Here is a 72,089-nt window from a genome sequence, read left to right as displayed (position 1 = left end):
TGCAGATAGCTGGAACTTATAAATAAACGACCGACTGGCTTGATCCCAAACTAAGGAGCATATAGGTGATCCCTATAAAACCCTAAGAGCTCTCCCTGACTGCTATGCATATGCAAGGGTCTCAATGGTAGACGATTGCATGCCCACGTACCTAAGACTGTGTGACACCACCTGAAAACCCTATAATAGTGAGGGGACACGACCACCGGCTCCCTGCACTTAATACGGACGGAGTCAGGGTCACCTAGAATCAAGCCAGCAAGGAAACACAATAAAGGAAAAGAGTTATCTTGAGCAAACAGCAGCAGCCTCCAGCAGTGAACACTTCATCCAGGAAGTAGTATAAACCACAAAGTGAGGCAGTATGGGAGGGAATATAAAGGAAGATATAAATATAAAGAGCGGTGGCCTCTTTTTACAGCTCATCGGCAGGGGTCTCAGGTGTCAGCCCCCCACAATCTAATATTGATGACCTATCCTGAGGATCGGTCATCACTTTAAAATCCTGGATAACCCCTTTAATCATTGCTCAGAATCAAATGAAGCTATCTGTGCATTTCTTCATAGCCGCTCATTTCACTTGTGGCTTCATGAAGGGGTCCTAATCTAGGGACGTGGGGGGAAGGAGACATCTGCTGATATTGTGATCTTATTGCTGCATACATACTACATGTTTGCCTAATCATTGTCATGTGTCAACATGCTCCTGATCGCATATTTTAAGGCTGCCTGCACACATTTCCATGCGTATTTGTGCGTTTCTGCAACAGTTTCTAACAGCAGTTTTTGGTGCGGATTTGATGCGGCTTTGCTGCAGATCTTACCCTTCATTGGAAAAGGGTGAAATCGGTAGCTAGGACTTCAAACATAACAGACGTGCTGCAGATTTGGAAATCCGCACAGCAGGCCAATTTCTGGACAGAAAAATATCCGCAAAGTGTACATGAGATTTGTGTAATCTCATACACTTTGCTGGCACTGTAATACACTGAATATTTATGCGGTTTTCATGCAGAAAGTGCATACAAAAAAGAATTGCACAAACAATTGACATACTGTGAATTTCAAAATCCGCACAACAGGTCGATTTCCACATGGGAGAAAAACACGGCGTACATGAGATTCGTGTAATCTCATTCACTTTGCTGGTACTATATTACACTGTGTTTTTCTGTGTGCAATGTGTTCCGTGTGTGTAATCTGCAACGAGTGCAGGTAGCCTAAGGGTCCATTCACACGTCCGCAATTCTGTTCTGCATTTTGCGGAATGGAATTGCGGACCCATTTATTTCTATGGGGCCGCACGATGTGCGGCCCGGATCCGGAATTGCGGATCCGCACTTCCGGGTCCGCAATTCCATTCACGAAAAAAATAGAATATGTCCTATTCTTGTCCGCAATTGCGGACAAGATTAGGCATTTTCTATTAAGTGCCGGCGATGTGCGGTCCGCAAAACACAGAACCGCAAAACGCACACGGACGTGTGAATGGACCCTAAGGGTGACCACACACATAAGAATGAGCTATCACTTCCGATCCCCTCATACACACCCCTGATCGACTAGGTTGAGCAAGCATGTGCTCTCAGTAGGAAGAGGGAATAAAGTCGCTGCCATATCCTCTGGGCCCGGCTTATCTCTCCGAGAACAAAAGGATTGGACAACCGATTCCAGCTGCCCGATCCTGATCTCCCGTCAGAGGAGAGATGGTCAGCCGTGAACAAAACAGTGGGTACGACAGACATACATCTAATGAACGTCTCGGGATACAGACACGCGTTGCAGCAAGTGTAGATGTCTGAAAGCCCCCCACCGGTGGTGCTGAATGGCCGCACTATTTTGAATATATGGTCCAAGCTTTACTAGTAGAATAGAGTAACTATTGTCCACCAAAGGCTACACATTTTGATCTGATTGATATTTGGAAGCTAGAACGAGCAGGAATTTAAATGAATGAAATACAAGTTAGGGCTCATGCATACAAACATATTTTTGGTCCGCATCCAATCTGCATTTTTTGCAGGTCGGATACGGACCCTTTCACTGCAGCACTCCAGCTGTTGTGAATACAATTCCCAGCATGCTCCATTTATTTCTATCATAGTGCTGAGAAGAGCAGGGCAAGTATGCATGCTGGGAGTTGTAGTTTCACAACAGCTGGAGTGCCGCAGGTTGCCCACCCCCTCTTGCTCTATAACATTCTGTCTGTGGATTACTTCTCTTTTTTTTTTTTTTTAAGTATACTTTGCTTTTTATGATGACAGGTTCCCCCTTTAAAGACGAACCTATGTTCCTAATGTCCCTATTGATACATTGGCAATTCATCGGATTGAAACCGTTCATTCCGATCACAGTCTTATTGTGGAGCTGTCGTAGAACTGCAATACATACATTCTCAATACAGATTCAGTTTTCTTTTTTAGGAGGAAGCACGTCACCTGTGTACACAGGGCTGATTGTGCTGACCACAAGCAATGATTTTTGGTGTTGCATGAAAGATGTGATCCCCCGATGAACAAGGGTATGCTCATTCATCAGGTGATAGGCGGCACCATTACCAGGGGCAATTATCAGGAACAAGCCTTCATACAAACATTTGTCCCCGATTCTCAGCCCGTGTAAAAGGAGTGCAGCTTTTAAGAGAAATGGTAAAGAGCTTGCCCGTAGGCCCTGTTAGAGCACATGGACATCATAACGGCAGTGCCCAGCAGCTATGAGCCAGGAGAGCTGCATGAAAGGGTCTTCTTTTCTGGCAGATTTAACCCCTACTTGCATCACATGATCGGCCATTAAACTGAAAGGCCGCCACATAATACATCTCCCCGCAGCGAAATAGCGGCTCTGTCACGGCTTTCCCGCAGCTTAAATCAGCTGATTCTCCAACAGGCCTCATTTTGAAAGGGTCCATTGTCATATGACAACCCTTTTAAAACAAGCAGGGCACCAGTCACTAAATCATGCTGCTGACAGTTAGGACAGAATATGTTGGACAGCACCTAGACTAGTAGAGCAAAAGGCCTAAATAAAATATATCGCCCAAGTAAGCGATGGCGACGCAGATGGCAGGACTGATTTAGTCATCAGAACTGTGCACCTACGTGACCAGCACATGATCAGGACAGATCCATAGGGTTTATAACAGCTCACTTTTGCCGTCATTTTTCTGAATAACTGCAACGTTTTACTAAGCCCTTATCCCTGTGATGGCTAACCTCCGGCACTCCACCTGTCGTGAAACTACAGGATCTACTGAGGCGCAAGGACACTGGTGGAGGAGGTCGTGATCAAATAAAAATTCCTTCTTTATTTGAGAAAAGCACATGTGTACATTACAACAACGCTATTTGGGGATAGGTAGTTCCCCTTCATCGGGTAAATAGGGAGCATTACAAACATGTAGAAAAGGTGGGTATTTAAAGCATAAAAACCGCCCCAAAAAAATGCCAAAAACACACCTGTGGGCAGTCCCTGATGGGGGTTGCCAACATCAGGTTTCATTTCCAAGGCAGGGTTCATAACAAGTATTCAGAGTAGGGGTTATTCAAAATGGACATTTGTCAATAATATTAGAAGTTTAAAAGAAAGTTAGGTCCAGGTCACATGTTGCTTAGTCATGTAATCGCATCTCCTGTGATCACATGGTGTGTACTCATGAATATTCATGTGAAGGTGGGAGAGCACTCGTCTCTCCAGTGCTATTGTGGATGGTGCGTGGTTTCTCAACCTTCTTGCAACTTACTCGGACGTACTACCCTATCATGTGTTTTTCCTCCTCTTATCCCCAATGTGCTCTGAGGGGATTTGCAGATTTGTCCAAACCCTCACACCTAAATTAAAGGAACAACGTATAAAATCAACTACAAAATATGGATTACACCTTGAACAGAATTGAACATTGGGAACATCTGATAATCCAATACACTAGAAATACAAAAGAACATACGGTGAACATAGAGAAAGAAAAAGAAGCAAACGCAAGAATTGATGAAAAATCACTATTGAATCTGTTTCACAAACTGGAAAAACTCACAATAGAAGAAATCCAACACCACCTTGACGCTACATTCCTTGAGATCTATCTACAGGAGAACATAGTCCCTCGTGGACTCAGACTGCGTTTTGAAAATTCATTCAAAACGGATTTGGATTTCTGTAACGAATGGGACAATTTTTTGCTTGAGTGTGCAAAAGGACTCATAACTAGACTAAAAGAAAAAAGATGTTCCCTATATCTGGATCTAGGATGTAGAATAACAGAATGTCATGCTAATCTGTCTAAGTATAGATCGCACACTATGTTCATGAAATTTGACCGTATGATCACCTCCCGAATCCTCTTATTTGAAAAGGAAATACTGCACAAAAAAAGTGGCAAGCTGTCCAGAAATAGACTGGACTTTGCCAATGATAATATAAAATTTTGGCTGAAAACGGATCAAGAAATAAGGGTAACCAACCACTATGGACCACGCACACACCATAAACCCCAATATAACAAGAGACTGCATCTCAAAACCATCAATACCGTCACCACCACACCAACTACACTCGTCATACTAAGAACAATACTAACCCACAGCTCCATAACACTGGAAATGCCAATACTACCATCATAACTAGTCCGCACAGAAACCCGACCCCACGACTTGGGGTGCTCCCGTAGGCCAACTTAATTCCTCTAAATCAGAATTCCATACCCCTTTACGGAGCTCCCGTAGGCCAACTTAATTACTCGAAATCAGAATTCCATACCCCTTTACTTACTCCGAGCAGACTGAAAAAAATCCATTGCGACCATAGGAACACCACCTTTAACCCCCTCATCTTTTTTTTCCTAAGGAGCTTCTAGCAGAATGTGCCCCCCCCAGCTTACCTCCCACTTAATTTTTCCACTTACCCTCCATCCATCTTATCTAAGTCAGGTTCTCCTAAACAATCAACACTGTTGAAGCAGACTCATTATTGACCATCCATGTCTGTATGTATCTACCACACACTCCAGATTCGGATCATCCAACACCACCGGAGATGACACCCACTGGTTCACCCCCTTTCTCACCTGATTGCAATAACCCTACATCTTATACCAATAATTGCGATGTTTTTCCGGAGGAAGACCCCTCCTTAGCGGGGCCATCCACATAAGTTTCTTTTCTAGTTCTACCCCCTCTAATTAATCCCACAGCGAGCTACCCAATCCTAAAAAAAAAAAAAAAACACTGATATAACTCATTTTTTTCCTCCACTGGGCCTCAGACCAACAAAAAGAAAAAACCAAGAAGAGGCTGCAGAGCAGCAGGTAAAGGCGAAAAGAAAAACACAGAACCCACGCAGCTGAAGAACCCTACAGGTATTTTCAACTTATCCACACACACTCTAACAAAAACAGAGATCTTAGTCCTGTCAAAAGGATTATCTTTCTGCCTCACAAGCAAAATCAATGATTTCGACATCTTTTCGGACCTCAACCCATATATAAAAAACTTACCTTGAAAAGACACTTTAAAATACTGGAGAACTCCACCAAAAGATCAAATCCGGAGCAACTTAAAGGGGTTGTCCGGGTTCAGAGCTGAACCCGGACATACCTCCATTTTTACCCAGGCAGCCCCCCTGACTTGAGCATCGGAGCAGTTCATGCTCTGATGTGCTCCCTTGCCCTGCGCTAAATCGGTTGCAGGTCAAGGGCATTTTCAAGAGTTCCGGTGACGTACCGGGCTCTCCCTGGGGCTGCCAGGAAGACCGGTGACGTCACTAGCACTGATGGGCGGTCTTTAGCGCTGCCCTAGCCAGTAAAACGGCTAGGGCAGTGCTAAAGCACGCCTGTCACGGGGTTCCGAAGGTGCACTCGGTCCCCCATCGCCCGCAGACCTGTTGCTTAGCTTTGGGAATGAGGATCTGTGTTTGACCTCATTCCCAGGGCGGCTTTACTAGCTGGGTGGCTCCTTGCTCCTAAGTCTGCCTTGAGCGCCGAGCTGATCACTCGGTGCTCGACTGGTTGGTCTGTCGGTCATGTGACGCTGGCCACGTCACATGACCCTCACTCCCCACTATAAATACAGGCAGCCTGCTGGCTACAGGTTGCCTGTTAATTTCTAGGTTCCAGGCTATTTGTTGGACTGCTGAATACTTACCTGATCCTGTTCCTTGACCATCCTTTTGCCTGATCCTCCTGTACTGCGCATCCGTCCTGGTATTGTGACCTCGGCTCCCACCTGACTACTCTCTTAGGACTCCTCTTGTACTTCTCTGCTCTCCTGGTATTTATGACCCCGGCTTCTCCTGACAATTCTCTGCTTGCTCCATTTGTACTTTGCAGCTTTCCTGGTATTGACTCGGTCCGTTCACGTCCTGTTGTTTGTCTGTCTGTCATCCCTGCACTTACTCCAAGTTAGGGATTGCCGTCCAGTTGTCCCCTGTCATTAGGACTCGCGAGGCAAGTAGGCAGGGCCAGGGGTAAGGGTGGAGCGCAGTGGTCACTTCCCTTCCCCCTGTGGGTGTGTGTACGCGACCGTTACAGATTAACAGGCCCAATAACCACTGTATTATGAATCCTCTGGTGACCCTGCGGCCTCCAGTCCGCATTTTGAGCCCCAGATTAAGCTCCCAGAAACCTTTTCTGGAGACCGGAAGAAGTTTCTCTCTTTTAAGGAAGGTTGCAAACTTTACTTCCGTTTGCGCCCCGTGTCCTCTGGCCCCGAGAGTCAACGCGTGGGCATTATCATTTCCCGATTACAGGGTGATCCCCAGGACTGGGCGTTCTCTTTACCTGCTGGCGCCAGTTGTTTATATTCTGTGGAGGGGTTCTTTCAGGCCCTAGGTACCCTCTATGATGAACCAGACAGGGCTCTAGTAGCCGAGACGGCTCTAAAGGCACTGGTTCAGGGCAATTTACCAGCGGAGGATTATTGCACCCAATTCAGAAGGTGGTGTGTCCCCTCAGGATGGAACGAACCAGCCCTAAAGAGTCAGTTCAGGTCAGGTCTGTCTGATAAATTAAAGGATCTTCTGGTCAGTTATCAACTTCCAGAGACCTTAGAGGAGATGATGACCCTTGTTGTCCGACTTGACCGACGGGTTAGAGAGAGACGACAGGAACAACAGTTCTCTTCCCAGATAGTGGTCCAGCCAGAGGCCTATCCCAGAGACAATGCTGAGGTCTCCACCGAGGAACCCATTCAGGTTGGCATGACCCGAGGGAATCTTCGCCGCAGACGTGGAGAATGCTTTTACTGTGGAGATTCTGACCATTGGATCAACCAGTGTCCTAAGAAGGTCCTCTCTGTCAAGTCTCCTAAGGCAAGGCAACCTAAAGACCAGGTACACCCTGAATTTTCTAAATGTAAGCTTTCGGTACCCATTACGATTTCTCTGGGAGTAGTTAAATGGCCGGGTAAGGTCTTTATTGATTCTGGCTCAGCGGCTAGCTTTATTGACTCTGAGTATGCTGTTAGATTGGGTATTCCTATGTTTGCCTTACCAACTCCTATCCATGTCATGGCTATTGATGCTACTCCTCTTATTGGTGGTACGGTGAGCTTATGTACCTCGGAGATTTCTCTAACCGTGGGTGTGTGCCACTCAGAGAGATGTTCGCTTCTAGTCCTGGAGAACCTACCTGCTGAGGTGGTACTAGGGTTGCCTTGGCTCCGACTACATAACCCCACTATAGATTGGTCCAATGGGGAGTTGGTGAGATGGGGGCCTAAGTGTGACTCGTGCCTGTCCGTGGTACAGGCTGGGGTCTCAGTAAAGTCTGATACTTTACCCTCTGTTGTTAGAGAATATTCTGATGTATTCTCATCACCAACCCCAGAGGTTCTACCCCTCCATAGACCTTATGATTGTACCATAGAGCTAGTAGAGGGGGCCAAGTTTCCTAAAGGACGAATTTATAATCTTTCTATGCCCGAACGCAAGGCCATGGAAGATTATATTAAGGAGAGCCTTGGTAAAGGGCATATTAGACCTTCTGTCTCTCCTATGAGGGCGGGGTTTTTCTTCGTTAAGAAAAAAGATGGTGGTCTTAGGCCATGTATCGATTACCGGAGATTAAATAAAATCACTGTCCAGAATAGATACTCCCTCCCATTGATTCCGGATTTATTTAACCAGGTCCTGGGGGCAACCTGGTTTTCAAAAATTGACCTGAAAGGGGCATACAATCTAATCCGAATCAAGGAGGGAGACGAATGGAAGACGGCGTTCAATACTCCGGTAGGACACTTTGAATATCAGGTGATGCCTTTTGGACTCAGCAATGCCCCAGCTGTGTTCCAAAACTTCATGAATGACATTCTTAGGGAGTTCTTAGGTAAATTTGTTATTGTCTATCTTGACGACATTTTGATATTCTCTCCTGACTTCGAATCCCATGTGTCTCATGTTAGACAAGTATTAGAGGTGTTGAGGGAGAATCAGCTATCCGCTAAACAAGAGAAATGTGTCTTTGGTGTGCAGGAGATTCTGTTTCTAGGGCATGTTCTGACTCCTCACGCCTTCAAGATGGATCTTGGTAAGGTACTAGCAATTGAGCAATGGGTAAGACCTTCATCCTTAAAGGCCTTACAACGGTTCTTAGGTTTCGCCAATTACTATCGTAAATTTATTATGAATTTTTCCGTAATTGCTAAACCGTTGACCGACCTTACTAAGAAAGGGGCGGATTTGGAGAATTGGTCTACTGAGGCCATTTCTTCATTTGAAAAATTAAAAAAGGCATTCAGTAGCGCTCCCATTCTGATCCAGCCTGATCAGGAGAAACCTTTTATTGTGGAGGTGGATGCGTCCGAGGACGGCGCAGGAGCAGTCCTTTCACAAGGTCCTGCTAGCCTCACTAATCTGAGACCATGTGCCTTCTTCTCCAGGAAATTCTCTCCCACGGAGAGAAACTACGACATAGGGAATAGGGAGCTGCTGGCCATTAAATGGGCATTTGAGGAGTGGAGGCATTTTCTGGAGGGGGCAAGGCATTGTGGAACTGTTGTCACTGACGATAAAAACCTTATGTTTCTCGAGTCTGCTAAGAGGTTGAATCCCCGTCAAGCCAGATGGGCTCTGTTTTTTACTTGTTTTGATTTTTCCATCACGTTCAGGCCGGGAAGTAAAAATGTGAAGGCGGACGCATTATCTCGGAGCTTCCAGGCTTTTCAACCTACTGAGGTACCACCTGAATCCATCCTACCAGCAAAAATCTTCTTAGCAGCTCTTACCCAGGATATCTCGGCTCGCATTAGGTCGGAACAACATCTGGCACCGGTATCCACCCCAACAGATAAGTTGTTTGTTCCCGTACAATTTCGTCTCCAGCTGTTGGGTGAGTGTCACGATTCTGCCTTTTGTGGACATCCGGGTGTTGAGGGCACTAAGGATCTGGTTTCTAGATCTTATTGGTGGCCCACTCTAACTAGGGATGTCAAGTCCTATGTGTCAGCCTGTGAGGTTTGTGCCAGGTCCAAGACACCTAGGACTCGCCCTGCTGGTAACCTACGACCCCTACCCATTCCCAGTAGACCCTGGTCCCATATCTCGATGGACTTTATAACTGACCTACCGCTGGCGGAGGGTAAGACTGTAGTGTGGGTAGTGGTGGATAGGTTTAGCAAGATGGTCCATTTCATTCCCCTGTCTAAACTCCCGAATGCCAAAACCCTGGCGTCTATTTTTGTGAAAGAAATTGTTCGATTGCATGGTATCCCGGAAAATATTGTTTCTGACAGGGGTGTGCAGTTTGTGTCAAAATTCTGGAGGGCCTTCTGTCAAAAATGTAAAATTTCATTGTCTTTTTCCTCTGCCTACCACCCTGAGAGTAATGGGCAGACTGAACGCCTTAATCAGTCTGTCGAACAATTCTTGAGGTCGTATGTTGCTGATGACCAGCAATTATGGGTGAAATTTCTTCCATTGGCTCAATTTGCTTTGAATAACCGTGTCAATTCTTCCGCTGGGGTCTCCCCTTTCTTTTGTAACCATGGTTTTCATCCCCGTTTTCATTCTGGGTCGTCCGTCTCCTCCTCTAACCCTGAAGCGGATAAACTCTCCTCCGAACTGTGCACAGTTTGGGCCCGGGTTCAATCGAACCTAGAAAAGGCTCAATGTTCTCAGAAACTCAAGGCTGATAGGAGACGTTCAAGGGGGGTAAACTTTCAGGTTGGGGATAAAGTATGGTTGTCCTCCAAGAATCTATCTCTCAAGGTAACTTCTAAAAAATTTGCTCCTCGTTTTATTGGACCATATAAGATCACGGAAGTGATTAACCCGGTATCTTTTAGGTTGGAGCTGCCCGAGTCATTCCACATTCATAATGTGTTCCATAAATCTCTGCTTAAAAAATATTTTGAACCGGTAGTACCATCAAAAGCCTCGCCTCCGCCTATTCTTGTTAATGATGCTGTCGAGTATGTGGTGTCTAAAATAGTCGATGTCCGGAAGGTGCGTAATTCCTTGCAGTACCTGATTCACTGGAAGGGGTATGGACCTGAAGAGAGATCTTGGGTACTTGCCAGGGAGGTTCATGCTCCTAGACTTGTTCGTAAATTTCATTTAGAACACCCTGAAAAGCCATCGCCTGAAGTCTTGGGTCCGGTGGCCCCTCGTAAAAGGGGGGGTACTGTCACGGGGTTCCGAAGGTGCACTCGGTCCCCCATCGCCCGCAGACCTGTTGCTTAGCTTTGGGAATGAGGATCTGTGTTTGACCTCATTCCCAGGGCGGCTTTACTAGCTGGGTGGCTCCTTGCTCCTAAGTCTGCCTTGAGCGCCGAGCTGATCACTCGGTGCTCGACTGGTTGGTCTGTCGGTCATGTGACGCTGGCCACGTCACATGACCCTCACTCCCCACTATAAATACAGGCAGCCTGCTGGCTACAGGTTGCCTGTTAATTTCTAGGTTCCTGGCTATTTGTTGGACTGCTGAATACTTACCTTGACCATCCTTTTGCCTGATCCTCCTGTACTGCGCATCCGTCCTGGTATTGTGACCTCGGCTCCCACCTGACTACTCTCTTAGGACTCCTCTTGTACTTCTCTGCTCTCCTGGTATTTATGACCCCGGCTTCTCCTGACAATTCTCTGCTTGCTCCATTTGTACTTTGCAGCTTTCCTGGTATTGACTCGGTCCGTTCACGTCCTGTTGTTTGTCTGTCTGTCATCCCTGCACTTACTCCAAGTTAGGGATTGCCGTCCAGTTGTCCCCTGTCATTAGGACTCGCGAGGCAAGTAGGCAGGGCCAGGGGTAAGGGTGGAGCGCAGTGGTCACGTCCCTTCCCCTTGTGGGTGTGTGTACGCGACCGTTACAACGCCCATCAGAGCCGGTGACTTCACCGAACACACTGCCAGGTGGAAGCTTCTGCCTGGCAGTGTGTTATTGTAAACAAAAGAGCCCTTTGTCACGGGTAAGGAAGGTAGAGAGGAAGTGCACCCCCTAAACTGCCACCCTCAACCCTGTCCCTGCCTACTTGTACCACCCGCCCTAGGTGACAGGGCGCAACTGGGCGACGGTCCCTGACCTACGTAAGTGTAGAGCAGAGCGAACAGAGAAAGAGAAGAACAGACGGCCAAGGCAGAAGGCGGTACACAAGACTAAGGCAAACGGATAGACAGGGAGGTAGATAAGACAACAGTACCCAGTCATGGGAAAGGCAATGGCGGGTCAACTAGCCGAGGTCGGTCCGGGAGGTCACGTCAATACAAGGGATGAGGCAGGAGACGAAATCCGAGAACAAGCCGAGGTCAAATCCGAGAGATAGCGTAGGTACCAAGGGAGCGGGCAAGGCGAGGTCAGGAAACAAACAAGGTCAATACCAGAGGTCAAGTAGGAAGCAATTATAATAGTACACACAGCCCTAGAGACAAAAACCACAGGCAACCTGCAGCCAGCAGGCCGCCTGTATTTATAGTGGGGAGTGAGGGTCATGTAACGTGGCCAGCATCACATGACCGACAGACAGACAAGTCGAGCACCGAGTGATCAGCTCGGTGCTCAAGGCAGACCTAGGAGCAGGGAGCCTCCCAGCTAGCAAAGTCGCCCTGGGAACGAGGCCAAACACAGATCCTCGCTCCCGAAGCTAAGCAGCAGGTCTGCAACGAGGGACCACCGGACCCAAGCATTGTGGACGAGGTTTCTCAGGGTGTTCCCGGTGAAACTTAGCAATTAAAGGGTTTCTATCACTTGGTATCACATATTTAGGTGTCAGACACTAGCGATCCGCTAGTGTCTGCTCTAACAAACCATCCTAATATGATAGGTTTTGGGGCAGCCGTTTTGCTAAAATAACAACTTATATCTATATGCTAATGAGCCTCTAGGTGCTATAGGGGCGTCATTAGCACCTAGAGGCTCCGTCTACCTTCCTAAACTGCCGCCGCCCAGCGCGTCCCTCCAGCCCGCCCATCTCCTGCTGAATGCGATCCTCTCCGTGCGCGTCTCTGTTCTGCGCATGCGCAGTGAATGTCTGACCGCTTCCCTGCTCAGACATCTCCACTGCGCCTGCGCCGATGACATCATAGTGCTCCGAGGAACAGGCGCAGTGGAGATGTCTGAGCAGGGAAGCGGTCAGACATTCACTGCGCATGCGCAGAACAGAGACGCGCACGGAGAGGATCGCATTCAGCAGGAGATGGGCGGGCTGGAGGGACGCGCTGGGCGGCGGCAGTTTAGGAATGTAGACGGAGCCTCTAGGTGCTAATGACGCCCACATAGCACCTAGAGGCTCATTAGCATATAGATATAAGTTGTTATTTTAGCAAAACGGCTGCCCCAAAACCTATCATATTAGGATGGTTTGTTAGAGCAGACACTAGCGGATCGCTAGTGTCCGACACCTAAATATGTGATACCAAGTGATAGAAACCCTTTAACCTGGAAGCATGCATCCTGGACACAGGTACCCAGGACCTCTCCTAAGGTCCAAAACCTTTCCAGTGGACCAGGTATTTAAAGGAGTTTCTAACCTTTCTAATATCCATGATTCTAGAGATGACGAATTCTTCCTGACCTTCAACCTCCACAGGTGCGGGAGTTTTTTTTAGAAGGAACCACTGGCGACACATATTTCTTGAGTAAAGACTTATGAAACACATCATGTATACGAAGGGAGTCGGGTAGTTTTACTCTAAAAGACACCGGGTTGATAACCTCAATACTATTATATGGTCCTATGAAACGCGGAGAGAATTTTTGAGAACAATGTTTCAAAGAAAGATTCTTAGTCGACAACCATACTTTATCGCCGAGTACGAACTTTACTCCCTTGGAACGTTTCTTATTGGCATGTCTACGCTGAAACTCCTGGGCCTTTTTCAGGTTCGCTTGAACCTGCACCCAGACTGTGCACAGTCTAGAGGTGAAAGCATCTGCCTGTGGGTTGAGTGAGAACGAGGAGGAATTAGAGCTAAAACGAGAATGAAAACCACTATTACAAAAAAAGGGAGATACTCCCGTGGACGAATTAACCTGATTGTTGATGGCAAACTCTGCCAACGGGAAATATCTCACCCATAAAAGCTGATTGTGCGATACATAACACCTCAGGAAAAGTTCCACTGCCTGATTTAACCGTTCCGTCTGCCCATTAGTCTCTGGATGGAAAGCAGACGAAAAGGATAAAGAGATGTCGCATCTTTGACAAAAAGCTCTCCAGAATCCGGAAACAAACTGAATGCCCCTATCAGAGACGATATTTTTAGGGACACCATGCAGGCGTACCCCATGTTTAATAAACAAGGATGCTAAGATTTTCGCATCAGGGAGCTTACTTAAAGGAACAAAATGCACCATCTTGCTAAAACGGTCAACCACTACCCAAACCACTGACTTCCCCTCGGAGGGGGGCAGGTCAGAAATAAAATCCATGGAAATGTGTGACCATGGTTTGCAGGGAATGGGTAGTGGTTGTAGTTCACCAGCGGGATGTGTTCTCGGGGTCTTAGATCTGGCACATACCTCACAAGCCAAAACATAAGATCGTACATCCTTAGACAAAGTAGGCCACCAGAAGGACCTCAGCAGCAATTTTTTAGTGGCAGCGATGCCTGGATGACCACACAGAACAGAGTCATGACCACTCATGACGAAAACGAAAATGCTCGGGAACGAACAACTTATCTGAAGGAGTTTGTAGAGGAGCAAGTTGCTGAGCTCGTTGAATTTCAGAGGAAAGATCCGAGGATATAGCTGCCACAAAGATGCTTGCCGGTAAGATGGGTTCAGGAGGAGTGTCGGTCTCAGAAGTGGAAAAAACATCATCATGAAAATCAGCAATAAAGTGGGGAATGGCATCAAAAGAAACTCCAGCTTGAACTACACAGTTAAGCAAGAACTACAGTTGGAACCCCATCTCTCTAACTCGCCCGAACTCCAGTTTATGACCGGATTATGTTGCTGAAGCCAGGGCATGACAAAAACTACTTGTACCAGAAGATTCTCTAAAATGAAAAAAGAACATTTCTCAGAGTGGCAGCCCCCTACAGACAGGGTAATCTCGGGAGTACAGAGTCTTATTGTGCCCCCCAGGAGGGAACTAGAGTCGATAGCAACGACCTGGACCGGGGTGGACAATTTTAGTATTGGGATCCCTACCCGTTCAACAAATTGGAGATCAACAAAACTAAATGCTGACCCAGAATCCACAAAAGCACTTCCTGACCCCTTTAAGACCCCCAAGGAAATTGAGACAGGCAGCAATAGTTTGCTTCTTACCACCTCTGGGAATACCTTGTCCTTGGATCCCTCTGACTTGGACAATCTTCCGGAAGGGGGAGCTTTGGGACATTGACGAACCCAGTGGTCGGAATCGCCACAATAAAAACAAGAGCCGCGACGACGGCGTAGTTCTCTTTGCGTCATCCCGAGCTGCATGGACTCGTCTAACTGAGCATCCATCTTGGGTTTGGTAGGAGAAGTCTCAGGTTTGAGAAAGGGATGAGGAGGAAACAAATGCTCCCGCTCTCTCTCTCTAATCCGTCTGTCTAATCTGATGGCTAAGGTCATGGTCACCTCTAAAGAGTCAGGACTGGGGTAGCAGACCAGCATATCCTTCAACCTCTCTGTCAACCCTGCTCTAAATTGGCATTCTAGAGAAGGTTTGTTCCAGCCCGAGGGAACGCACCACTTGGGGAACCGGGTGCAATAATCTTCCACGGGCCGCTCTCCCTGGGTAAGGGCCTTTAGATTAGATTCAGCCACAGATGCCTGGTCAGGCTCATCGTAAAGGACCCCTAGTGCCTGGAAAAAGAGGTTGACAGAATTGAAACAAGGGGAGTCAGACGGAAAAGAAAAGGCCCACTCCTGGGGGTCCCCTTGAAGCAAAGAGATGAATATCCCAACCCTTTGTGGGTCAGGGCCCGAGGAGTGAGGTCGTAGTCGGAAATAAAGTCTGCAGCTCTCCCTGAAAGCTAAAAAATTCCGGCGGTCACCCGAGAACCAGGTAATTTAATATGCGGTTCTACCTGAATGGCAGCGGAAGCGAGAATGGGGGGTGTCTGGGCGGTCTCCTGTACCTGTAACCTCTCCCTTAATTCTTGCATAATTTGGGCAAGACCCTGAACATGGTCGGTGAGACTCTGTAAGTATAGTTGTCGACTAAGAATCTTTCTTTGAAACATTGTTCTCGAAAATTCTCTCCGCGTTTCATAGGACCATATAATATTATTGAGGTTATTAACCCGGTGTCTTTTAGAGTAAAACTACCCGACTCCCTTTGTATACATGATGTGTTTCATAAGTCTTTACTCAAGAAATATGTGTCGCCAGTGAGCCTCCCAGCTAGCAAAGCCACCCTGGGAACGAGGCCAAACACAGATCCTCGCTCCCGAAGCTTCGGCGCCCCGTTACACCCTTGCCCTGCGCGATCTAGCGCAGGGCAAAGGAGAGCATCGGAGCATGAACTGCTCCGATGCTCAAGTCAGGGGGGCTGCCTGGGTGAAAATGGAGGTATGTCCGGATTCAGCTCTGAACCCGGACAACCCCTTTAACACAGCACCCCCCAACGATCACATTGAGGCAATTCCGTCCGGCCTCAAACCACCATCTAACTTTTATCGCAATCAACACAAGGGTAACTTTCTGGATACTTTATTTTCTGTGGTTTCTAACAATTTTAGACAAATCAATAGAGAACCCAGTCATAAACATAACCTCAAATCCTCAGAGAAGAGCGCCCTGAGAAACCTACTATCCAATACTGACATCATAATCAGAATTGCTGATAAAGGAGGTGGCATTGTCATTCAAAAGAAGATTATATCAAGGAGGCTCTTAATATACTGTCTGAACAAAAATACTTCATGCCGCTTACTGATTATCCATCAGTACAAGACAGGGAAGCTTTTGAAGCCCTTATTAAGTCAGCAGGGTCGATGCTAAGTAAAAAAGAGAAAGAATATATCCTAGTAAAAGATACGGTATTAGCCACCTTCTACCACCTCCCCAAAATTCACAAGGATGTAAGGAATCCCCCTGGTAGATCAATTATTTCAGGGGTCTCCTCTCTCACTCGCAACTTATCCCACTATATCGATATCCATTTGCAAAAAGAAGGTTCTTAACCTGAAATCTAAAGGACTCCACCTCCCTAATCACTTCTCTTAAAAACATCCAATGGAAGAACGAATACTTCTGGGTCACCTTGGATGTCTCTTCCCTTTACTCAACTATATCCCATGATATATTTGGCGCAAGGGAAAAAGCTGTCGGGCTTACCCAAACAGAATGCCTCATCCCCGTACAAAAACAGGAAGAAAACACCAGTAACAATCTTTATTCCTGCAATTTTATTACAACATACAATCAAAATCATGAGGCCATCAAAACAATCTTGAAAAAACATTGGCACATTCTAAAAAGAGATCCTATACTCACCCAAATAATTCCAGAGACCCCCTGTCTAACATACAGAAGAGCGCAAACTCTGAAAAATAATCTAGCACCCAGCAAACTTAAACCAGTTGGGAGCACCATCAAGGATCTGGATGTTTACTCTTTAACCCCTTATGGACCGGGCTCATTTTCACCTTAAGGACCAGGCAATTTTTTTCAAATCTGACCAGTGTCACTTTATGTGTGAATAACTTTAAAACGCTTTTACTTATGGAGGCCATTCTGAGATAGTTTTTTCGGCACATATTGTACTTCATGACACTGGTAAAATGGAGTCAAAAAATGTCATTTTAATTTATAACAAAAATACCAAATATTTTCAAATTTTCACGTTTTCAATTTCTCTACTTCTATAATACATAGTAATACCTCCAAAAATAGTTATTACTTTACATTTCCCATATGTTTACTTCATGTTTGGATCTTTTTGGGAATGCCATTTTATTTTTTGGGGACGTTACAAGGCTTAGAAGTTTAGAAGCAAATCTTAAAATTTTTCAAAACCCACTTTTTAAGAACCAGTTCAGGTCTGAAGTCACTTTGTGAGGCTTACATAATAGAAACCACCCAAAAATGGAAACTACCCCACCTGAAAAGGTATTCAAAACTGATTTTACAAACTTTGTTAACCCTTTAGGTGTTCCACAAGAGTTATTGGCAAATGGAGATGAAATTTCAGAATTTAGATTTTTTGGCAAATTTTCCATTTGAATCCATTTTTTCCAGTAACAAAGCAAGGGTTAACAGCCAAACAAAACTCAATATTTATTGCCCTGATTCTGTAGTTTACAGAAACACCCCATATGTGGTCGTAAACTACTGTACGGGCACACGGCAGGGCGCAGAAGGAAAGAAACACCATATGGTTTCTGGAAGGCAGATTTTTCTGGATTGTTTTTTAGACACCATGTCCCATTTAAAGCCCCCTGATGCACCCCTAGAGTAGAAACTCCAAAAAAGTGACCCCATTTTGGATACTACGGGATAAGGTGGCAGTTTTGTTGGTACTATTTCAGGGTACATATGATTTTAGGTTGCTCTATACAGGGAGTGCAGAATTATTAGGCAAGTTGTATTTTTGAGGATTAATTTTATTATTGAACAACAACCATGTTCTCAATGAACCCAAAAAACTCATTAATATCAAAGCTGAATATTTTTGGAAGTAGTTTTTAGTTTGTTTTTAGTTTTAGCTATTTTAGGGGGATATCTGTGTGTGCAGGTGACTATTACTGTGCATAATTATTAGGCAAGTTAACAAAAAACAAATATATACCCATTTCAATTATTTATTTTTACCAGTGAAACCAATATAACATCTCAACATTCACAAATATACATTTCTGACATTCAAAAACAAAACAAAAACAAATCAGTGACCAATATAGCCACCTTTCTTTGCAAGGACACTCAAAAGCCTGCCATCCATGGATTCTGTCAGTGTTTTGATCTGTTCACCATCAACATTGCGTGCAGCAGCAACCACAGCCTCCCAGACACTGTTCAGAGAGGTGTACTGTTTTCCCTCCTTGTAAATCTCACATTTGATGATGGACCACAGGTTCTCAATGGGGTTCAGATCAGGTGAACAAGGAGGCCATGTCATTAGATTTTCTTCTTTTATACCCTTTCTTGCCAGCCACGCTGTGGAGTACTTGGACGCGTGTGATGGAGCATTGTCCTGCATGAAAATCATGTTTTTCTTGAAGGATGCAGACTTCTTCCTGTACCACTGCTTGAAGAAGGTGTCTTCCAGAAACTGGCAGTAGGACTGGGAGTTGAGCTTGACTCCATCCTCAACCCGAAAAGGCCCCACAAGCTCATCTTTGATGATACCAGCCCAAACCAGTACTCCACCTCCACCTTGCTGGCGTCTGAGTCGGACTGGAGCTCTCTGCCCTTTACCAATCCAGCCACGGGCCCTTCCATCTGGCCCATCAAGACTCACTCTCATTTCATCAGTCCATAAAACCTTAGAAAAATCAGTCTTGAGATATTTCTTGGCCCAGTCTTGACGTTTCAGCTTGTGTGTCTTGTTCAGTGGTGGTCGTCTTTCAGCTTTTCTTACCTTGGCCATGTCTCTGAGTATTGCACACCTTGTGCTTTTGGCACTCCAGTGATGTTGCAGCTCTGAAATATGGCCAAACTGGTGGCAAGTGGCATCTTGGCAGCTGCACGCTTGACTTTTCTCAGTTCATGGGCAGTTATTTTGCGCCTTGGTTTTTCCACACGCTTCTTGCGACCCTGTTGACTATTTTGAATGAAACGCTTGATTGTTCGATGATCACGCTTCAGAAGCTTTGCAATTTTAAGAGTGCTGCATCCCTCTGCAAGATATCTCACTATTTTTGACTTTTCTGAGCCTGTCAAGTCCTTCTTTTGACCCATTTTGCCAAAGGAAAGGAAGTTGCCTAATAATTATGCACACCTAATATAGGGTGTTGATGTCATTAGACCACACCCCTTCTCATTACAGAGATGCACATCACCTAATATGCTTAATTGGTAGTAGGCTTTCGAGCCTATACAGCTTGGAGTAAGACAACATGCATAAAGAGGATGATGTGGTCAAAATACTCATTTGCCTAATAATTCTGCACGCAGTGTATTACACTTTTTATGAGGCAAAGTAACAAAAAATTGAAATTCTGAAACTTCATCACCATTTGCCATTAACTCTTGTGGAACACTTAAAGGGTTAACAAAGTTTGTAAAATCAGTTTTGAATACCTTGAGGGGTGTAGTTTCTTAAATGGGGTTACTTTTTTGAGTTTCTACTCTAGGGGTGCATCAGGGGGGGCTTCAAATGGGACATGGTGTCAAAAAACCAGTCCAGCAAAAACTGCCTTCCAAAAACCATATGGCGTTCCATTCCTTCTGCACCCTGCCGTGTGGCCATACAGCAGTTTACGACCACATATGGGGCATTTCTGTAAACTACAGAATCAGGGCAATAAATATTGAGTTTTGTTTGGCTGGTAACCCTTGCTTTGTTACAGGAAAAAATTTATAAAAATGGAAAATTTGCCCAAAAATAGCTGTTTTGGCACCGTTTTTATTTTTTATCTGACAGGTTAGATCATGTGCTATTTTTATAGAGCAGGTTCTTACGGACACGGCGATACTTAATTTGTATACTTTTATATAAAAATCATGTTTTAGTGTTTCCATAGTCTGAGAGCCATCGTTTTTTTATTTTTTGGGCGATTGTCTTAGGTAGGATATAATTTTTTGTGGGATGAGGTGACGGTTAGATTGGCACAATTGTGGGGGGCATACGCCTTTTTGATCGCTTGGTGTTGCACTTTTAGTGGCATAAGGTGACACCTGAGGGGTTATGTCATATGATATTTTTATAGAGCCGGTCGTCACGATACCTAATATGTATGCTTTCTTTAATTTTTTTAAGTTTTACACAATAATATCATTTTTGAAACAAAAAAATAATAATCATGTTTTAGTCCGAGTCATTTTTTTTTTCAGTTTTTGGGCGATTGTCTTAGGTAGGGTATGATTTTTGTGGGATGAGATGACGGTTAGATTGGCACTATTTTGGGGGGCATAAGACTTTTTGATTGCTTGCTATTACACTTTTTGTGATGTAAGGTGACAAAAAATTGCTTTTTTTGACTCCGTTTTTATTTTTTTACGGTGTTCACCTCAGGGTTTAGATCATGTGGTATTTTTAAAGAGCAGGTTCTTACGGACACGGCGATACCTAATATGGGGGGGGGGTTAAATATAAAAAAAAATGGCATTTTGAAGTTTGATCCCCGCGGTCACAGATCATGGGGATCCGAAACTTCCAAAAGCGCTGCAATCCGCAGGTCTGAATTGACCTGCGATCACCGATATGGAGGGGGGTCACAGACGGCATTGACCCAGGGTGCCTACTGATTGATTTCAGCAGGCACCAAGTTCCGATCACCACCCGCCGCGCGGCAATGATTGGAACTACACAGGACGTACCTCTGTATGCCCTGTGTCCTTAAGTAGCAGGACATCGGGGCGTACAGGTACGCCCTGTGTCCATAAGAGGTTAAAAGGCAGTTTAAAATGCGGCCACCAAAGATGCCTCTGCTGCACGACCATTTACCAAAGGTCAACCTTCCACAGTCAAAGCGGTGAAGTTTTTCCCATTTTGAGTTCCTTGATCTGCAATTCCACCCACGTTATTTACTGACTAGAGTGTCTATGCCATTTACAATATGTGGGCTATATCATCCAAATGTTGCGCAACAGATTTTAATAAACACCGGTCCAATATCAGGAAAAAATACTTCAAGCACAGCGTTTCAAGACACGCAGCGGAACATCACGACAGCAGCCCATCTGATTTTACTGTAACCCCAATCGAACAAATCCCAATGCATTTAAGAAAAGGTATACAATACATCAGACGTAGGGAGATGTATTGGATTTTTAAACTGAACAGTTTAACCGCCTCACGTCCGCCCATAGACTATAAACGTCCTATGGGTGGACGTCTATTTCTGACAGCACGTTTTAGAACGTCCTGTCAGAAATAGCAGCTGCACGCTAATCGTGCAGCTGCTGATCGGGTTGCCCGCTGTCAGTGACAGCAGGGCAACCCTAAGACAAGGCAGGGACAGTGCCCAGGTGTCCCTGCCTTCACGATCGCTGCAGACACAGCGCTCACCGAGCGCTGTGTCTGCAGAGAAGGAAGCGCTGTGCGCTTCCTGTTCCGGCCCGGCGGTCATGTGACCGCCGTGACCGGAGAGTGAAGGGGCTGTGTGAGGTCTCTCAGAGACCTCGATCAGCCCTGCTCTGAGGCTGTACAGCGCAGGATTGCTGCTGTACAGCCTCTATAGGGGTGCATTTCTTCTGTAACTGGGGCTACTATGTCAGCCCCAGTTACAGGAGAAATCAACAGTGAAAAAAAAAAGAAAAAGTGAAGCAAATGTCCCCCAGAGGTCTTGTATGACCTTATGGGGGACGAAAAGTGTAAAAAAAAATAAAAAAAAATAAAGGGTTGAAAAAATAAAATAAAATAAAGTTTGACATGTAAAAAAAAAAAAGTTCCCAAGTAAGGAATAAAAAAAAAAAATTAAAAATAGAAAAAATAAAATAAAATAGACATATTAGGTATCGCCGCGTCCGTAAAAACCAGCTCTATAAAAGTATCACATGACCTAACCCCTCGGGTGAACACCGTAAAAAAAAAAAAAAAATAAACTGTCAAAACAAGCAATTTTTGTCACCTTGCATCACAAAAGGTGCAACACCAAGTGATCAAAAACGCGTATGTCCCACAAAATAGTACCAATAAAACCGTCACCTCATCCCGCAAAAAATGAGCCCCTACATAAGAAAATCTCTTAAAAAATAAAAAAAACTATAGCTCTTAGAACATGGAGACACTAAAACATCATTTTTTTGGTTTCAAAAATGCTATTATTGTGTTAAAGTGAAACAAATAAAAAAAAGTATACATATTAGGTATTGCCGCGTCCGTAAAAACCAGCTCTATAAAAATATCACATGACCTAACCCCTCGGGTGAACACCGTAAAAAAAAAAAAAAAAACTGTGTCAAAACAAGCAATTTTTGTCACCTTGCATCACAAAAGGTGCAACACCAAGTGATCAAAAATGCGTATGTCCCACAAATAGTACCAATAAAACCGTCACCTCATCCCGCAAAAAATGAGCCCCTACGTAAGAAAATCTCTCAAAAATAAAAAACTATAGCTCTCAGAACATGGACACATTAAAACATTATTTTTTTGTTTCAAAAAATGCTATTATTGTGTAAAACTTTAATAAATAAGAAAAAGTATACATATTAGGTATCGCCACGTCCGTAACAATCTGCTCTATAAAAATGTCACTTGACTGAACCCCTCAGGTGAACGCTGTAAAAATAAATAAATAGAAACTGTGCTAAAACAACCAATTTTCTGGTCACCTTGCCCCATAAAGTGTTATAATGAATGATCAAAAAATCATATGTACCCAAAAATAGTACTAATAAAACTGGCACCTTATCCCCTAGTTTTCAAAATGGGGTCACTTCTTGGGAATTTCTACTGTAAGGGTGCATCAGGGGGCTTCAAATGGGACATGGCATCTAAAAACCATGTGGAGTTCCTTTTCTTCTGCGCCCTGCCGTGTGCCCCATACAGCAGTTTATGACCACATGTGGGGTGTTTCTTTAAACCGCAGAATCTGGTAATAAATATTTGAGTTTTGTTTGGCTGTTAACCATCGATGTGTTAAAGAAAAAAAATTGATTAAAATGGAAAATCTGCCAAAAAAGTGAAATTTAAAAATTTGATCTCCATTTTCCTTTAATTCTTGTGGAACGCCTAAAGGGTTAACAAAGTTTGTAAAATCGGTTTTGAATACCTTGAGGGGTGTAGTTTCTACAATGGGGTCATTTATGGGGATATCCACTATGTAGGCCCCACAAAGTGACTTCAGACCTGAACTGGTCCTTATAAAGTGGATTTTGGCAATTTTCTTAAAAATTTGAAGAATTCCTTCTAAACTTCTAAGCCTTCTAACGTCCTAAAAAAATAAAATGACATTTCCAAAATGATGCCAACATAAAGTAGACATATGGGGAATGTTAAATAATAAATATTTTATGAGGTATCACTTTCTGTTTTAAAAGCAGAGAAATTGAAATTTAGAAAATTGCGAATTTTTCAAATTTTTGGGTAAATTTGGGATTTTTTCATAAATAAAGGTGAAATATTTTGACTCAAATTTATGACTATCATGAAGTACAATGTGTCACGAGAAAACAATCTCTGAATGACTTGGATAAATAAAGGCGTTCCAAAGTTATTACCACATAAAGTGACATATGTCAGTTTTGCAAAATTTGGCCTGGTCAGGAAGGGGGCAAAGGGCCCAGATGGGAAGTGGTTAAATCCTTATGGCCTTAATGAGGCCTTTGAGATCAACCTAGAGAAATAATTCAGACTTCTTCCCCCTCCCTTCCCCTCCGCCACCCCCCCCCCACCGAATTTTGTTGCACTCCCAGTCTTTATACCACTCCAAAATATGTTTCATTTTGTAACCATTATTTCATAGAGCTTCCTATTCAATCATTTATATTACCTATTCCCCTAACTATAGAATAAATTAAATCAATCCTCCATATAGCCATGAGGGCTTTCTAATGTGTCTTTTTGTATTTACTTGTGGCCATGTCTAATAATCTGTTAAAGTTTTAATGCATAGACCAACAGATTAAATCAGCCCTTCTTATGCGTTTTTTACCTATGATTATATTTAATAACCTTCTAATGCATTAGTGCCCAGGGCTACCTCTATCCCTGGCAGCCAAACAAATATCCATTTCTTTATTCTCCTATTTGATCCTGAGGCATTTCCCGACAAAAGCGCTCCCCATACCCACGTGACTCCACTTCTGTTTACCACTTAGTGCAACCCGACACCCGCATCTCCCAGCATAAGAACGATATACTGTGCGAGTCCTGGTTGCCCCTGTGACAGGTCACATGACTGCAGACTTAGCAATCATGTGACCCTCCCCCAAAAATATGTGTCAACATTTCTGAAACCACGCCCCATCCACAATAGCACTGGAGAGACTAGCGCTCTCCCACCTCTTTCCTTCACATGAATATTCATGAGTACACACCATGTGATCACAGGAGATGCGATCACATGACTAATGAACATGTGACCTGAACCTAACTTACTTTTAAACTTGTTTTCTGTGAATCAAACACTCATTTTAGAAAAAGACCTTCTAATATGATTGACAAATGCCCACTTCGTATAACCCACACTGTAAATACCTGTTATGAACTCTACCTTCTAATGTTTTAGAGCCCAGGGCGATTTATATCTCTATTAGCCAAACAAGGATCCACTTCTTCATGCTCCTATTTGATCCTGAGGCATTTCCCGACCACAGCGCTCCCTGCACCCACATGACTCCCCCTCTGTTTACCACCTAGTGCTACCCGACGCCCGCATCTCCCAGCATAAGAAAGATATAAGATGCGCGTCCTGATTGCCCTGGTGACAGGTCACATGGACGAAGACCAAGCAATCATGTGACCCTCTCCCAACAATATGGGTTTGCCCTGGTGACAGGTCACATGGACGCAGACCAAGCAATCATGTGACCCTCTCCCAACAATCGTTAATTTCTAACGATAATTTGTTTTCCCTTAGTCCTAACAGTGGCACAAATGGGGTATTCTGCCCCTGTGGACTGGTTAGGACAGGTGGAACTTTTAATAAATTAAAACTAAATGAACATACGCCCTCCCTCCCCCAATAAAGAGGGGGCGTCACCCCCAGGCCCTTGTGTAGTTACAAGTAGAAAAGAGAAAAAACACCAGCTTTAAAGTATAACTAAGGGGGGGATATTTGTGTGCCACTGTTAGGACTAAGGGAAAACAAATTATCGTTAGAAATTAACGATTCCCTTACGTCCTAACCAGTGGCACAAATGGGGATTTAGCAAGAAGAAACCCCCATGGGAGGGTCCTCATGCCTCGCGGAAGCTAATACTGTCCGGCCAAATGGGGAATAGCTATGAATTCTAGAATCCACTCTATAGTGTGAGATAAAGGTGGAATGAGAACTCCAAGAAGCTGACTTACAGATCACATCTAATGGAATCGAGCTTCTCTCTGCAAAAGAAGTAGCCACTGTCCATGTAGAGTGGGCCCTTACAAACTCAGGAGGCTCCGAACCCTGAGAGATATAGGACTCCCGAATTGCCTCCTTAATCCATCGACTGATGGATGGCTTAGAGGCTTTCCTCTCCTTGTGGGTACCGGAAAAGAGGATAAGGAGGTTCTCATCTCTCCTAAATACCTTGGAGCGTTCCAGGTAAATCCTAAGACATCTCGAAATGTCGAGGGTGTGAAGCCCTCTTTCCACAGAGGAGGGGGTGGAGCCAAAGTCGGAAGGGAAATCACCTGGTTAATGTTGTTAAAAGAAGGCACCTTTGGAATAAAGGTAGGCAAGAATCTAAGTAGCACCCGGTCTTGCAGGAACTTAGTGTATGGCTCAAAAGCTGAAAATGCCTGGAGCTCCCCAACTTGCTTTGCAGAGGTAATGGCAAACAAAAAGGTGATCTTCCAGAAGGGGCGGGGCTCCATACACAGACCGACATCTACTATCGGCCGGGCGGAGGAGGGAAGTGACATCACCGGCGCCCAGCTGCGCACACGGGACGCCGCTACCTCATGGGGACAGCACAGAGCGAGGCACTCCTGAAGAGGTGAGTGCCTAGAGCAAGAGACCACCCCCCGGCCTCAGCGTCAGGACGCAACCAAGCGTCCCGACCAGAACGGCGGCAAAGCGCTCTCCCCGCTAAAAGAAGCAAAAGGAAAACCACCCCCTCCGAAGAAACGGAGGAGGGGGGACCACCCGTCCTAGCTGTCCAGAGGACAGCGAGTTGGGGAGCTCCAGGCATTTTCAGCTTTTGAGCCATACACTAAGTTCCTGCAAGACCGGGTGCTACTTAGATTCTTGCCTACCTTTATTCCAAAGGTGCCTTCTTTTAACATTAACCAGGTGATTTCCCTTCCGACTTTGGCTCCACCCTCCTCCTCTGTGGAAAGAGGGCTTCACACCCTTGACATTTCGAGATGTCTTAGGATTTACCTGGAACGCTCCAAGGTATTTAGGAGAGATGAAAACCTCCTTATCCTCTTTTCCGGTACCCACAAGGGGAGGAAAGCCTCTAAGCCCTCCATCAGTCGATGGATTAAGGAGGCAATTCGGGAGTCCTATCTCAGGGTTCAGAGCCTCCTGAGTTTGTAAGGGCCCACTCTACAGTGGCTACTTCTTTTGCAGAGAGAAGCTCGATTCCATTAGATGTGATCTGTAAGTCAGCTTCTTGGAGTTCTCATTCCACCTTTATCTCACACTATATAGTGGATTCTAGAATTCATAGCTATTCCTCATTTGGCCAGACAGTATTAGCTTCCACGAGGCATGAGGACCCTCCCATGGGGGTTTGTTCTTGCTAAATCCCCATTTGTGCCACTGGTTAGGATGTAAGGGAATCGTTAATTTCTAACGATAATTTGCAGACCAAGCAATCATGTGACCCTCACCCAACAATGTATCAACATTTCTGAATCCACCCATTTGAAACCACGCCCCCTCCACAATAGCACTGGAGAGACGAGTGCTCTCCCACCATCACATGAATATTCATGAGTACACACCATGTGATCACAGGAGATGCGATCACATGACTAATGAACATGTGACCTGGACCTAATTTTCTTTTAAAGGGAACCGGTCACCAAAAAAATCGCTTATTAAGCTGTTCAGAGTACCTTATAGTGCTACATAGTAGTGTCCTATTGCACTTTTTCTTCGTTTTCCAGCATTTAGCCTCATTGAGAAATCGATGTTTTATTCAGCTGCTGCCCCGGGCTTCAAGTCAGGCTTGAAGTCAAGGGGGCAGCGGCCTAGTCGTCTCCAATCCTGCTCTCCCCGCCTCCTTGATTGACACGCTGCATCTCAGTGCCGGGACCGCGCTCTCAGCCCGCATGCGCAGTAAAGGGCTGCTGTAGCGCGATCCCGGCTCCGGCTCGTACACTCAGCCGGCTTCAGTCTCGCTACAGCGCATGCGCCCGCAGTACAGTTTTGTCCCCAAGAATGCCTGGGTACCATTTTTGCCACATTACAGTGTCTGTTATATCATAATAAATGATGCTGGAGGTGCCAGGGTTAAAAAAAGTGCCACATTATAGTTGCAATATGAGAATAAATGATGCTGGAGGTGCAAGGGTTAAAAAAGTGCCACATTATAGTTGCTTTTATAGGATAATACATGTAGATGGAGGTGCCTGTGTATTATTTTTGACACTTTAGATGAATACCTGTTGCTGGAGCTCTCTGGGAGGGGCGTGACCCTTGTGCCTAGCCTCTGCGGCGTGCCCGAGATCACGCTCTGTATGCGCAGGTAGAGAAAATGCCGGGCGCTTGCGCTGTAGCGAGACTGAAGCCGGCTGAGTGTACGAGCCGGGATCGCGCTACAGCAGCCCTTTACTGCGCATGCGGGCTGAGAGCGCGGTCCCCGGCCCTGAGATGCGGCGTGTCAGTCAAGGCGGCGGGAGGCGGGGAGAGCAGGATTGGAGACGACTAGGCCGCTGATCCCTTGACTTCAAGCCTGACTTGAAGCCCGGGGCAGCAGCTGAATAAAACATCGATTTCTCAATGAGGCTAAATGCTGGAAAACGAAGAAAAAGTGCAATAGGCACTACTATGTAGCACTATAAGGTACTCTGAACAGCTTAATAAGCAATTTTTTGGCGAGAGGTTCCCTTTAAACTTGTTTTCTGTGAATTAAACACTTTTAAAAAAAAAAAAAATATTCTATTATAGACAAATGTCCATTTTGAATAACCCCTACTGTGAATACTTGTTATGAACCCTGCCTTGGAAATGACACCTGATGTTGGCTCCCCCCCATCAGGGACCGCCCACAGGTGTGTTTTGGGCATTTTTTATGATTTAAATACCCACCTTTTTTTGCATGTTTGTAATACTCCCTATTTAACTTGATGAAGGGAAACTACCAAACCACATTATTTTGATGTACACATGCGCTTTTCTCAAATAAAGAAGGAATTTTTTTATTTGACAATCACGACCGCCTCCACCAGTGTCCTTGCGCCTCAGCAGATCCTGTTTTCCGCTACAAGTATCCTTCGGGGGACTGGAGATCATATCCGAATGAAACTCTTCCTGGGGCTGCAGTCCTGGTGAATAGATCTAATTCACACAAGTCTTCCATAGGGTTGTGCCCATCATTTGCACAACCTTACAAGGCGAGCCCCCTTATTTCTCACTCCAATTACCTGTTTGAACATACTACCCTATTGTGCACCCTTTTCTCCTCTCTTTTTCACCCCCACCCTCCTGTGGTGGGAGTAGAATCTAGAGACGTCCATTTCTGAAAGACTCCATTCATTTCTAAGGAGTTTTGAGAGTTGTAGCCATCACAGCACCTAGGGCCAAGAAGCACACAATGATGGAACCTACTGGATCGCAGCAAGCAGAGATCTTGAAATCCATAAAAAAAATTGATAGAAAAAAGTATTTGCTGAATGTGGAACATCCCTTTAACTGGGGTTTTGGCTGCTTGAATAAATGGTCACTATGTAACTATGGCCAGGAGTGAGGAGACCAAGGATGGCCTTAGGCCTCTTGCACACGTTCCGTTTTTTTTGCGTTTCGTATACGGAACCATTAATTTCATAACAGACAAGGATAGGACTGTTCTATCAGGGACCAGCTGTTCCGTAAAAAAACAGAATGCACACGGACGTCATACATATTTTTTGCGGACCGCAAAATACTGAAAAAGCCATACCGTCGTGTGCAAGAGGCCTTAATATGCTGAATGTGAGTTCAGCCAACAGCTACCGTATGTCCAGCGCTATTGTACTATGCATTCTGTATTCAGAATGCTATTATTTTCCCTTATAACCATGTTATAAGGGAAAATAATAATAATCGGGTCTCCATCCCGATAGTCTCCTATCGCACCACATCCGCACTTGCTTGCGATTTTCACGCAGCCCCATTCACTTCTATGGGGCCTGCGTTGCATGGAAAACACACAATATAGAGCATGCTGCGATTTTCACACAACGCATAAGTGATATGTGCACAGCCCCATAGAAATGAATGGGTCCAGATTCAGTGCGGGTGCAATGCGTTCACCTCCCGCATTGCACCCGCACGGAAAACTCGCCCGTGTGAACTCAGCCTAACACATTTATGTGACAGAATGTGAGTGATAAGACGGCATGGTTCTTCTCCTGGACAAGCTGAGGCTGGCCACCCTTCATACCCGACCTGCAGCAAGTGATTTATTTTCATTCAGATCAGGACTCTCCTCTTCCTTCAGGCCAAAAAGTGTAAGATTTCACATTCAACAAGGGTCTATTACATTACACGCCTTATTCATTACCTGTAGTCTATTCTTTACCTAGTAAGTTTACATTCGCTTCAAAGGGGTTTCCCACAACTTACTTATTGGTAACCGATCCTCAGCAGAGGTCATCCATCTCAGATTGGCGCAGGTCCGACTCCTGCCATCACCACAAATCAGCTGCCTTCACTAGCTGCAGCAACCAGACATGGCCTCTGCAGCATATGGAGCTGTGTAGTTCTGGTGCCACAGCTTGTGAAAACCACCGATTGTCAAGACACTGGAACAGACATTCACGGATCAGATTGATGACTCGTCCTTAGGATAGATCAATAAGTGAGTCCCTTTTAGTAATATTAGATTCTTAACATACATTCTTTTGTTTTTAAAGGGATTTTTCTATATTTTGACTGAATTCACATGTGGTGAAAATGGGTTCTGGACTTTGTTTAAACTGATGATCTATCCTCTGGATAGATCATCAGCATCTGATCAGCGGGGGCCCCGACGCCCAGGACCCCTGCCGATCAGCAGTTTGAGAAGGCAGCGGCACTCCAGGAGCGCCGTGGCCTTCTCACTGTTTACCGCAGGCCCAGTGACGTCACGGCTTGTATAAACTTGCCTGGGCGGGGCTAAGCTCCATTCAAGTGAACGGAGCTTAGCCCTGCCCAGGCCAGTTAATACTAGTCGTGACGTCACTGGGCCAGCAGTAAACCGTGATAAGGCCGAGGCACTGCCTTCTCAAAACAGCTGATCTGCGGAGGTCCTGGGTGTTGGACCCCCGCCGATCAGATGTGGATGATCTATCCAGAACATAGATTATCAGTTAAAACAAAGTGCAGAACCCCTTTAAGGCCTCATACACACAACCATGTCCGTATTTTGGTCCTCAAATCTTGGATCCACAAAATACCTTCAGTGTTCAAACAGCATGCTTCTCACTCCCATCTATGGACAAGAATAGGAGGTGTTCTATAATTTGCGGAACAGACATACGGATGTGGACAGCACATGAATGACATCCGTATACCGTCTTATTTGCGGACCCATACAAATGAACCAGTCAGGGTGTAATCAGCATAAAAATGCTGATCAGACACGGACACAAGATGCAGCCGTGTGCATGTGGTTAGGAAGTATGGTGAAATAATAGCTGCATTTTTTTTTTTTTTTTTTTTTTTTAGAGACTAGTATGCTACTGTGGGTTTCTCAGCAATATCCATATGTGTTGTTTGGGGGGGTACATTACAAAGAGCATCTAGTAGGCGTAGTACATGTGAGAAGTATTGCAGGCCAGGCAATGGCCCTCTGGGAAAGATATTCAAATGAGCTTTCCTAAGCCTATCTGATGTGCAAATTTACAAATATTTTTTCCAGAAATCCAGACGAACATTGACTGGCTTACAATACTCCTCATGCATACTCTGTACCCTGCATAAGAAGAAGAATTTTTTTTAAAAAAAGTACCCAACCAAGGCCTCTCTACTCACCCAGAAAGAGCTGGCTTCCTGGTATGAGACAATTTCCTTTTGAAAAGGAGACTTGCAGGTCTCATTTTCCAGAGAAGCATTATGTGGTGGTGCAAGCACAGGAATGCCCTTATATCATCCTATGACAGATCAACATCAAGTGTACATGCATTTTGAGAAAATATTTGATCAGTTGGGGGGGGTTTGAGTACCGAGACCCCCAAATAATCACTAGAACAAGGAGATAGAAGCATTCACATAGTGTGTGCTCTTACTGTAGGAGACAGAAGCAATATGGACTCAATAGAACATCTATGGGTGGATCGCGATTCAGTCTCCAAGGAGAGATAGAGGCAGTTCAGGCCTTTGCAAAAACTTGGTGACATCCGAAAAGCTGTAAGGGCAGCCACATTCATTGCCACTCGACCTGACATTAGACATCTATTTGTATGAGACCAGCAGAGGACTCGAGAAGTGTCAGGGTGGGAGCAGCAAGGGACTGGTGGGGTATCTTACTGGTCCGACGACCTCTTTAAACATTTTAAGCATAAAGCAAAAAAGCAACACACAGATCGAAAATAACTTTCTGTATTGCATCTTAAGAACCTTATAAATTTGGTCATAAAAACATTCCAAAAAAATAAAGTGTCATTTATCACTTCCTGGCAGAAAGGCACTTGAATTTGAACGGGAGATGCCTTGTCTAAGTGGAGGTAGTGCATCTTTACATAGCACATGCACAGACACCATCCTGTTTATTTCCAGTACAGGCCCCAAAGTTTCTGCAGATGATGCTCAATGTTATAAAGCATATATAGACTATGTAAAAGGCAGCATGGAATCATTTATGGTCACTGCCCAAACAGTTAACTCCTAAAATCTTTTTAGTGTTTAAAAACAAATGAATAAAATGTTTGAGAACTTTAGCCCTTACAGAGCAGAGACTTCTACTCTTTGTTCATTATCTGTAGCACATCATCCAAGATTGAAGGCCCCAAGTCCACATGAAGAGAAAGAAGAGATCCAGCATGGGCAAGGAACCTTTCTTCCTTCATCTCAGATGAAAAGTTGTTATCCATCACTTGCAAGGGTTTGTCCATTTCTTTCACTGGGCTTTTAGTCTTGTCATCCAGGTGAAGACGAGGTGGTTTTGGTGGAGGGGCCTGAAGGAGCGAGAGCGCTTGTGGCTCCGATATTGTAGGAAGCGAGATGGCATTCTTTAAAACAGGTGATGGCACTTCTGAATGTGACAGGGGCGGGGTGACATCCGGTGATGATGTAGACGAGCTAGAATTTAGTCTAGGAAGAAGGTGAAATTTGCCCTGCAGAAAAGAAATGTCTCCAAAAACATCTCCTTCTCCGCTGCCAATATGTATGGTGTGTCTAAAATCTCCCAGTGGAGGGCTTATCATGTCGGGGGACAAGACATCTCTCAGCTTTCCTTTGCGAGATCCTCTTTTTAGGTAGATGGGGGCTTTCGTTGACATATTTGCAGTCTCAGTCTTGGGAGTGAAGAACTGAATTGACAGGAGTCAGCTTCTTATGAAACATCTAGTCTCTGATCTAAGAAGAACAAGCAACATTGTTAATCCCATTAGAACAGCTTGAATTAGGATATTTTATCTGAATATGGCAGCACACGTAATATAATGTATAGTATGTAATGAAGGGGGATGTTTTCTCCAATATCTGGTTATTAGGAGGCCTTCGTTCTGGTCTACAGTTAATTCCATGCCCCATACACATGGGAAATCGCTTGGCCGTCAGCCACCTCTTGTGACTTCCCAATACACACGTGTGGCTGAACATGTGTGTATACTATGGGGAGAGCACACTTCTAGCCGCGGCTTATCTCCTGACATCATTTGTGAGGGGCGAGTCAGGAGCTCCCCATATACATCAGAGAGTTGTCTCGGTGGGTTTGGCCAACAATACACTAATGTGTCTGGGGGCCGCAAGTCTTTTTGGGGTTACCACACCTGAGAGAAATGGCAAAGGACTGAAGTACAGAAAGCAGGAATCCAGTATGAACATATGGAACACCATATACCAGGCAAGTCAGATACAAGGTTATAGGCACTTTCCACAAGTGCCATTTAATAAAGGGGTTGGCTTGTCACAGTCATAAGTGACAGTCTATGTGACAACCAAAACCAGACAACTGTTGGGCCAATGATCGCTAACGAGCATTCGTATGAACACTCAATAGCGATGATCTGGCAGTGTAATAACGCTAGCAAACGTTCGCTCAGACAATACAAGTCTTCTTAAAAATTATTGTTTGCCGGCTGCAGATCGTGGCGTCTGATCATGATCTGCTGCCGGCAAACAACTGGACAGTATGGGGACAAGCAGCAGTATAACAATCACTCCTCCTCATGCTGTGGAGGAGATCGCTGTAATAGCAGCGGTTTCCTCCACTAGCGTGCAGGTGATTGCCGGGAAGGAACACTTCCTTTCCGACAATCGCTGGCAGAATCAGGCGGTCTAATCCAGCCTTAAAGGGGTTGCATAGCCAGCGAGTTATTCAAGAGAATGTATCAGTATAGCGCCACCTGCTTTTTGTTCTTTTCCTTATTTTTTTTTTTGTCCTGCTCACTGAGAAGGCCGCACATGCTCAGTTTCATCCTTCAACTGCCTCCTGAGCTGTGATAGGTGGAGCATGGAGACGCCCCCTTAGGTGCAGCAGAAAGGACACTCCTCTGGAGCTGTCAGCTTGATATAAATCTAGATACAATGGATGGGGAGATCCATGGATCCATGTGAGGTACAGGGCTGGTTCTAGCTTCGTTAGAAAGAGGTTATCATGTACTATATAATCTCCTCAGATTCTTTTTTTTTTTTACATTAGTCACTGGATAACCCCTTTAAGGATAAGTTCACATCACTATTTAACTTTCTGTTCTTCTAATGGCTCTTTCACACTTGCGTTATTGTCTTCCGGCATAGAGTTCCGTCGTCGGGGCTCTATGCCGGAAGAATCCTGATCAGTTTTATCCTAATGCATTCTGAATGGAGAGAAATCCGTTCAGGATGTCTTCAGTTCCGGACCGGAACGTTTTTTGGCCGGAGAACATACCGCAGCATGCTGCGCTTTTTGCTCCGGCCAAAAATCCTGAACACTTGCCGCAAGGCCGGATCCGGAATTAATGGCCATTGAAAGGCATTAATCCGGATCCGGCCTTAAGCTAAACGTCGTTTTGGCGCATTGCCGGATCCGACGTTTAGCTTTTTCTGAATGGTTACCATGGCTGCCAAGACGCTAAAGTCCTGGCAGCCATGGTAAAGTGTAGTGGGGAGCGGGGGAGCAGTGTAATTACCGTCCGTGCGGCTCCCCGGGCGCTCCAGAGTGACGTCAGGGCGCCCCACGCTCATGGATGACGTGTCGCATGGATCACGTCATCCATACGCATGGGGCGCTCTGACGTCATTCTGGAGCGCCCGGGGAGCCGCATGGACGGTAAGTATACCGCTCCCCCGCTCCCCACTACTACTATGGCAACCAGGACTTTAATAGCGTCCTGGGTGCCATAGTAACACTGAACGCATTTTGAAGACGGATCCGTCTTCAAAGGCTTTCAGTTCACTTGCGGTGTTATGGATCCGGCGGGCACCTCCGGCAAATGGAGTACACGACGGATCCGGACAACGCAAGTGTGAAAGAGCCCTAAGAAGAACAGAAAAAAAAAAAAAAAGAACACAACAGATCTGTTATTTGGAGAATCAGTTATGATCAGTTTGTGTCACTTTGTCAGAGATCAGGTATTTTAGACAGGTGAAAAAAGTCCTGCATGCCGGACAGAAGTGACACAAACCGACCACAACTGATGCTGACAATAATAGATTTCTTTTTCTGTTCCGACCAGAAGAACAGACAGCTAAACGGTGATGTGAGCTGAGCCCTCAGACGATGTATTTTAGGGCAGCTTTAAAGGGGTTGGCCGCTGCTGACTAATGTGTCCGTAAGATGACTATATGGCACTTACTAATCCAGCCTTTGTTGATATTTCGTGCCATTTGGTATATTTCATAAGCCATGTCCCCTTGTTAGGCAGAGCTTCTGTGCTGTCCACACAGACGTACTGTCCATAAGAGGGCTGCCATCTTATGGACAGCACAAAAGATTTGGCAAACAAGGGGCACAGCTTATGAAATTATGAAAATGGTGCAGAATATCAACAAAGTCTGGAACAGACTGCCAGAGTTCACCGTATCCAGCACAGCTGGACACCACCGTGCACCGCCAGATACCCATTCTCTGCAATGGGATACGGCCACTTTCTGGCACATATGCCGACTGTCAGACCTAAAAAATGTTGCATGTAGTATTTTTTGTCCGGCTGAAATCTGGCATGTGCGCAGGATACAGTGACCGGATTACCGTGCCGGAGTTCACAACGCAGATGTGAACCTGGCCTTACAAACACATTGGTCAACAGTAGTCCGAAAGTGGCCAACCCCTTTAAACGCTGACAGCAGGGGGATCGGGGGCAGTAGGGGGATAAATAGTGAGCTCCCCATCTGTAGTATTATTCATGTCTTACAGCCAATAATAGCGCCCTGATTTACAGGGTGATTTTATTTCACAATAACATGTATAAGTTTACGCTTTAGACAACTTACAATCCAGATTGATTGCACAATACCCCGCGGCTATATCTCGCCCCAGTGCACACAATGAGAGCAGGCAGGATTACAGCATTGCAACACAACACTGTTTTACAGGCGTTCTGCTGATTCAGGGCGGGGGCTGGTGGGGGCCACTGACAGGCAGCCAAATACATGGGGTTCTGAGAAGCGCTCCTTCTAGAGCTGCTGCCTGCGCACGTTTTATTCCAGTGAGGTGGGCAGCAGTTTCTGCAAGAACATTTACCATGAAGAAGTACAAATACATTAGTAAGTGACAGACTGGGCTGAGGACAGGCGATCTAGGTTTAAAGGGGGTTTACCCTCTCAACATGTGTGGCATATTGCAGGGCGGCTGCGCACACGCACAACTTTGGGGGGCTCTTTGTGGAGATAGGTGTGGGTCCCACCTCTGGGACATGCTCCTATCTGACATTTGTGGCACACCCTGGCTGTATGAAGACGCTGCGGCACTCTGAGCGCTTAGGCCCCTTCCTAGCCATGTGACATCATGTTTTTTGGTCACATGGACTGGGCGCAGCTCAGTCCCATTGAAGTGAACGCGATACCGCGCACAGCCGCTAGGCTTGGTAAGCTGAGAGGAGGGTGCAGCGCGCACTGAAGCTGTAGTAAGCACCACAGAATCCTCAAACAGATGACTGATGGGGGCCCCAGACCCCTGCCAATTTAATATTAATGGCCTATCCTGAGGTTACGCTAGCAAAATGAAAAGACTGGAGAACCCCTTTAAGAGAGCCTATTTAGTGCTGCAGCCCCTTCAAACAGCTGATCGGCAGGGGATCTATATAGGTGGCCCAGGTCCAGCAGAGGAAGGGCAGATTTTTATTAGCACTAGGACTTACATCAGTCAGAACAGGTCAGATGGAAGAGACTTGTCCTCATGAGCCTTCACTGATCTGGTTGGGTTGGTCACCTACAATCCTGCAAAATATACAGCTGGCTGCTGGTCCGGACAACAAGAGTCACAAAGTATACACCAAACCACACGTGACACTCAACTCTACAGCACAGAAACTAAATCTAAAGCTGGCCACACACATTAGATAAAAGTTGGTTGATGGTTGAACATCTGGAGAACGTTCATTTCACAGACACGGCCATACACACTACAGTTGCTCAGACTGCCCATACACGTTAAATAAAACCGGGCGATGGCCAAAGGATCTTCTGTCCGACTAAGGGGCACGGCCAACGATAATGATCTGTCAGCTAAACCAGTACTTTGTTGTTAAAGGGATTCTGTCACCTCGTTTTAGGTTATAGAGATGCTAGCGGCGATCTAGCCGTGCATGTCCGCAATATACCTGTCCCATAAAGCGGTGTCCTTTTGTTGTGTTTAAAAAATGATTTTAGAGATACGTAAATCAGCCTGGTAAGGTGCCCAAGGGGCTGTACTAACCTTCTTGGAGCCCAGCCATGCCCCCCTGTGAAGGAGCCCAGCACCGCCTATGTCCTCCGAATCTCCTCCTTTCTTCACAGTTAGATTGCCGCGAGCTCGCGCATGCGCAGTTCCTTCCCTGAGGCTGATGCCAGCACAGGGAAGGAGCACTATACCGGCACTGCGCATCTCGAGATTACGGCAATCTAACTGTGAAAAAAGGAGGAGATTCGGAGGACGCAGGCGGTGCTGGGCTCATTCACAGGGGGTGTGGCTGGGCACCAAGAAGGTTAGTACAGCCCCTTGGGCTCATTAACATATCTCTAAAATCATTTTTTAAACACAATAAAAAGGACACCGCTTTATGGGACAGGTATATTGCGGACATGCTAGCGGCGATCTAGCTGTGCATGTCCGCATCTCTATAACCGAAAACGAGGTGACAGAATCCCTTTAAAGGGATTGTCCGCTTTTTTTATACTGATAAACTTTCAACAGAGACATGGGGTACAGGGGACTACATATCTGCAATATATGCCTTCCTGGCATGTTAGTCTGGCCTAATATTCAATTGTGGGCTGTAGACCTGAACGGCGCTCGATACCCTTTTCACCCTGGATTACAGACATGTGTACATTCTGGGCGGAGAGGACACGAGGTTACAGAGCATTGGTTTACTTTAGCCGCCCTTACAAACAGTCGCTGATAACCTCGCCATGGATGCAGCACGAAGACGCTTTGTATCTGGCACTTCTGGAATTCAATGGGCGATTTTAAAGCTATTGACTGTTTACAGAGGACTGGAGAGAGATAGGAGGCCTGGTATGGGAAGAATGGCAGAACAAGGACAATCCCGTCAAGTAGCATTTCACCAAGTCGCTCACCCTTCTACTAGAAACGACCGACAAGACGTGAAAGAATGAGAAATCTTTACCGGGTTCTCAACGATTTCATTCTAAGGCCAACAGATTATCCGACCAATCATTAGTCAGATGGCCGTTTACAAACACAGATCTTTTGTTATTGGTCTGATTGGACAGACATTGGTCAGATAATCTGCTGGTGTAGAGAGATACGGCGCAGGACGGAGTTGTTCAGTCCATGAATTGGTATCCCACGCCCAACCCTTCTCTTGTCCTCACATGACGTCCATCTTCTAATGACTGTAATTGAGGCTTCAGTGAGGCAGCGTCTTTGTCTTATGTATCACAGCTATATCCCCTGTGACCAAACCAGTACCGATTACAAAGGACCCAGGAGTTCAAAGTGTCTGAGAAATGACAAGGTCTGCATCAAAGCCAAGTGTGAAGGCAGTATACACCGGCAGATTGTCCGCCAGATCATCGCTAATAAGCGTTCGTAGTAACGCTTGATCATCCGACAATACATTGTTGCCTGGCAGCAGATTGTGGAGTCTACTCTCGCTCTGCGGCCAGCAAACGAGTCAGTATGGGGACGAGCGATGGCATAACGATCGCTCCTCCCCATACTATGGAGGAGATCGCTGCATGTAATAGCAGTAGTTTCCTCCGCTGACGATTGTCGGGAAGGAACGCTTCCCTCTCGACAATCGCCTGCAGTTTGTTTAAACTGATGACCAATCCTCTGGATAGATCATCAGCATCTGATCAGCGGGGGTCCGACACCCAGGACCCCCACTGATCAGCTGTTTGAGGAGGCAGTGGCGCTCCAGCATCACCGCGGCCTTCTCACCATTTACCGCTGGCCCAGTGACGTCACGACTTGTATCAACTTGCCTGAGGGCGGGGCTAAGCTCCATTCAAGTTGATACTAGTTGTGACGTCACTGGGCCAGCGGTAAACAGTGAGAAGGCCGCGGCGCTGCCTTCTCAAACAGCTGATGAGCGGGGGTCCCGGGTGTCGGACCCCCGCCAATCAGAAGCTGATGATCTATCCAGAGGATATATCGTCAGTTTAAAAAAAAAAAAAAAAAAAAAAAGAACCCCTTTAATGTAATACTGGCCTATGTCAATCACCCAAGAAAAAAGGGGTTGCCTGCTTTTGTTATATAGGATATTGATTAATATTACAAAAGTGGACAACCCCTTTAATGTACTGGAACTGCTGTTCTTCATGAGGTAGATCCAGGGTGGAGAACAAGGTGCCCAGTACGCCACTAACCTTACTGACTGATGCACCAACATGCTGCAAGTATATGAAAAAACCCTGCAGAAACCATTGATGAAGTGAAGCATTTTTTAGGCCTTTTTTTTGCCAAAAAAGCCATAAACAAAACTGTGCAAGAAGGAACCCTGACATTGGAAGGCGGCCAAGCAATGACCCAAACCTATTTGAGCAAACATCACGGTGGAGAGAAGTGATTCATTAGGGAGTCACATTGATCAGTCTGCAGCTCTTTACATGAGACGTAGCAGACGATTGTCAGGAAGGGAAACGTTCCTTCCCGATAAGCGCCTGATCATAGTAGGAGATCACTGCTATTCTAGTCAGAGATCTCCTCCACAGTATGGGGAGCAGTGATCACTAATGCCATCGCTCGTCCCCATACAGAATCATTGTCTGCCGGCAGCAGAGGCTGTTTAGATGGCACGATATTCTGCCGGCAAACAATTTCGGTGACCGCACAACCAATCATATTACCCAATGAACTAGTGTTTTGCTCATTCATCATGTAATCGGCGGCACCTTTACACCGCAAGATAATCGCTAACGAGTGTTCCTACAAACGCTTGTTAGAGATTATCTGACCGATGAGGAGCCTTAACAGTATGCCGCCATCTTACAGCACACGGCTCCAGCCAGGCCTGTCCTCCAATTACAGGTCACATCACTTCTTATGGAATGGATTCCTGTCCGTTTTACTAACTACTCACATCCCACTTGTCTGGAGCATCTATTCTCATGACTTGTACCGTTCCTTTATTATTCCTACTATACATAGTCAGCAATGAAGGTCCATTGGGGCGTGCCCCTGCACAGTACGACATCGGCAGCACTGATTGGATTGTGCCAGACTGTGCAGCGACAACCCCTCCAACTGGTAACAGCCCTCTGGACCTTTATTGCTGGCAGCTGACAATTCACTTATAAACTTCTAGCAGAAATAATAGAGGAATGGCACAACACGGCTCGACAAAGGTTATGGTCAAAACAGACAGGTTCAACCAAAACACCTGGTCGGAGGGCGAATGATCATAGACCGTTATCATCTGAAAAGAAGAAGAAGTCACCAAAGTTTTTCTGACAGTTGGCGCGAAATATTTAGTTCCCAGAAAGATTGTTCATCCTTCAGCTGGTGACACTGAACAAGTAGGACCAGTCTGAAGACTGCGAAGGTCGGTATAAACTAAGCCGCCTACGACGGTGCCCACAACGTGATCAGTCAACTGTCAGCCGCCTCCTATCTTCCGTCTGAGATCCGTTCAGGGCTCTCACAAGCGTCCAAAACGGATCAGTTTGCATTCTGAATGGAAAAGGATCCGCTCAGAATGCATCAGTTTGCCTCCGATCAGTCTCCATTCTGCTCTGGTGTCCGTCTGATAAAACTGAGCCAAACGGATCCATCCTGGCACAATGTAAGTCAATGGGGACGGATCCGTCTTGGCTATATTAAAGATAATACAAACGGATCCGTTCTGAACGGTTGTATTATCTGAATGGATCCGTCCATGACCGATCCGCACAAAACGCGAGTGTGAAAGTAGCCTAATGTGCACGGCCACCTTGGATTCACTTTTGGTTTGGTTCAATGGGAAGCAGGGAACAAGCCGTCAGCAGCCCCCTGGCTGTCGGTGATGTCCTGGGAAATAAAGGATTGATAGGCTGAATACTTCTTTGGCCAACATCTACCATCAGGACCCCCCCCATATAAATGGATTAGTAGAACTACAGGTAACAGCACTCTGCTAGTCAATTGCACAAAGATATAAGCAAACACTGAAAAAATAACTGCTTGGTGGCCATACTTACTGCAGAGGCAGCTAGAAGCTCTTTGCGAATATAATTGATCAAAAAAAATTCGGGCCCATCTACCAGACGACAAGGTGGCGTCTCATCAGATGGGTCCTACTCTAACATGCCTCTCCTGGGCTTACAGCCTACAATCTGGGCACAGTAGTACCAAGCTGCATCCTACGCATGCCTCTCCCAGGCTGTGAGCCTGCAGTATGGGCTGGGTAGAATACAGCTGTACAAGCTATCTGATTAAAAGCACATGGTAAATCAGACGATCAGGAGCCCATGTAGTTCTCATCTGCAGCAGAGGGGCAGGCGGCCAGGAAGACACTAATACAGGGGCCACATCGTCAGACTGAAGGAACCCAAGGGCTGAAAATGAAAGCTAAAAAGGGGCATTACTAACGCCATACTGGATTCATGGCATATTGTACATCCAGTCACACCTCCAGGACCCCCATCTAACGGCAGAACACATGTGAACAAGGCATAGACATCCATGTCTGTCACCAGATGGTCGAGGGCCGCACAGAATGATATTAAGGGCCACATGTGGCCCCCAGGCTGCGCACCTCTGATATAATGAGATCCAACATAAATTACTGCATTCTGCTGGAAAAATAGCGCCCCCGTTTATTAGGACGGATTATAGACACACTTAAAGGGATTTCCACCCAGAATCTCTGACAATACTGAGGCCATCTGTTCTATCAGTTTTCATGGACCCACAGACTTCAATGGTCACAGCCCCAGTGCAGGTCTCCGGAGAACACGGACAGCACACGGCTCTAGGTGACATCACCAAGCTTCACGCATCAACTGCAGACTAGTGCGATATGTGACTGCCAGCTCCAGGACGCCCCCATTCACACCACGCACTGCCACAACCGCACCATCCCTGCCCCCGTGTGAACGGCTCTGAAAGTAGAGAAACGAGCGGCGCCACACCCCTCGTCACATGTGACCGCCAGCCTGTGGAGCCCAATACTGTGAGGCACGGGAAAGCGCCAGGTGACGCTCCTCGGGAACTACAACTCCCAGCATGTGCTGTCAGGGCGCGCCGCGTTCACTGACCTGTGCCGGACGTACGCAGGAAGGCTGCCTCCACAGGTCGGGTCCCAGGCAGATGCGGACGTGGTTGGGAGGGGCCAGAGCTTCCGGTTCTTAGTCGCCAAGTAACCCGCATCAGAGGAGTTAATCCAACAGGAGACGCGCGGCCCCTTCTCTCTGCTGCCACAGCTCCGGCCACACTGAAGGGGAAGGACTACGTCATCAGCAGAGCACCGCCCAGCACAGGAGCCAGCAAATCACTGCCAAGAGCGCGGGTAGTAAGAGGACCAATCAGATGACAGTTTTTTTTCTTCTTTTGTAATAAACTTTATTTGTACAGCACAAAATAAGCAGCAAGAACTCTGAATAATCAGAGCATGACCAGGAGTGATCTACACTCATGTGCTCATCTGAATGTCAGTGATGGAGAGCATGTCCTCCAACAAGTCAGTAAAGAAACGTCTAAAAGGGTTTTTCACAGAACCGTTAAAAGATAAGTAAAGACAGTGTTATAAAATGACCTGTACGATGCCATGCTGTTCCCATGCTTATGGCTGGTGCTGCCGCAGTGACATCCCAGCTACCATTCATTGGGGAACAGGTGGGGACATCATGGTGGCAGCGCCAGAACCAGAGACTGGAATAGCCGGGACCAGACAGAGAGCGCAGCTTCTTTTGTTCTTATTTAACACTCCTTGCCTTTACCAAAATTTTTGGGGTCTCTGAAAAGTGACAAATGGAACGGCTGCCATATTGTTTGTTACTTTTGTGTCAGCATGGAGGTGGATCAAAGACGACTGCCACAACCCAAGAGAAAAACCCACGCACCTTAGTACCAGTGGCGTAACTAGAACTCACTGGGGCCCACAGCAAACGACAAACGTGGGCAACCCCTTTAATGTACTCAAACTGCCGTTCTTCCTGAGGTGGATGTAGGATGCCTGCTCGTAGTAGAGGAGACTCCTGCTATTACATGTGTAACGCCCCCCAGAGCGGCATTACCACTCCTACTCCCTGCTTCTATCTGTGTATACTAATATCACGTCATCTATGCATTTATTTTCAGGTCCTGTATAATGTGCATATCTATTTCTATGCAGCTGTTTATGTTCACGTGTAATGTGCCTGGTTCACCAGCAGGTGGTAGCAAATATGGCAGAGCTACAGTTAGATAGAATAGAACCTTCCATTCCATTCTAACCCCCCTCTGTGGAGAAGTGGGCGAATCTCACTTCCTGCAGGAAGGGTGGGGACCAGTTAGTTCCAGTCTAGCGTACCCCAAGCTAGGTGAAGGTGTGCAGGGCCACGTCTCTTCGGGACGTTCCCAAGCCAAGCCAGCCAGAGCACCCTAAGCTCAGCTGGACATGAAGGCCAAAGCGTAAAGCCTCAGAAGCCAGGAAGAAAGTTCCCTGGTATAACTTAAGAGACAGACTACAAAGAGAAGTTGCAGCATACAGCAAAAGCTGAGTCATACAGTTAGCCTGTCAGTACAGCAGAGCCAGAGAGCAACAGATGTAGCAATGTTGAGTTTACCTGCCAGAGCTTAAAGGGTTTCTGTCACCCCACAAAACTCATTTTTTTTTTTTTGGTTAGTTAGATTCCTTATAGGGCGATATAGGAGAATATAATAGTCTTACTTTCATGCGGCCGATTCTTTATAAAACGAAGTAAATGTAAATGAGGGCTCTACCAGCAAGTAGGGCGTCTACTTGCTGGTAGCTGCTGCAGAAATCCGCCCCTTCGCCGTGTTGATTGACAGGGCCAGCCGGGATCTCCTCCTCCGGCCGGCCCTGTCAGTATTTCAAAAATCGCGCGCCTCTGGTCATTCGGCGCAGGCGCTCTGAGATGAGGAGGCTCGCCTCCTCAGAACTCCCTCAGTGCGCCTGCGCCGATGACGTCTTCTCTTTCGGTGATGTCATCGGCGCAGGCGCACTGAGGGAGTTCTGAGGAGACGAGCCTCCTCATCTCAGAGCGCCTGCGCCGAATGACCAGAGGCGCGTGATTTTTGAAATACTGACAGGGCCGGCCGGAGGAGGAGATCACGGCTGGCCCTGTCAATCAACACGGCGAGGGGGCGGATTTCTGCAGCAGCTACCAGCAAGTAGACGCCCTACTTGCTGGTAGAGCCCTCATTTACATATTATAAAACTTCGTTTTATAAAGAATCGGCCGCATGAATGTAAGTAAGACTATTATATTCTCCTATATCGCGCTATAAGGAATGTAACTATCCAAAAAAAAAAAAAAGAGTTTTGTGGGGTGACAGAAACCCTTTAATGCTAAAGCGTGCTGGGACCAAGACAAAGTCTAAACCGTTTTGGAGAACGTTTATTGAAAGTAAAGCTGCTATTCAACTTCATCACAAGGTCTGGACTCAATTATTTCTTCAAACTCCTCAATTATACCCCTTATTTGCTGCTTCAGAGCCAAGACCTGGGGTCCAGCCGTATCCAGGTACGAGCATCGTGACACAAAACATTAAGAGACATTTTGGGCCACCCTATACCACTCGGGTATTCCTACACCTGGGTACCATCACCGCAGCAAACTTGAAGGGCCCTAGCATACCTCGTTCCACCCCGTTGCACATGCAGCAATCTTCTCCACAGTACAGGGAGCAGTGATCACTAATGCGATCGCTCATCCCCATACAGAATCATTGTCTGCCAGCAGCAGAGGCTGTTTAGAGGTCACGATCCATAAAGAAAAAAATTCCCTGCTTCCCACTACATTCTATGCAATATTAGGGCTCGTTGGCGTATTGCGGACCGCATTTGCGGATCCGCAATACACTTGCACCGTTCCGTGGCCATTCCACATCACGGATGCAGAACCATTCATTTCAATGGGTCCGCAGATGCGGATCGGAAGAACGGAACACTATGGAAGCACTAGAGAGTGCTTTCTGGGGTTCCGTTCCGTGCTTTCGCTCTGCAAAAAGTTAGAACTTGCACTATCTTTTTGCGGAATGGAAGGATCGCGGACCCATTCAGTGCGCCTGCGCAGATTGAAGAGAGGTACGGCCGCGGCGCAGGCGCCAGATATTGAATCAAAACAGGCAGGGCCAGCACAGAACGATTCCGTTCCCTGGCCCTGTCAATCAACAAGCAGAGGGGGCGTCATTACCATCGGAGGATGCGGCTGCTACCAGCAAGTAGCCGCCCTACTTGCTGGTAGCAAGGTAATTTACATATTATAAAAATCGATTTTTAACAAATTCTACTGAACGAAAATCATTAATTAGCTTATGTATGATGAGATCGCAGTGTAGGGATTATTAGTAAAGAAAAAAAAAAAAAACGGTTTAATGGGGTGACAGAAGCCCTTTAAAAGGTGGCGTTAGAAAGTACAACTTGTCCCGCAAAAAAACAAGACCTCATACTGCTATGTGAGCCGAAAAATAAAAAAAGTTATGGCTCTGGGAAGGCAAGGAGTGAAAAATGAAAATGGAAAATCGCCGTGTCAGGAAAGGGTTAATACTGTGTAGGGACAGGGATGTTAAACATTTTTGTAATATACTTTATTAGGGAAAGATGTTTCTGTTTACTAGAAAACAGGATGTAAAGAGACTCCTTAGCATCACAGAGTGTCCGGCAGCTCGGCCCCTTTATCTCTGTTAGTTAGGGGGGGGGAATACGTTTGTGTGCATGAGCCCTTACTAAGCGCAGGGAAGAGAGAAGAGATTAGCCCTGACAGTAAGTGCACTATGTTCCTGTATACTTAACTGGCAGGATTGGTAGGCACATGTAAGGAGCCATGGGCTGAGATAGTGAGGTAAGAGGCAGGCTGAGAAGACTGCCTCTGTATCTTCCACATAGTAATCTCTATATAGTAGATTTCTATGCTATTTTATTTAGTGGGCTCCAAAGATCTAATGTTTTTAAAGGGAACCTGTCACCGGGATTTTGTGTATAGAGCTGAGGACATGGGTTGCTATATGGCCGCTAGCACATCCGCAATACCCAGTCCCCATAGCTCAGTGTGCTTTTATTGTGTAACAAAACCGATTTGATACATATGCAAATTAACATAAAAGAGTCATATCTTACTTGTGTGACCAGAGAAGAGTCATATTTTCAAGCTCTGACTCATCTCAGGTTAATTTGCATATGTACAGACATCCCAACCTGCAAAAACTCATTTCAGGGAGGTGCACTTCTCATTACAGGGAGGTTTTCTTTTTTTTTCTTTCACAAACTTTTTATTACATTTTCCAGACATCTGCAGTATCTGCACACTGCTCTATGGTGTGGAGGACTGGGCTCATTACCCTGCCCCAAATTATCATATTTATGTATATGATTAAAGGGATTCTGTCACCACCTATAAGCCCTGTGAGCTGAACATCTGCTCATGTCCAGGGTAGCATTCTGATTTCTAAGGTGGCCTTATAAAAGCTATTTGTGGCTTTATTCTGCGGAAAAACAGGTTTTACTAACCTGTCAATCATTGAATTAAGGTGCCCAAGCAGGGGAGGTCTGTGGATGCATGGTGCCCGGCCGCACGCATCGCCGTTCGTGCCCAGCGCCGCCTTCTACTCCTCAGTGCCGCCTCTCCCTCCTCCCGGTTTGAGATCCCGCGCGTGCGCACAGGCTCAGCCTGATGTGCCGTTGCGGACTGCTGGCATCGGCTTCTTCTTGCACTGTGCACACGCACCGAGAAGGGGACACTGCTACAGGTTGCCGGAAAGGTTTACTGCGAGTAAACTAGAGATGGGAAGTTTGGATCTTTCACATGAATCGGTTCATTTGAATCAGTTCATTCAAATGAACCAATTCATGAATCGAATCTTCGGTTCATTTGCTGAGCTGACAAGAAGCAACTGAACCGAAGCTTAGGTTGCGCAATGCGCATGCGCGGATGCTTCGATTCACTTGCTGAGTCGGCTCTTGGTCTGAGTCAGGAAGTTCATTCTTTAAAACCCTGTGTGTAATTATCTACCCCACTGTAGGGAAAAAACAAGCATCCAGGGGGTGTGAACTTAACACTGGGGTAAATAATATAATTAAAATGGAGGGTTAAATGTGTAAATGTATTTAAAAACAATACATCTCTCTCAATAGATATATAGCTACTGAATGAGACAGAAGAAGGGATGCCTTTAACATATAGATCTCCTTGAGAAGCCAATTTGACCCTAAAGGGTTAATTCAACCTGTAATGTAAACTCTGTCCTGTCACTTCTCTTATCTCTCTGCTCTGCTATCAGTGAACCTTTCCAGGATATATTGTTTCACATGCAGGTGTTAGGGAGCTGCTATCTAATAGCAGGAGACTCCCTGAAACTCCGGGAGACTTGAAATCCCTGTGTGTATCAAATCGTTTTTTTTACACAATAAAAGCACACAGAGCTATGGGGACTGGGTATTGCGGATGTGCTAGCGGCCATCTAGCAACCCATGTCCTCAGCTCTATACACAAAATCCTGGTGACAGGTTCCCTTTAAGCATCCTGCATTTTACCACAGAGGTACTGGGAATGATGGCTGTCAGTCGGAATTATGTTATGGTCGACAGCCACCAATGCCCAGCAAGAGCAATGTGATGGTTGAACCAGTACCCGCTGATCTCCTCTGCACCCATGTGAAAGAGCAAGTCTGTGACAGACAAGGTGCAAGGATCTGCCACAAAGTGCACTCTCTGGGGGAACAAAAAGAAGAAAATAAGTGATTAAAGTAACAGCTCAAGCTCAACACAACCGACCGCAGCCAGAGGAAGCCCAACCGCCCCGCTCCTTACCATCTGATGTATTTTATGTTGTAGATGACACACATACAACACCCTATAGTCTACATTACATGAACCTTTATCTTTGTGGTTTCTCTATTCTCATAAAAAAATAAATAATAATAACACATTTCTGTATGAATCAGCTGCACAGGCCACAGCAGCATCCAGTAAGAGAATACCTTCTGAAATAACTGAAATATGCGTCTAATGGTATTGTATACGGCTTTAAATAACACATTCCATATGGTCATATGGCACAAAAACCATTTCTGTAGCTCCAAACCCTGCTGTCTGTGTACAGTCCATTTGGCTTACTTAATTGTGTCAATTAAAAATGAATGGAGTTGTCTCATCAGGTAAACCCCTGACATATGCCCTAGGATGTGTGGACTGCAGAGATGTGCATAGAGGAGAGTGGCTTCTGCTCTGACCGCTCCTCCCGACCCCGTACACTGCTGCTAGACTTTTCTGGCAATTCAATGTGCCCCCTCCTTCTTATCTCGTGACACATGACATCAGGGAATGGTTAGGAACCCCTCATACACATAGAATTGCCAGATGGTTCCTCTGAAATCGGCAGGCTTAGGGCTCATGCACATGAATGTATTTTCTTTCAGTGTTTGTTCCTTTTTTTTTGTTTGTTTTTTGCGGACTGTATGCAGAACCATTCATTTCAACGGGTCCGCAAAAAAAATGGAAGTTACTCCGTGTGCATTCCGTTTCCATATGTCCGCTCCGCAAAAAAATAGAACATGTCCTATTATTGTCCGCATTACGGACAAGGATAGGAGTGCTCTATTAGGGGCCAGCTGTTCCGTTCCGCAAAATACAGAATGCACACGGATGTCATCTGTATTTTTTGTGGTCCGCAAAATAAATATGGTCGTGTGCATGAGCCCTTAAGGTGGATTTACACGGCCCGATTCCTGCAAACGTTCATTCTCAACAATCTGCCCTTCTAAATGTGCTGCCGATCACCCGATGAACGAGCAAAACGCAGGCACATCAATCAGCGTTTCTGGGCAGCAGATCGCGCTGTCTAAACAACAATCTGCTGCCCAGAAGGAAAGATTCTGTATGGGGTGGAGCGACTGCGATAGCGATCCCTCGTCCTCATACTGCATCGCTGCTTCCTTCCCAACAATCATCTGTAACATCGGGAGGTGTAAACTCGCCTTTGGACAACGTTCCTCTTATTGTATGGGCACATTATCTATTAATACAATAGGGTAGTACTCACAGTTTATCTTATCTTAGCAATCTCATAGTAGCTAAAAGGAGGCCATAAGCATTCAGTTTGGCTGCCAGCTCTTCCGCCTCCCTCCCAGCTCTCCTATACACATACGGGTTCAGTTCAGCCGAAAGTGTGTGTGTATTCAGTGGGGAGAGGGGAGAAAGCTGCTGCCAGACACCTCCGGTGGTGGCATATAAGGAGCGGGTGAAAATACTTCATCTGTGGGGCAGAGTTGGGAGCTCCCCACATACCTTAGACCTGTGATGGCCAACCTCCGGCACGCCAGCTGTGGTAAAACTACAACTCCCAAGATGCACACTTGCTTACCTGTTTTTAGAACTCCATAGAAATGAAAGGAGCATGTTGGGAGTCGTAGTTTCAGCACAGCTGGAGTGCTGGAGGTTAGCCATCACTGCGGCTTAGATCATGAGTAGGCAATTGTGAAACTACAACTCCCAACATGCATAATTGCTCTGCTCTTCTCAGAACTCCCATAGAAATGAATCGAGCATGCTGGGAATTGTACTTTGACAACAGCTGGAGTGCCGGAGGTTGCCCACAACTGCCTTAGGCCTCCTGCACACGGCCATTGGGGGGTCCACAACAGCAGGTCCACAATACACGGGCACTGGCCCGTGTGCACCCCGCGGTACAGAACGGAGGCACGGAACCTTTTTTTTTACGGTGCGGACGGATCACGGACCCATTCAAGTTGAATGGGTCTCAATCCATCCCGGCCGCCGCACGGATGTTGCCCGTGTATTGGGGACTGCAAATTGTGGGCCCCAATGCACGGAACGGCCGCACAACAGCCGTGTGCAAGAGGCCTTAGAGTCTAAGGCCTAAGGCTTAGACTGTCGCGCCGTTCTCAGCAGACTGACAATGCACAAATGGGGAACATCTCATAGAAACGGCACAAACACCACATGGGAACCAGGTCTGGAGAAAAATAACAGAAAACTATTAGGATGTCCACAGAAGCACATGCCGTTGACTATGCTACCTATAATGAGGGCCTTTGTGAATAGCCGGTGTTGTCTGTGGTAACAAAACCATCAACACTGGTAAAAAGAACTGAAAAATGTAAACATTTAAAAAAAAAGCTTCTGAATACAGAAGAGCGAATTTCTTAAAATTCGATTTAACCTGAATTGAAAATGCGATGACTGAAAAAGTCTCTCTCTATCACTCACCCTCTTCAGTTCTCCTGATTCGATGCGCACAAAATTCAATGTTCTAGAATCTGAGTTTTTTTTATTTTATTTTTATTTAAATTTGGCTTGAATGTCTCCAAATTTTTGTATCTATTAACTCACCTCTACTTCGAAAACAAAAATGTAATAACAAACATCAGCTAGCTGGGTAGCCGTGCAAGGTGGGCTTTCAGATGGGTCACCTTTATTCAGTTTCTAACATCACGGCCATGTTCCTTCGATATTTGTTTCCAGGCAAGATTTGAGCATCTCTTCATATGTCAAGCTCTGACAATGGAACAAAAAACACAATAAACACGACATAAAAACTGCTGCCACAAACAATTCCTCCATCTGCAAAACTATCTGTTATTTTGAAGCCTACGAAAGGTCCTCTCAAGCATTAAAAGTCAACTGCCCCCGATACTACCATCCACAACAGCTTTAATATAGATTTTATAAGCTTGCTCCCTGCATAGTAGCATTTTTATATAAAAGTTTACAGTTATTGATGTTACTGATGTATTTTATGTCATTGCTATCTTGGTTTCACCATCCACCGCACATGGGGAACACCTCAGGGTGCGGCCACGTGGTAAAGTGGTGAAAATGCTGCAGGTTTTCCACAATAGGTTTCCATGCGGAATATCCGGAGCATTTCACAGCAGCAGCAAAGTGGGTGAGTTTTTTTTTCTTTTGTTTTTTATCTCAACCACAGACAGCAGAAAATGTCCACAACAAACTTGCACATCAGCTGCAACATGGATTTTAAATCTGCAAAATATCAATTGATTTCTCTGGTTTTCTGCTACAGATTTGACCTTTGCAATACAGGGAGTGAAATCCGTGTCATGTGCACATATAACTCATGTGCTTCCTGCTGTGGATCCACGGAAAAAGTTTTGTGGTCGATTTTCCACTACAAAATAAATCCTGCGTAGACATTGTTACAGCTGGACGGTGAGAGCCATGGTAAAGCTGCCCCCGCTTTCTCTGCCACCAGTACCCCACAGGTCCAACCTGTCCCTATTTTATGAATAAAAAAGGCTTACTTTGTAACCAAGCATTCACAAATATGTTACAAGACCCCCCTGTGCAGAGATCCTTACCTGGTCCTGTTCATGACCAGTCAGAATGACAGCAAAGGCATCCCTAGAATGAGTATTATTAGTAACACTAGTAATAACACTAGTAGTACTATTAGTTATATGGAATACGGAAGGCATACAGAAAGCACATAAGATGTCACATACATGCAGGTTTATATTGAATGTAATTGCTAGTTCTTTGATCTAACCAGAATGCAGACATCTGGACGGTCTCTATTAATAACATCCACCAGATCCTTTAGGGCATCATAAGTGATGGTGTCCGATGTGGTGAACGGTCCACAGGCTGCAATTATCATCTGTTGAGGGCAGTCTGCAGAGAATAAGATTATATAAAAGGTTATTGTCGAGGAGGGGGCACAAGATCTGGGACGTCTCCCATAACGATGGTGTTGGCTGTTACATTGTGACAAGTGTCTAAAACCAATAACAAAACATTAAAACAAATAAAATAATGACGGTAAAACCATGTCTAGACGTAGTAGACGGCAATCCATTATTTGTAAGTGATTATTTTCTGATGCACAAGTGACAACTCTCATGGTTGATTGGGAGAACAATACCATAGGGGTGGACAGCGCTGTGTAAGGACAATTCATCTATAGGAGACACTTGTAAGACACAACTTTTTCCAGGAAGAGGTGGAGAAGCTGAAGATTATCCTGCCATCTTCTAGTCTGGTAGGAAACACAAAGCGTCCTGGGATACGGTGTGCAACTGGTGTGTCACCTGAATGAGGCTACTTTCACACCTGCGTTCGGGTGTCCGCTCGTGCGCACCGTTTGAAGGGGCTCACGAGCGGCCCCGAACGCATCCGTCTGGCCCTAATGCATTCTCAGTGGAGGCGGATCCACTGAGAATGCATCCGCCTGCCAGCGCTCAGCCTCCGCTCCGCTCAGTGAGCGGACACTTGAACGCTGCTTGCAGCGTTCGGGTGTCCGCCTGGCCGTGCGGAGGCGAGCAGATCCGTCCAGACTTACAATGTAAGTCAATGGGGACGGATCCGCTTGAAGATGACACCATATGGCTCAATCTTCAAGCGGATCCGTTCCCTATTGACTTACAATGTAAAGTCTGAACGGATCCGCTCAGGCTACTTTCATACTTAGAAAATTTTCTACGTTTTAATGCAGACGGATTCGTTCTGAACGGATGCGAACGTCTGCATTATCGGAGCGGATCCGTCTGATGAAACATCAGACGGATCCGCAGCAGGATATGCACTGGTCAAGTGTCACTGCATTAACATAAGACACAAGGTTAATGGTTGCCATAAGCTCCCAGATACGACACCTAATTAACTTTGGAGGACGCCCTCCATTCATTTCTATGGGAGTGCTGAAAATAACCGAGCAGTGTTCTTGGCTATTTTTGGAAGTCCCATAGAAATAAATGGGAAGTGCACCGCACCAGCACGGTCACTCCTCCATTTACTTCTATGGGGCTGATGGAAATAGCCAAGCCAGTGCTTGACTATTTTTAAAACTCATAGAAATGACTCGAGGGTGGCCTCGCATGCACGGTCTGCTCTCCTTCACTTTGCGGGCTTCGTTCTAGAGGTGGGACCAGCACCTATCAGACATTGAGGGCATATCCTAGCGAAATGCATCCAATGTATGAGATGGGCCAACCCCTTTAATATCCCTCGGAAACTGGGTGGGCTTTCACTACCGAATTTTAAATATTATTACAGTATATTGCCTCAGATACAACACCTGGTTCTTTGGGAACAATCTCCTTGACTGGTCTATTTGATTAGGTTCATATCTAAAGGATATTTTGGATACTTTCCCTTGTTAGAATTTGGTCTTTTAGAGTTGTCCTCTTTTAGAAAATACTTATCATATTACTTATTGTATAAGGTCTGGTCTTGGATTGAAGAGTTTTTGGGGATTAATGGGTCTACGTACAATATATTCTCCAGTCTAGTACAACTATTATCTTAAAGAGTCTTTAAAAATTAGGAAAATTGAAAGATGGTTGAGATCAAATATAAGACTTATCTCTCAGTTGTTTCAGGAAGGTTTTTAGAGAGGATTTTATAGTATAAGTGGAGTATAATTTATCTGAGTATTTTAGATTTGACTATTTTCTAGTATATCATGCTTACTTATGATCAACTAATATAGACCGGTTTAGAACTCTGAGGCTCTTAACCCGTTAACAGCAATGGAGTCCAGGAAGAAATCACTTTCTAAAGGTTAATTATATCTCGCCACCTTGAGAAGTTTCAGTTTAATAGTCTTACAAAATGGTGGAAATATCTTGAGGACATTGATGACTCTGTCCGGAACTTTAGGATTGTTCAGTTTAATATTCTCCTTTGTCTCTATTTCTATGAGGAATAGGGATACAGGGAGATTCTAAGGGGGAGATTTAGCAAAACTGAAAAAAAAAAAAGAGCAACCAATCAGATTCCAGAACCAAAGGAGCTCTGAAAAATAAAAAGTGGAATCTAATGGGCAACAAACCCAGTTTTCATTTACAACAGTTTTGATAATACACCCCTGTCCTTGGAGGCCTTGTACTTTCATATCTTGTGGCAGTGCTGTTATATTTGAATATTGGACCCAGTTTTATGTTATTATTAAATGGGCTTTCAAAGTGTTTTTACTGATGACCTATCCTCTAGATAGGTCATCAGTATCTGATTGGTAGGGGTCCGACGTCTGGGACTCCCACCGATCAGCTGTCTGAGAAGGCACTGATGCTCACAGTAGCGCTGCGGCCTTCTCTCTGCTCACCAAGCACAGCGCCGTACATAGTATAGTGCTTAGTATCGCAGATCAGCCCCATTCATTTCTATGGGTAAATCTGGGCCTGTATCTTTCCCTGTTGATCGACCTTCTAAATATGCTTTAAAACACTCACTTTTAGGCTGGAAACACACATGTAGTTTTCAATGCAGTGTGAGGTGTATTTGTTGATGATATTTTTTGACCCAAAGCCATTAGTGTTTCCAGCAGGAATGTATAAGTCCTTTTTTTTTTTTTTTTTACTTTTTCGTCATTTTTAATCCATTTCTTGCTTTGCTTAAAAAACTATGTAAAAACTGCACCAAAACTGCATTTGTGATTTCACCCTAATAAACTAATTTTCTAGGCCACTCTTTTGTGACTCCATGAATAACTGAGAGCTGATAACTGATTCAATGATGAAAAAATAATGCGCCATTTTTTCCTTGGGGGGTGAATAGTTTTATTATAATTTGTCTATTAATAAGTGGGTTAAAAAGTTGAAATTAGCCACTACCCACAAAATCACATCAATTCAACCTGTTACCAGAACTGCAAGTATACTTCAAAGCATTCACAAGCTGATTCCTGAAGAGATCTCCAGTGAAACTCTACCACACCAGGTGTTTGACTTGCAGGGACAAGCCGCGGCCATCACAATGATGGGGAAACCGGTTGTTGCCCGGAGCTCAGCCTTTGTGCAGCTGCCTCTATAGCCTTCACAAGCTTTATCTGTGCTTGTCATACCTACTAGGTCTCAGACGATTAATGCGATATATATACCCTGAGGGATGTTATTATTAACCCTACACAGATAGCTGTATTCATTTACCGCTTGTGTATAGTAGCTAGTAAAGGGAATATCTTTCTAAAACTTAATGGGTTTTCCTGGGGGAGGTTTAAACGGGGAAAAAAAACATATATGGTAATTACAGGTGAGGTCTTAAAAGGGTTTTCTGAGAAGATACTTAAAAAAAATTATAATAATTGGGCCAGAAAAATATAGAAATAAAAAAAGAATCATTACTCATCCTCTCTGATCCCCACCTCTGCTGTTCCGGTGCTGTTCTCCACTTCTTGGTTCTGGCTCAACACACATGAAATGACTAGGAATGCCCACTGATCCACTAGCTGGCAGGTAATAGAGAGCAGTGGGGACTGAAGCAGTACTTCGTAACGAATTGTGTTCCATTGTATGGAGCAGGCGCAATGATGGGAAACGGTGATCGCACCGCCTCCCCCAGTCATTTAACCCCTCAGATGCCCCGTTCAACACTGATAGCAGCATCTGAGAGTCACATTCAGCCTGTCAGGGGGTTAATCAGGGATTAAAACAAAAAATACAAACTTACCTTATCCATTTGATCACGGAGAGGCTGTCACGGCCATCTTGATGGAAGAAAATGCGCCAATTTTCGCACACGCTGATGTGATGGTGTTACACGGTGACATCATCACTGATGACATCATCACACTGATGCCTGCCCACTCTGATGACATCACAGGTCAGGATTCCCAGGAATTGGCAGATTTTCTTCAAATCAAGATGCCCGTGGTAGCCTCTCCACGATCAAACGGATGAGGTGAGTATGGTTTTTTTTACCGCCATTTCAGGAAAAATTGATTCGTTACCACGAGGTGGCAAGAAATTCTGATTCGTGGCAAATTGAATTTTTACTGAAATTCGGATCGAATTGCACTTCATTAACTTCAATTCGCTCAACACTAAGTTGATTCTCCAGGCCAGCCTATAAATGCATGCATGTTCGGCTTCAAATTTTCTCAAGGAAGAGCCCAGAATAAGGGTTACATTATACACCCTAAAAATCTTATAGCGGAATGCTCATTCGGCTGATGGGGATTCCTTCTGACCTCCCTTAAACAGGCACACTTGGCTAAGCATGCATGTGTTCTCAGGTAGGACATGGGAATAAGCTGCTGACAAACACCTCTAGCGCTTTAAATCTTGCGAGCTAACAGAACTGGGCAGTCAAGACACCCCCACCCAAAATTAGATGAGTGTCCAGTCCCTCTGAAATCAGCAGGTTCGCCCTTTGTTCCTCTAACGTGGATGGCTTCCATAGCCCAATAAATCCTACCAGTGGCTTATGTCCTAGCAGAACAAAATGATCAAGCATATTAAAATTGACCATGCCTGATCTTTATTATGTCAGCAACATAAGCAGGTTGTCTCAATGTATTCTTTATAATACAAGACCTTGTAGCATTCAATTTGGAATCAATCATTAACTGACTAGTTTAAGCGGTATGGGGGTCATTTATTATCCTGAAATACGTCTATATCAGGTGCATTTCAGGCACAGATTGCGACGCAGCGGTAAGTGAACGGGGAAGGGGACAGGTCGGCAGGCCCATGTCATTTATCATCTTCTACGCCTGTTTTGGTCTAAAAATGTAATCCAGCCGTTGCCTCATCATAATTTCGGCGGATCCACCGCCACATATAGGGGTTATTAAGACCGGCATCTAAAACGCTCGTCTTAATAAAAAGATCCCCTATATTTTCACTGAGGCGTCTCATGGCTGGTAGCCTCCACCATGCTGCATGATGAAAGTGGTGTGTCCTCCCGAGTGATAGCACGGTGGAGGCTACCAGCCATGAGACGCTTGATTGAAAAAAGTAACTGCCCAAACTATAACTAAAATAGACAAACTGATTCCAAATATCTTGAGTAACTTTGTATTATAGAGAAAGAATGGAGACAGCCTGCCTAAGTTGTATGGACTTGAATCAGGTTGTGGATCCAATAATAGGACAGTGTTCACATTGAATGACTAAGTAAACATTTTTCTGTGGATTGTGATCTCTGTTACCCCCAACATCTGTGCACAGATTAGTTTCTTAATACTAAAATAGACTTGATTTCCCAGCACACGTCTAATTCTACAATTGACCGTACACAATACTCGCCAATAGAATCCGTCTCCATTTTGAGTACAAGTAGTGATTTACATAATTGTCTTTTCACTTTTATTTAGTCTTGTTTGGATCTGCTTTCAGTGTTAATCATATTACTCCGTCTGATTTACTAGATTGGGGCTTTTGGAAACAAAGGTGTTAAATATTTAAATGTTTGTTTGCTGAAAGCCACAGTTTCCTGTCACCTGTCATCAAGACTTTCCGCAGTCTCTCTGTATTTTCTCATGACAATCCAGCTAGATTTCCCATGGTCCTCACTGAGCCTTCTTATAAGGCCTCTTTCACACTACCGTATGGCTATTTCAGTGTTTCGCGGTCCGTTTTTCACGGATCCGTTGTTTTTGTTTCCGTTGTGTTTCCGTTCCGTTTTTCCGTATGGCATATACAGTATACAGTAATTACACAGAAAAAATTGGGCTGGGCATAACATTTTCAATAGATGGTTCCGCAAAAACGGAACGGATACGGAAGACATACGGATGCATTTCCGTATGTGTTCAGTTTTTTTTGCGGAACCATTGAAATGAACAGAACGCAAAAAACAGCCCGCAAAACTGAAAAAAAACGGTAGTGTGAAAGAGGCCTAAAGCTGTGGGCACTGCCATCGTATGGTGCCCCCTACAGGTCATTCTTCTAATTCTACAATTTAGTAATCAGAGGCAGGAGGAGGTACAGCGCGACCCCATAGTGGCCTGTGGGTGTATTCACACACACAGAGAAAGATGAGAAACTGCATCAAATCCTGCAGGTGCTCATATTATTCTGCCAGACAGGAATTTTTCAGAATACAGAGATGGATCTAGTTATCAAATAATCTTAAATGGTCAAAGGCTCCTGATCGTCAGAAACTTTGACAGTTCTTCATACACTAAAGTAAAGGGATGATGAGATCTGCACACCCTATGGGGTTGGGTGCTCACAGAGGACGATAGGTCGTCTCGTGTCAAAATAGAAAATTTGTGGCACACCAGAATCAATTGATGCTTTTTAATTAGTAGAAGTATTACATCATATATATAGCGTATAGTACATCCGGATTGGAGCATATGCGTTAAAGTCATGTTAAAGTTCAGTTCTTCATACACTGTCCAATTATTGCTTCCGTCCAAGGGTGCAGCTTAAGGGGAAGCGGCTGCTTTGGGACCTGAACTCAGAAGGGGCCCACCCAGGATGAGGACTAAAAGATTTTATTGTCTGTGCCCCCTCAACAGTATTAGGGTGCATTCACATGAAGTGTTTTGCGGATCCGCAAAAAACGAATACCATTTTGCGAACTACACATGGCCGGAGCTATATAGAGAATGCCTATTCTTGCCCCAATTGCGGACAAGAATAGGACGTGCTCCATATTTTTGGATGAGCCGCGGAACGGAAAAATGGATGTGGACAGCACACTGTGTACTGTCCGGCCCTATTGAAATGAATGGGTCTGCACCCATTCCGCAAAATTGCAGATGGGATGCGGACCTATTTATACAGTCATGTGGATGCACCCTTATACAATGACATTATATACAGTGACACTGTAGGAAACGGACGGAGCGTCTGCCAGGCCTCTTCTGAGAGAGCAATCTTGACTAGTCTAAGGAGTGCGGTTGCACATTAGGAGAGTTTTGCGAAGAAGTTTGCTGTAGGGCCCAGTCATCTCTAGTTACGCCACTGCTTCCTTCCACCATATTGAACTATATAAACATCGCTTAAAAGGGTTGCCCAGTATAAAAAGATTTTTGGCAAGGGAACACACAAAAAAGTAATAATCACCACAATAATCTCTCCTTCTCCCATTTTGATGCTTACTGGGTTCCCACTGGTCTCTTCTTCCTGGTCCCATCACAACACACAGGAAATGACGACTCAATCAATCACTGGTTGGGGTGGGTCATCTTCTGGCATTCCCTGTGAGTCAAGACAGGACCACTGGTAATCCTAAAAGAGTTGTAATGGGAGCAGTCAGGTGATTAGCGCTTCTTTTATTTTTTTATTAGCTTATTCTCATCTCGATGCCAAAAATGTTTCTGTGCTGATCAACCCCTTTAAATATGTGTTCTAGTGGGAAGATTTATTTTTAGAGCACATGCAGTTTTTGGGGCCAAAAGGGTGTAGTAATCACATGGTGTTTTGGGACACGCATTTTACAGTGCAGTGAAATTTTTGCGGGTTTAATCAGCATCACTGGTGACTGCCACAAAACCAGTGGCAAATCACGCATGAGGTTTTAGCTGTGCAGTTTTCATGTTGGAAAAATCCCCAATTAAATCAGAGACGTCACCACTTCCAAAGAACCACATTGGCTCCATATTCTGCATCTGTTCTATAGAGACAAAAATCTAAAACCTGCACATATAATTGTACCTCAGGGCATGTGTCTCCATACAGTTTACATATCTCTTATACAGGTTCTTCTAAAAAAATTAGCATATTGTGATAAAGTTCATTATTTTCTGTAATGTACTGATAAACATTAGACTTTCATATATTTTAGATTCATTACACACAACTGAAGTAGTTCAAGCCTTTTCTTGTTTTAATATTGATGATTTTGGCATACAGCTCATGAAAACCCAAAATTCCTATCTCAAAAAATTAGCATATCATGAAAAGGTTCTCTAAACGAGCTATTAACCTAATCATCTGAATCAACTAATTAACTCTAAACACCTGCAAAAGATTCCTGAGGCTTTTAAAAACTCCCAGCCTGGTTCATTACTCAAAACCGCAATCATGGGTAAGACTGCCATCATTGACACCCTCAAGCAAGAGGGTAAGACACAGAAAGAAATTTCTGAACGAATAGGCTGTTCCCAGAGTGCTGTATCAAGGCACCTCAGTGGGAAGTCTGTGGGAAGGAAAAAGTGTGGCAGAAAACGCTGCACAACGAGAAGAGGTGACCGGACCCTGAGGAAGATTGTGGAGAAGGACCGATTCCAGACCTTGGGGGACCTGCGGAAGCAGTGGACTGAGTCTGGAGTGGAAACATCCAGAGCCACCGTGTACAGGCGTGTGCAGGAAATGGGCTACAGGTGCCGCATTCCCCAGGTCAAGCCACTTTTGAACCAGAAACAGCGGCAGAAGCGCCTGACCTGGGCTACAGAGAAGCAGCACTGGACTGTTGCTCAGTGGTCCAAAGTACTTTTTTCGGATGAAAGCAAATTTTGCATGTCATTCGGAAATCAAGGTGCCAGAGTCTGGAGGAAGACTGGGGAGAGGGAAATGCCAAAATGCCTGAAGTCCAGTGTCAAGTACCCACAGTCAGTGATGGTCTGGGGTGCCATGTCAGCTGCTGGTGTTGGTCCACTGTGTTTTATCAAGGGCAGGGTCAATGCAGCTAGCTATCAGGAGATTTTGGAGCACTTCATGCTTCCATCTGCTGAAAAGCTTTATGGAGATGAAGATTTCATTTTTTAGCACAACCTGGCACCTGCTCACAGTGCCAAAACCACTGGTAAATGGTTTACTGACCATGGTATTACTGTGCTCAATTGGCCTGCCAACTCTCCTGACCTGAACCCCATAGAGAATCTGTGGGATATTGGGAAGAGAAAGTTGAGAGACGCAAGACCCAACACTCTGGATGAGCTTAAGGCCGCTATCGAAGCATCCTGGGCCTCCATAACACCTCAGCAGTGCCACACGTTGATTGCCTCCATGCCACGCCGCATTGAAGCAGTCATTTCCAAGTATTGAGTGCATAACTGAACTTAATTATTTGAAGGTTGACTTTTTTTGTATTAAAAACACTTTTCTTTTATTGGTCGGATAAAATATGCTAATTTTTTTAGCTGTATGCCAAAATCATCAATATTAACCACTTATGGACCACAGGTTTATACCCCCCTAGTGACCAGGCCCTTTTTTCCAAATCGGCACTTCACAACTTTAACGGTTTATTGCTCGGTCATGCAACTTACCACCCAAATGAATTTTACCTCCTTTTCTTCTCACTAATAGAGCTTTCATTTGGTGGTATTTTATTGCTGCTGACATTTTTACTTTTTTTGTTATTAATCAAAATTTAACGATTTTTTTGCAAAAAAATGACATTTTTCACTTTCAGTTGTAAAATTTTGCAAAAAAAACGACATCCATATATAAATTTTTCTCTAAATTTATTGTTCTACATGTCTTTGATAAAAAAAAAAATGTTTGGGTAAAAAAAAAAATGGTTTGGGTAAAAGTTATAGCGTTTACAAACTATGGTACAAAAATGTGAATTTCCGCTTTTTGAAGCAGCTCTGACTTTCTGAGCACCTGTCATGTTTCCTGAGGTTCTACAATGCCCAGACAGTACAAACACCCCACAAATGACCCCATTTCGGAAAGTAGACACCCTAAGGTATTCGCTGATGGGCATAGTGAGTTCATAGAACTTTTTATTTTTTGTCACAAGTTAGCGGAAAATGATGATTTTTAAAAAAAAATTTTTTTTTTCTTACAAAGTCTCATATTCCACTAACTTGTGACAAAAAAAAAAAACTTCTATGAACTCACTATGCCCATCAGCGAATACCTTGGGGTGTCTTCTTTCCAAAATGGGGTCACTTGTGGGGTAGTTATACTGCCCTGGCATTCTAGGGGCCCAAATGTGTGGTAAGAAGTTTGAAATCAAAATGTGTAAAAAATGACCGGTGAAATCCGAAAGGTGCTCTTTGGAATGTGGGCCCCTTTGCCCACCTAGGCTGCAAAAAAGTGTCACACATCTGGTATCTCCGTACTCAGGAGAAGTTGGGCAATGTGTTTTGGGGTGTCATTTTACATATACCCATGCTGGGTGAGATAAATATCTTGGTCAAATGCCAACTTTGTATAAAAAAAAAAAGGGAAAAGTTGTCTTTTGCCAAGATATTTCTCTCACCCAGCATGGGTATATGTAAAATGACACCCCAAAACACATTGCCCAACTTCTCCTGAGTACGGAGATACCAGATGTGTGACACTTTTTTGAAGCCTAGGTGGGCAAAGGGGCCCACATTCCAAAGAGCACCTTTCGGATTTCACCGGCCATTTTTTACACATTTTGTTTTCAAACCACTTCTCACGCATTCGGCCCCTAAAATGCCAGGGCAGTATAACTATCCCACGAGTGACCCCATTTTGGAATGAAGACAACCCAAGGTATTTCGTGATGGGCATAGTGAGTTCATGGAAGTTTTTATTTTTTGTCACAAGTTAGTGGAATATGAGACTTTGTAAGGAAAAAATAAATAAATAAAAAAATCATCATTTTCCGCTAACTTGTGACAAAAAATAAAAAATTCTAGGAACTCGCCATGCCCCTCACAGAATACCTTGGGGTGTCTTCTTTCCAAAATGGGGTCACTTGTGGGGTAGTTATACTGCCCTGGCATTCTAGGGGCCCTAATGTGTGGTAAGTAGGTAAATGACCTGTGAAATCCGAAAGGTGCTCTTTGGAATGTGGGCCCCTTTGCCCACCTAGGCTGCAAAAAAGTGTCACACATGTGGTATCGCCGTATTCAGGAGAAGTTGGGCAATGTGTTTTGGGGTGTCTTTTTACATATACTCATGCTGGGTGAGATAAATATCTCGGCAAAAGACAACTTTTCCCATTTTTTATACAAAGTTGTCTTTTGCCGAGATATTTCTCTCATCCAGCATGGGTATATGTAAAATGACACGCCAAAACACATTGCCCATCTTCTCCTGAATACGGCGATACCAGATGTGTGACACTTTTTTGCAGCCTAGATGCGCAAAGGGGCCCACATTCCTTTTATGAGGGCATTTTTAGACATTTGGATCCCAGACTTCTTCTCACGCTTTAGGGCCCCTAGAATGCCAGGGCAGTATAAATACCCCACATGTGACCCCATTTTGGAAAGAAGACACCCCAAGGTATTCAATGAGGGGCATGGCGAGTTCATAGAATTTTTTTTTTTTAGCACAAGTTAGCGGAAATTGATATTTTTTTTTTTCTCCTTACAAAGTCTCTCCTACCGCTAACTTGGGACAAAAATTTCAATCTTTCATGGACTCAATATGCCCCTCACGGAATACCTTGGGGTGTCTTCTTTCCGAAATGGGGTCACATGTGGGGTATTTATACTGCCCTGGCATTCTAGGGGCCCTAAAGCGTGAGAAGAAGTCTGGAATATAAATGTCTAAAAATTTTTACGCATTTGGATTCCGTGAGGGGTATGGTGAGTTCATGTGAGATTTTATTTTTTGACACAAGTTAGTGGAATATGAGACTTTGTAAGGAGAAAAAAAAAAATTCCGCTAACTTGGGCCAAAAAAATTTCTGAATGGAGCCTTACAGGGGGGTGATCAATGACAGGGGGGTGATCAATGAAAGGGGGGTGATCAGGGAGTCTATATGGGGTGATCACCCCCCTGTAAGGCTCCATTCAGATGTCCGTATGTGTTTTGCGGATCCGATCCATGTATCAGTGGATCCGTAAAAATCATACGGACATCTGAATGCAGCCTTACAGGGGGTGATCAATGACAGGGGGGTGATCAATGACAGGGGGGTGATCAGGGAGTCTATATGGGGTGATCAGGGGTGATCAAGGGTGAATAAGGGGTTAATAAGTGACAGGGGGGGGTGTAGTGTAGTGGTGCTTGGTGCAACATATTACTGAGCTACCTGTGTCCTCTGGTGGTCGATCCAAACAAAGGGGATCACCAGAGGACCAGGTAGCAGGTATATTAGACGCTGTTATCAAAACAGCGTCTAAGATACCTGTTAGGGGTTAAAAAAATCACATCTCCAGCCTGCCAGCGAACGATCGCCGCTGGCAGGCTGGAGATCCACTCTCTTACCTTCCGTTCCTGTGAGCGCTCGCGCGCCTGTGTGCACGCGTTCACAGGAAATCTTGGCTCGCGCGAGATGACGCCAATCGGCGTTAGTGTGACCTGGGAGCGCCGCAGAGATGACGCCTTTCGGCGTTAGTGTGACGGTAAGTGGTTAAAACAAGAATAGGCTTGAACTACTTCAGTTGTGTGTAATGAATCTAAAATATATGAAAGTCTAATGTTTATCAGTACATTACAGAAAATAATGAACTTTATCACAATATGCTAACTTTTTGAGAAGAACGTGTATATGTGGTAGGCAATTGAGAGTGCCGGATTTGTGTGAGGAGGAGGCGGGGCGTTCACTATTTAAACCTGGCCCTCCTGCCCCCACTTGTCGGTTTGAACACTTTCAAATCGGCTTGTGGGTTGGTGCCAGAGAGGTGCGGGCGTGCGTCACTGGAGGATCGGGTGATCGGTTGCGTCGGGCTCGTCGCTACGGGACTAGGTAGGCAGGGTGGTCGCACACCCGTCTTACGATGTATTAACATGTGGGGCTGCCGAGCGTGCTGCCGGTCCCCAGCCGCGCTGGCGACTACTGTATAAACATGTGGCGCTCCCGATCGCTTCCGGCACCCCCAGTGACATGTCCCGTTTTTTCCATGTGTATACTCATGCTGACTTACACACTCCCGCTCTAGGCACCCCCATACAGGCACCCCGTCCCGCTCCAGGGCCGGCGCCAAGCACCCCCGCTCCCACATACAGTGTCCCCCAGGCGGGCACCCCTCACCTGTGGCGCAGCAGCGTCCGATCACGCCGGCCGTCGGCTCCACAGCACAGCTCACTGACTTGCTGCGCTCCAGCAGCTCCTGGCTTGTCAGTGGGCGACACCTACAGGCCCACACTGGTATTGCAGTCCAAGCACAGGCATCACTTGCTCAGGCAGTGGCTAGGTACTAGGGCAGGGGAAAAAGGAAAAAAAAAAAAAAAAAAAGTGTGTGTTTAATATACTTGGAAGATGTGTTGAAGTGCAAATACATGGTGGGCTTCAAGGAGGGGGGGGGGGGGCTGGCCACTGCACTTGCGCACGCAGCCGGGCCGCCCGTAAGGCCGAACGATGAGGCAGGAGGTTGGTTAAAGCGCAGTCGCCATAGTCCGGTGGTTAGCTAGGGAGCGCCGGCATGAGTGAAGGGTCACCCAGCCAGCATGCGCTCACCCACATGTCTGTCCTTGTTTATCCAGGTCCACAGGTGGTTGGCTATACTTACGACACTGTGGGGTTTGTGGCTGTCATGGCCGCCAGGTGAGTCAGGGGGGGGGCATGCATGGGCGGAACCCCTCTTTTTCTCCTACGTAGGCTTGGGGGTCGGGGGATGGTGGACTACTATGTATCTATTACAGGGGGGCGCCTACAGTCGTGGCCTTTGGGGGGGGAAAGAAAAAAAAAATAAAAATTTTGAAAAAAAAAAATAAAAAATTAAAATAATTTTGTACAGAGAGGAATGTTGCTTTGCCAGGTCTGTCACGACTACAGACTCCTTATAAAGCCCTGCCACGACTGCAGGCATCAGTCTGTCACGTCTACAGACCCGCTCTAAAGCCCTGCCACGACTGCAGGCAACAGTCTGTCACGACTACAGACCCGTTATAAAGCCCTGCCACGACCGCAGGCTTCAGTCTGTCACGACTACAGACACGTTATAAAGTCCTGCCACGACTGCAGGCATCAGTCTGTCACGACTACAGACCCGTTATAAAGCCCTGCCACGACTGCAGGCATCAGTCTGTCACGACTACAGACACGTTATAAAGTCCTGCCACGACTGCAGGCATCAGTCTGTCACGACTACAGACCCGCTCTAAAGCCCTGCCACGACTGCAGGCAAAAATCTGTCACGACTACAGACTCATTATCAAGGCCGGCCACTACGGCACGCAGTAACCTCACGACGGCATACCCGTCAGCTATACTACCACGGCAGTAGGAGGGATTCCGGTACCGCTACTACGATGCAGGGACCCCTCGGGGCTGCAGGTGCGAGGCGGTCACAACCACGGACTCTGCCACACTCCCGTTGACCACAGGCACGGGGGGGGAATAGCTGCGGGAGGTGGTGCCACGGCCACATACGCAGCCCAGACACTGCCTGGGTATGCAACTTCACGGTCACAGGCTAGGCCAGCCAGGCCTCAGTCTTCCAGCGGGTCCCAGTCACGCCACGGAAGAAATAAAAAAAATATATATACAGTTGGGCAGTTAACAGCGAAGTCGCGTATCCCAGCTACGGTCACAAATACTACGATACTCGGACCTGCTCATTGACTACGGACTTCAGAATCCCTGCCCGACCAGGCGGCAGACCTGGCAGCGCTTCTGGTCACGACCGTGTGCGCCGTCGGCCCTTGGCCACTGACACTAGGTTCCCCCCCCCGGGGGCAGAGCCGGTCTGGACCGACCAGTAGGTAGCGATTAGCATTGATGTGGTTACTTGAGTTTGAATTTCTTTTAGTAGGGAGATGTCTCAGGAGTTTCTTCCGGAGGGTTCCTTATCTTCTCGGGACAGCGGGGAGCAGCAGTCCGTGAGATCGGCGGAGTTGCCAATAAGGTTGTGGACCGTCCCTAGGCTGACGGCAGAATTATCAAGAAGGGGGATACCGTTCCCGGCCGCCGCGAGGAAGGCGGAACTTCACCACCTTCTGACTTCACAACCCGCGGCTCCTAGCCGAGATGAGGGGTCCCTCAGTGCCATTCTGACTTCACTAACGGAGCTGCATGCTGCGGTCAACACCATGGGTACAGCGGTGTCAGATATGCAGGCTAGGCTGTAGACTGTCGAGGGCCAGCCTGCAGCGTTCAACACAGTGTTGCAGACAGGGTCTGTCGCCAGCTCATCAGCATCCGCAGCGCCGGGTGGGTCCAGCCTTTCCGCAACCATAGCTCCTTCCCATTTTGTTCCTCCCAATATCCGGCAGGATATTCTGGAAGCGAAAGACGTTAATTTAGCGTCCCTGCTCGTGCCGGCACACGAAGCACCGGACAATAAGACCATTTCCTGCGGAGAGGTCTCTGTTGTGCTCAAGTCTAGGGACGCAAGGCTCAACAGGAAACTCAATGTTGCCGAATTTGTGTTGGCATTCAGCCTTTACCGAGACGTGGTGTGCTCTGCTAGCCCCCTTAGGAGGGAGGAGCTTGACCTATATTTATTCAAGGTCGTCGATCTAGGGTATAAATATGGAGGCACCGCCTTCTATGAGTACCACCGCTCCTCGGCAAAGGCTGCGGCCACACTCGCTCAGTGCAAACATGTCGTAGACTGGTCTCGGATGGATACCGAGTTATTTTGCCGCCACTTTGCGGGCCTCAAAGCCCCGGCTTGCGCTGGTTGCGGTTCCTACGCCCACACGGCCGGATGGTGCTCGGAGAGCGGCAGCACAGCCGCGCCTTCCGTGTCAGGCGTTCTCCCCATCCAGCCGGCGGGCAGGGCTTCCGCGTCCAATGACAAGTTGGGGCGCCCGGTGAAATACCTCGGTAAGTCACCTTTATGCAATAATTTCAATTATGCCATATGCCACTACAATCAATGCAGGTTGTTGCACTTATGTACCCAGTGTTTCAGGGCTCACCCCCGCGTCGCTTGCACGCAAAAAGGGGGGAATCACGCATGACTAAGCGTGGTTAATGTGGATCTCCTCGCCTGTTTCTTAGCCGGTCATCCAGATTCAGCTTGGGTACTATACGTGCTCAACGGTCTGCGGTACGGCTTCCACACAGGCTTGCTGGCTCTTCCGCAAGCCCCGCACGAGTGCGGGAACTTGGCGTCGGCTATCCGAGATCCCGAGACGGTCACCCAATTAATCCAAATCGAGCTGGATAAGGCTTATGTGATTGGCCCAGTGCGGCAGCCTCCGTTTGATTGCTGGAGGGTTAACCCGGTCGGGGTGGTGACAGGCAAATTTTCCAATAAAAAAAGATTGGTGTACGATTTGTCGGCCCCACATTCCTTATCAGTCCCCAGTCTGAATTCTCTGATCCCCTCGGAAGAATTCTCCATGAGGTACGCCTCTATTGATGAGGCGATTGAGGTCATACTCAAGTTCGGGAGAGGGGCCTGGTTATCCAAGGCGGATATCACAGACGCCTTTAAACTGCTCCCCATCCAACCGGAACTCTGGCAGTGGCATGGGATAAAGTGGCAAGGGTTGTACTACTTTGCCAGCAAACTGATCTTCGGGTCCAAGTCAAGTCCATGGCTCTTTGATCAGTTGGCTAGCGCGTTGCATTGGGTCTTATCAGACGTCTTCAGGGTCAGCCATGTCACTCATTACCTGGACGACTTCCTTCTGGTCGAGCCCTCGACACGGCAGCCTCAGGACCTACAGCGATTGCAGACAGTATTTTCAGACCTAAATGTGCCAATAGCTTCTCACAAAGTAGAAGGCCCGGACACCACCATCACCTTTTTAGGGATACGTTTAGATACAGTACGCATGCAGGCGAGTCTCCCACCTGATAAATTAGATAGGATTAGGCAGGCCGTGCATAGGTGGGCTCAAGTGAGAGTAGCTTCCAGAGCGGACCTGCAATCCCTGTTAGGCATGCTCAATTTTGCCATGCGCATCATTCCCCAAGGCAGGTCCTTCATCTCTAGGCTTTTGGCGCTGCTCCCACAGGCCCGCGCACAGAACGAGATGGTACGGTTAGGTCCAGAGGCCATGGCCGACCTGATGATGTGGGACAGGTTTTTGACACACTGGAATGGCGTGTCACTATTCATTCCGGTAGTCTCGAACCAGTCTCCAGTGGTCCACACTGATGCCTCATCGTCAGTTGGCTTTGCCGCGCTGCACGGCAACCACTGGTTCGCTGGTCCTTGGCCGCCGGAGGTCGCATCTATTCCAGGTTTCTGTTCATGTTCCGCCTTGTTTGAGGTATATCCCTTAGTGGGGGCAGCAGTGGCATGGGGCGAGCAGTGGAGGAACTGCACGGTACTATTTCTCACGGACAATACGGCAGTTGTGGACATCGTCATGAAGGGCAGGTCTAGTTCCAAACTGGTCATGTCATTCGTGAGGAGGTTCGTCTGGTTGTCTCTGACGCATAATTTTCGTTTCGTATGCAGGCATATCAGTGGAGAACGCAATGTCGCTGCAGACGCCTTATCTCGCCTTAATTTTCCACTTTTCTTTCAGGTTTGTCCAGGGGCAGATCTCTCGCCGACACCAATTCCACACCAGGCCCAGCTGCGCTTGGATTAGTCTCGCATCTCACCGTAGCTAAGACACTGATGGCTAAGTCCTTGTCCCACAATACCCTGAGGGTATATAAGACAGCGTGGCGCCTGTTCCAGAAATACGAAAATACCTACCCGGCCGCAGGCCTGGGGCCTATCACTCACCTACTGGGTTTTGTTGGGTTTTGCCACTCTCAATTACACTTATCCTATAGTACGGTCAAATTATATCTGGCAGGTATTCAGCACCACCGGTACAGCCTATATCCGGAACTACCATCACTTTTCTCTGCCCACCCTATCAAAGCGGCCTTGAAGGGTTTGCGCAAGACGTCTGTCGCAAAACGACAGGTGTGTCAGCCCTTTACTGGCCGCTTGTTCAGGTTGGTGATAGACAAACTACAGGGCGAACCATTTGGCCCACAAGTTAGCGCGCTGATAGTAACAGCATTGCATCTGGCCTTCTATGGGTTCCTCAGGCCAGGTGAGCTCATGGGCGCCAACACGCTGGCCGGGTGCTTGCAGAAGGCTCAGCTCGTCCGGCGCGGGTCCATCTATGTGCTCACCTTGGCCTCATCCAAGACGGCACGGCCCGGGGAGTCGGTGGAGGTCAGATACTTCCCCACGGCCTACAGGTGGTGTCCGGTACGTGCCTTCGATGCTTGGCTCCTCAGCATTGAATCCGAGCCGTCATCCTCTCCCTTACTCGCACTAGGCAATACCCGGCTAACCATCACGGTCTTTCTTAAATACGTTCGGGTGCTGCTGGCAGGGTCCGGGGTCGATCCCCTCTCAATCACAGGACATTCCTTACGCATTGGCGCAGCAGCCGCGGCGTCCCTGCATAAGGTGCCGGCACATATTATTAAACGGTTGGGTCGCTGGAGTTCCGCATGTTACATGCGGTATATCCCGGATCCGCATAACGAAATGTCACTGGCTTTTCAAGTGTTGGTGTTGTAATTTCTGTTATTAAAGCTTTTCAACACTCCTACGCATGGTTCTTTTGGCCCCTTTAGGCTACCCTTCTATAGGCAGTTCCGGCACAACTCTGCTGCTTCTAGTAGGCGGGGGAGTATAGGCTTAGGTAGGGTATACTCTCAGCATGAGCCGATCCGAGCACAAGTGGTAGGCAATTGAGAGTGCCGGATTTGTGTGAGGAGGAGGCGGGGCGTTCACTATTTAAACCTGGCCCTCCTGCCCCCACTTGTCGGTTTGAACACTTTCAACCCACCCAGGAGCCCTCCCTTCTTTCAGGGCTCATCATTGGGGTAGCCCCCTTTAGGCTACCCTTCTATAGGCAGTTCCGGCACAACTCTGCTGCTTCTAGTAGGCGGGGGAGTATAGGCTTAGGTAGGGTATACTCTCAGCATGAGCCGATCCGAGCACAAATAAAAATTAGTTTCTGTCTGTCTGGGCATCTGTCTGTCTGTTCTATATGTACGACCAAACGACTGGACCAATCTTCACCAAATTTGGCACACACGTACATCAGGTGTCCAGGAAGGTTTTAGACCAGCTCTCTAAGGCTTACCGTTCCTGAGATATTCCCCAAAAATGACCTGCATTAACCAATGCAAGCCTGCAAGTCTTTCTCTTCAAATCCCAACGGCGATACACACAGTTTTACTCCAGGTTTCCATAACAACCCAGCCATTTTTCTTCACTTCTGTAGGTCAGCTTTAGGCTAGGGCTACAGGACGACAATAAGTCGCACGACACATAGGGCACAACTACACTGCTACATGCATCCATCTTGGATGGATTTTTTGCGACTGTCGTGTCGCAGTATGTTGCATGTCACAGTGCGACACCATAGCTTATCTTTATAAAAATTGTTGAGACAAAATGTCGAGCGACACATGTCGTCATGTAGCCCTAGCATTAAAGGGGCAGGGCACTGTGGAGGTCACTTTTAAAGGAGGGGCGCTGTGGAGGTCACTGTTAAAGGCGCAGGGCGCTGTGGAGGTCACTGTTAAAGGGGCGGGCACTGTGGAGGTCACTGTTAAAGGGGCGGGCGCTGTGGAGGTCACTGTTAAAGGGGCGGGCACTGTGGAGGTCACTGTTAAAGAGGCGGGCACTATGGAAGTCACTGTTAAAGAGGCAGGCACAGTGAATGTTACTGTTAAATGGGCAGAGCCTTGTGGAGGTCACTGTTAAAGGGGCGGACATTGTGGAGGTCACTGTTAAAGGGGCGGGCACTGTGGAGGTCACTGTTAAAGAGGTGGGCACTGTGGAGGTCACTGTTAAAGGGGCAGGTACTGTGGAGGTCACTGTTAAACGGGCGGGAACTGTGAAGGTCACTGTTAAACGGGCGGGCCCCTGAGCTTGCAGAATTTTCCAAGTGCTGATTGACATTATTGGAGATATTCAGGAGGTAATCTGGAGGTGGATACAATCTAAACAAGTAAGATTTGTTTGTTTAAAATCTTTCCCCTCTTTACAATGGCAGACCTAGTTCTGTGCAGGAATTGTTGTGCTTTTATGTTAGGTTTGGATACTGTCTGATCTGTAGACAGCTCTCCATAATGCAGCAGGAAATTGCCTTTTTGAAATATGAGATTTGTAAATTAACCGTTAAACAAACTCAGGCTGAGAACATTGCAATGCCACTGCCACAGAGGCCCCCTAGAAATGGAAGATGGGTTACTGCAGGTTCTGGTAGACTGAGAGTCTGTGGCTCTCCATAATTCATTTGCAGCACTTTCAGAGTGCAAGAGCAACATGGAGGATGGCTCAAGCATAGTGGGTGAGGAACAATTATCTCCCATGCCTAAAGTATGCAAGACTGCAGCCAAAGACAAAAAGGAGAAGGTGAGGACTGATAGTGGGCGATTCCATCATAAGAGGTGTGAAGTTTGAGGAAAATGGTGTTGTGAGATGTGTCCCTGGTG

The 72,089-nt window shown here is 46.0% G+C and overlaps 1 protein-coding gene across 5 annotated transcripts; it reads right to left on the bottom strand.

Moving 5' to 3' along the window:
* Positions 1-31,829: 31,829 nt before the first annotated feature.
* On the bottom strand, positions 31,830-51,866 carry CDC42EP2 (CDC42 effector protein 2). 5 transcript variants are annotated; one of them, XM_040410113.1, is made up of 3 exons: positions 51,677-51,866; positions 50,547-50,711; positions 31,830-32,820 (listed from the first exon to the last, which is right to left on the bottom strand). In XM_040410113.1, exon 3 carries the CDS (start codon positions 32,742-32,744, stop codon positions 32,205-32,207), a length of 540 nt encoding a protein of 179 aa, XP_040266047.1. In that variant the 5' UTR covers positions 32,745-32,820; positions 50,547-50,711; positions 51,677-51,866; the 3' UTR covers positions 31,830-32,204. The 5 variants fall into 5 exon arrangements, with proteins under 5 accessions (XP_040266047.1, XP_040266046.1, XP_040266045.1 ...); XM_040410112.1 differs by having other exon boundaries at positions 51,721-51,862; XM_040410111.1 differs by lacking the exons at positions 50,547-50,711; positions 51,677-51,866 and adding an exon at positions 42,292-42,452.
* Between the last annotated feature and the right edge of the window lie 20,223 nt (positions 51,867-72,089).

This window comes from Bufo bufo, chromosome 10 (assembly GCF_905171765.1).
Source record: "Bufo bufo chromosome 10, aBufBuf1.1, whole genome shotgun sequence".
Classification (NCBI taxonomy): domain Eukaryota; kingdom Metazoa; phylum Chordata; class Amphibia; order Anura; family Bufonidae; genus Bufo; species Bufo bufo.
The sequence above is the reverse complement of the archived record's forward strand: the minus strand, read 5'-3'. Positions and strand labels throughout refer to the sequence as shown.

Coding starts and splice junctions, on each gene's coding strand:
- CDC42EP2 (XM_040410113.1), bottom strand. CDS start 32,744: ATGTCAACGAAAGCCCCCATCTACCTAAAAAGAGGATCTCGCAAAGGA.